Source organism: Episyrphus balteatus, chromosome 3, assembly GCF_945859705.1.
Source record: "Episyrphus balteatus chromosome 3, idEpiBalt1.1, whole genome shotgun sequence".
Classification (NCBI taxonomy): Eukaryota; Metazoa; Arthropoda; class Insecta; order Diptera; family Syrphidae; genus Episyrphus; species Episyrphus balteatus.
Window position 1 is genome coordinate 27,412,741 of NC_079136.1, and position 72,089 is coordinate 27,484,829.

Genomic DNA, 72,089 nt, shown 5'->3' on the forward strand with positions numbered 1-72,089 from the left:
AGGGATGCTACACAATGGTAATCGTTTATTCCGTTGGTATATTTGGAGTGCGATAATAATGGGTAATTTATCTAAATAACCCGCAATAAAAATGTTCACCGCAAGAAATTGTCTCACAATTAAAATCCTAAATCGATAAACTTGGTGTATTTTATATACTTTGTATAGGTAGATATCACTTCTAGTTGAAGACGAAGAAGTCTAAGAAACATCAGGAGGTAGTAAGGGCAAATGGCAACAAGATGGCTAAGAAATATGGCTTTGGATTTATACATTTAGGCAGGTATATAGGCAGGTAAAGTTTATATAGAAAAGGTGAAAACATTAAAGATTCTAAAGGGACCCGAGACTGGGACTGGCCCTAAATATTTATGGTTGTTGCGTTTGTGAGAGGATGAAATGAGGGTTAATGTTATCCTTTTGACAGTCTGTTTATGGAAACTATACCTAAGGATATTGAATAATTTCTGATGATCGTGTTTGTATTTGTGGGTACCTATAGGTTAGAAGAAAAAGGAATGGATTAGGCAGCGCAATGGTTTTTGGTAATTTTTGTTGTGGAACGTTAGATGTCTCTAATTGCTTTGATAGAAGTAAATTTCCTTTCTAACTTTATAAAAAAAGACTTAGGAAAGGGAAAATTTTAAATGTGAATGCATGTTTCACCGATTTGTTGAAATGACTTTTCAGTTTGATTTGTCAATTCGACTTTTACCACTTTCTTTACGATTTTCTGCCATTTGAATTCTGCCAGAACTCAATCCTGCGAAGCGATTCTAGTTTGGTTCTGTATTGGTATTGGTCTGGTTCTGGTTCTGGTTCTGGTCTGGTTCTTGTTCTGGTTCTGGTCTGGTTCTGGTCTGGTTCTGGTCTGGTTCTGGTCTGGTTCTGGTCTGGTTCTGGTCTGGTTCTGGTCTGGTTCTGGTCTGGTTCTGGTCTGGTTCTGGTCTGGTTCTGGTCTGGTTCTGGTCTGGTTCTAGTTTGGATCTAGTCTTAGTGTGGTCTTATTTTAAACTGGTACTGTAGTGGTTCTAATGTAGTTTCGTATGGTTATGGTGTTTTTGCTCTCCAAGTGCTGACGTAAAGTCTCTCGGAAAGGGAGATTTTCTTTTAAAGAATAATAATGCTGTACTTTACAAGCTTATTTATCACAGTTTGTAAAAACAGCTTTGTTAATGAATTGAGTTTATCCTTTTTTGTTGATTTCTGGCCATTTTGTCAGTGGCCTGGAATCACACTCCAAGGACAAATAAAATGAAACTAAATTCATACAAATTCCCACAACAACCAGCCCTGACTTCAGGATATTTTCTCTCTAAAAATGTAACTTTGCCAGATAATATTCATTTCCATTCATTTCACTTAGGAGTGATATAAAACTGCTGCGTGCTGCCCCCAAAGCCATATAAATGCGAAATAGCAAATTACTACTTTGTCGTCTACTATGTATACCTCGTCAACTACAACTACTCGACTCCCAACTCAGTGAAATTTGTTTAACTCTTTTCTCAAAGATACCAGAGATGTCATTTTGGAATAAATAGGATGAAATTCTCAACATCACACACACACACACACACATACAAACAGTTGATTACACATAGATCTTATTCGCTTCGTAAAACTTATTTCCATTTTGTGGAAACACCTTAATTTCCAATTATTTTAGTAGGCAATTTGGATAAGACATCTCCTGCCTGTTAGGAACACACTACTTTGCTCTTGGTAAAGAAGCAGTAGCAGCAGCATTAGAAAATTCTCAGAGACTATCAATGCAGAAGCACAAGAACAAGAAAAACATTAGGTACCAGCTAAGCAACACCCTCTCACCCTTCGCGTTGCCAACTTTAATCTTCTGGAGAATATTGTGTGGGGTCCAGGAAACTGGGGTGTTATAAGCTCACTAGCAGCTATGTAGTCTTGAAGTACCGATTCAGTTGGGTTAGTTATAGATGAGGTAAGAGAGACTGAGAGAGAGAGCTCTATAGTCTACTATAACTACAACACCAATGCCAACCGGAAGGAATATAATAATTCACTCTACAAGTTCACATAAATCGTATCCTGGTGTAAATTCAGCAAACGACAACGGTACACGTTATATAATTTTTGCTAAGCATGTCGAGCAGAGATATACCTTGGAACATTATAGAGAAACTTGCTTTGGAGGGGTGCGAGAGGCAATGAGATGGATGGGATATGATTTTATTGTTTGTGTTTTGTTTTGCGAGGGGATAAGAAGGGCGACTTTGGGGATTCGGGTTCGGGAAGAAGAAGAAGAAGTTAAGTGCGTATAACACAACAAACTGCACACAAAATTTCTAAAACTCTAATCTGGAACATGGATTTATCTTGGACTTACACTCTGTGCTCATAAATATTGTGTGTGTTTGTGTGTGAATGTATGCTGCAAGTTGTTTAGGGGTTTTGTAGTACAACATCTATCGGGTACTCGTATAATATAAAATCCACCCCAATTTAGGTGATGGAAACTATACTTCTCTGGCTACCTGGGTTTGGGGCGAGTGGAGTCTGGCAAAAAGACATTGAATTAGTGGACTAACCAGTACCGGTACAAAACCACCCTAACCACTAGAATGAGTGTAGGCTATTTATTTATAAGCAATGTGTACGAGTACTAGAACACACTCGTCAGAGATGATATTTATGATCTGGTGGCATAAAGTGTTTGTACTTATGCTCGCTCTTGAAATCTTTCTAGTTTATATGTGTTTTACCATACGAATCAGTCCAATAAAACACAAAACAGATTTTAAGCTTAATATCCAAATAAAAATTTAGATAACATAAGAACATTATATTTTGAAGGACATAAGTAGGTACCTGGAATGGAAACTATTACACAAGATTTTGGTTTGTGTAGCATTGTGAATACACTTATCAAAAAAATTATTTAAAAAAAAATGCAATGTCAAGATGCCAAGCCAAGATCTGTTTAAAAGATTTCTACGATCTTTGTCCAAAAATTTGGCCACTTTGTCTCAAATCTGAAAACTATTTTTTTTTTTTAAACACATTTAAACATAAACTAAAATGCACGAGTGAGTCTAACGTACTCCCTTTTATGCAGAGTTGTAAAAATACCAATGAAAAAAAATGCATTTGAAATTTGAAATAGGTACTTATTGCAAATAAAATCTTGTTGAAACTGAAAAATGTTTGCATTTTAAATAAAAATTTTAATGCAAATAAAAATATTTTGCTTTAAAAAAAATGTATTTCATAATGTAAAAATTCTGGATTGAAAAAAAAAAATCAATGCAAATTGTGTGCATTAAATATTTTTTTTTGAACATTCGTCGAATTTCTTACAAGTTTGGATATTTGAGCATACATTAGGTATTTCAACTATAATATTGAACCAAATAATATTGAAATTCAGAATATTTACAAAATATTAATGTATATGTAAAAACAAAAATTAAATTTCTTTTCTATGCAAAACATTTATTTTTGCAATACAATTTTTTTTTACTGCAAAATAATTTATTTGCAATTAAAATTTTATTTTAACTGCAAATTCTATTAATTTGCAATAATTTTTTTTTTTAATGGAAAATATTTTTACTGAAAGAAATATTTTTCAGTTTTAATACATTTTTTTTTTAATGCAAATACTATTTTTCAGTTTTATTTTTAATGTAATTTTTTTTTTGTTTGTAACAAATATATTTTTTTTTAATTGTAATGGAAAGCAAATGTATTAAAAGTAAGCTCTAAGTGAAATTGCTTTAAGGTAATAAAATAGCAATTTTGTTTAAGGGGTTATATCAGTTGTAAATGCGAAAAATCTTGCTTTTTTTGAATTTTTTTGTGAAGACTTTTTCTATTAAATAAATACATACAATAAATATCAGAGATCAGAAATAAATCTCAACCTTTTGAAAGGTTAATTATAACTCTTATTTGTCGCCATTTTCAATAAAGGTCATAAAATAACCTTTATTTTTAAAAAAGAAAAATTTCGGTCAAGGTCCTAGAGATACCTTTATTTTGTATTTTTTTATGTTTCGGTCAACCAGTGACATTTATCGATGAGAGAAAAAAATAAATCTCATCTGCAAATGTATCAATTCTTAGAGACAGGGGAGTGGTGCCGTATGAAAGCTTATATTCTCAGCTACCCGATAGTGGTATAATCGGGTTTTTGAATTTTTTTCAAAATTCCGAGAAAATCGCCTTTGAAAGTTGGGGTAATTTTTTTTTTCGAAAAATATCCGAATCTTTGATCGCTCCTGGAAGCTAAACCACTTGAGAGCAATTTTTGGGAGTGATGCCAAATGATAGCTTGTGTCATGGACCTACGCTTCGCACATTGTCAGATTTTTAAAAAATCATCTTCCATGTTAAACCGCCACATCATGCCTATTTTTTCAGAATCGGGCTTAACTTTTTTTTTACCTTTAAGTTCTCCTGGTTTGAGAACGCGTGCACCTATTTCTTTTCTGTTTTTTCAAAATTCCGAGATATAACCGTTTGAAGTTGGGCGGGCGAAAACGCTTCTGGAAGCTGAACGCTTTGACCTAGATATTAGAACATCGGTCTCCTGAAATATTCGAAATTGCATTGGTTGTACTTGTCGCCCCAGCGACTCAAATCACAGTGGAAAACTCATTTTCGTCTTTAGATTTTACTTTAAACGAAAAGAGATATAATCTTGGGTCTAAAGAACGTTGAGAGTCTATTTAGTTCATACATTATTTAATACATAAACTTAGAAAAAACATCCTTTTTATATTTATTTTTGCAATATAAAGACATTCTTGACATATTCGACATTTTCCTTTGAATTGACCATTTTTGATTTATTTTCAGCGAAAACGGTTAAAGGTTGACCTTTTCCATTTATTTTTTTGTAAAAATGTCAACCGATAACCTTTATTTTTTATTTTTAAAAATAAATCTCAAACCTTAACCGAAACGTATTTCAAGCAATATGGTAACTCTCAAAGAGAAACCAATTGAAAATAAAGGTTGACTGTTATTTCTGATCTCTGATAAATATACATAAAGACAATTTAAGGTATTTAAAAAAATATTGAGTTCCGTTAATTTTGTAGTAAATTTCCTAGAGGATTTCTACAAAAAGGTGTCTAACGGTGAGGAAGATATATCTCTGATCCAAATTATTTAAAATATGAAAAACCAAGAGATTCGTTTTAAGAACAGATAAATAGGTACAGGTAATGAACGATGGAATAGTTAAAATTTTGATTTTTGACAAAATGGCGGCTTCCCAAAGAAAAAAATCGTTAAAGTCGCTTACAATCGATTTATTGTCGGAATAATTATTCCTTCGTTCATTACCCGACAAAAGTATCAAAGAAAATCATTTTAAAATTTCAAGCCTCAATTTCAATCTTCCTCAACGACTTTGAAAACACAGTTTCGAGAAAAACGCGTTGAAAAATTTTGGGAACCATGTACGCCAAGTCAAAACGTCTTCACAATATTCTTAAATATATGTAGGTACATTCAAAATATGCAATAAAAATTATGAGAATAACGTACTCTATATTTTTTAATAAGGATTGCAAAATGAATGAATCAAAGAAAAAACTTTCCACACAAAACTACCACCCTTCCACAAAAAGTAATTATTCTATTATCAACAAACAACAGATTTGTAAAATATTGTAAAACCTTGAGTTTTGTCAATTAATTTTAAAACTTTTATTGAATTTCTACAATTTAGGCAATATGTACTTCATTCTTGACGTTTTAAGAAAAGCCCTTAAATAGTTTGCCCTATTTCTGGTAATTTCATTTTGACAGCTCAACAAAAAAGAAAGCACTTGAGTAAAATACTTGAAGTTTGCCTTTAAACAGGCTTTTAAATTCATAAGGCCACCCATCAATCGTTTCTAATAGACACCTCTTCAATCTTTAATGGGTATTTAGAAAAAAAAGTAAAAAATGAAAAACTAACAAAATAAGAAAAAATCCCATTTTCTACACTAACAATAAAATATTCATACAAATAATTGCAAACAAACAACTCAGTCATTCACTGACCCAGCGACTCAAGAACCGTTCTCAGCAAATCGGTCAACCGCAAAAGCCCCCACTCAATGTCAAAGATTGAGTCCTACTTGATTTTTGCTTGACATAGTTTTCTTTTTCCGTTCAAATGCAAATAATTAAGAAGGATCTTTATGATTTTTTATGTTTTTTTTTTTTTTTTGTATTTCTAAAAAAAAATATATGTACAAAAAAAAAAAACAGTTATAAAAGGTGGAACTCGTAATAACGAGCAAATATGTGCTCATATACATTCTCACTCAAACCCTACTTTATCAGCAGGAGCACCACCAGAATCAGCAGCACAGCGAGAAGTCACTTCATGAGGCAGAGGCAAAATGGGGCCAGAAAAATTATCTAAAATTCATAAAGACTACATGCAGATATGAAGTCATCAACACCAGTGTGTGGCATCAGCACACTGCTGCTGCACGACCATAAAATCAGTCAGCCAACAAACCACCATTAGTTCCAAAACACAGATTCAACAAGACGAGGCGAGGCGTCTCTCTCTCTCTAGTCTCTCTATCTCTATATCTATAGACTAGCTCTAGTACGAGTAGGTATCTGCCCCAACAGCCCCTTCATATCTCACTCTCTTGATCAGATGGTGCTCCTCCATTTAGATATCCCTGTCCCGTTTCCCTCATCCTCTCTCTCAGAGGAGTCTCACCCTCACTCGTTTATGCTGACAGTCTTTTCAGAGAGCAGGGTTAGTTTTGATTAGGAATGCAGCTTCAGTGCATATGACTGGCATGTCAAATAACATTAGATGCAATGTAGGTTGTACAAACCTCACAGAGGCAGGCAAGCGTAGGCATTCATGGCGAACAGGAATATAGTATTGTTGCATGGCAAAGTGAAGGCCCCTAAGACCGGTGCTTCGTACACACAGAATATAGCAGAATATAGGGAGAGTATGAGTATGGAAAACGAAACAAGGAACGTTTACAAATATTCTAAAATTTTCATTATGACCAAATCATAGCATCAGTTTTTAATTAATATTTGATATGCCGGCTTAAATATGTGGATTTGTTCGGGGCGTGCCAGAGCTTGTGGGGCTTTGTTTCGGTCTTGAATGTGCTAAGCGAACCAAGAGAAAGCAAGCATTCTCTCGGTGCGGTGCTAGTCCTCGCATTGGGCGCCATTTGCTAATTGAGGTTGTTTTAACGGTGATTTCACCACGTCAAGCTATCTCCCCTGATAACACATTCAAGTTTCCATAATAAAGGGTGATGGTAAAGCGGATAGAAATATTGGAAATCCGTTTGTCGGACCACTGTCAATAAATGGCTTACCACTCATGCATCTTCTAACAGCCGTAATTATTATTGGACCATGGCAACTACAACAACGTGTCCATAATCGGATTACCATCATGCCTCGCTCTCTCACTCGCCCATATTATCCGATCCGATCCAATCCGATCCATGGTGCATTAGCTTCGAATTGGGATAGAATGAAATAATTACAATTTCATTAGAAGGATGCACTATAGAGGTGTTCCGGTCAAATATGAGTTTGTGAATAGAATATGGGAATTGAAAGGATAAGATAACTATTATAATGATGAGTGCTGGCTACACACAGCAGCAGCGGTCATGGTGTTGGATAAATGGGAATTATATTAATTTCTTGTTAAACTGGATTTCTTGCTGAATTTTCCGCAGCTTGAATGGGATTGAAAATGACTGCTTTTAAAATAGAAGACCTGTAACATTTTTGTGTTGATTTAAAAATTAAAAAAAAAAAAAACCGCAATTTATTTACATTTAATGCACGCGTGATGCATAATGTTTTATTTTCACCATTCTGCCTCGTGAATTCAGGGAAAAGTCCGACACAGCTTTTTGTGGTTACATCGTTTTCTTAAAAACCAACTTTCGATTATAAACCATCCATCTGTTCCAACTTCAATTCATAGTATCATACAATGTTGGTGTAGTTTACAGATTTGAATCATTAAATATAACAAGGTTTTTCAGAGCAAAAATTCAAACAAAAATAGAGGCTTTTGTTCAAAGAGAAATAAACAAACAACTGTTCAAGAAAGGAGAACGGCCAGGAATGAATTTGTTATTTTTTGATTTAAATAAGTCTTAAATATATTGTGCTGAAGTTTTATCCTTGTGACGTTCTTCAAAAACGGATAAAATGCATTTTTGCATTTAACACTTTTTATAGATTGTCTCTATGTTATAACTTTAATGTGGATGAAAAAATTTAAAATTGCTTTACATGGGTTCTTTGGGTTGTTTCAAAACGGTTTTCATTTAATAAATTTTTTTAAATTAATTTGTTTAAAAAATTTGTTTATAAGCCAAATTTGGCTTCGTATGCATTAAGGGGTAAGAAATTTTACTAATTTTATTTATTCAGATTATGTAAAGAATACAATTAAAAATATCAAAAGAAAATATTTATCATTTAAAAACAAAATAAATTAAAATAAATACATTGCATTACAAAAAGTTAAGAATTAATTAAAATTTTGCTCATTTTAAGACAATGAACCGAGAAAAGCAATTTGTTTTTGTCCGTTATATATATTTTTTCTTTTTCACATTCTTTCCACTGTCGAAGTTAGTCTTGCTCCAACATTTTCACCCACTCCCAGATCTTACAAAAACTAAAAAGTAATAAAATGATTGAAAAATATTATAGGTGAGCCCCCCTCCCCCTCAAATTTTTGTGGTTACGCCACTGAAAATGTTAACATGTCTCTAAAAGCGTAGGGGCTCCATTTCTGAAGTAAAACATAGCTTCCAAGCAAAACAACAATGAAAAGAAACAAAATTTTCCCAAAAAAAAATTTAACAAATTGTGTAAATTTACAACCCCTTAATGCATACGAAGCCAAATATGGCTTCCGTACTTTTTACCCTCCCAAGACCAGGCCAGTAATTTTTTTACAATAAAAATTGGTTCATAGCATACCCAATTAGACAATCGATCAAAAATAAATTTTTAATTCCACTTTACTTTCCAAACAAACGCAGTAATTAACACTTAAAGTATGAATATATTCTACACTTTCGATTTCAATGCACACGACTGATCGACTCACCTGTGATCATAAAATACACCTTTATTTTGGGTCGGACACACGAAAAAACTATCTCTATGGGTTCACAAAGAAGAGAATTGTATTTAATCTTTACCATTTTTTTTTTGACGGAGAAGAGAAAAGTGCATACAAACAGACAAAACCATATTTGGCTTCGTATGCAGTAGAGGGTTAAGTGCAAAATATGATACTCTGTCATTTTCACTGAGTCTGAAGACCTTTATTCCGATTATCCAACCTCCAGAACCCAAACCATAAGCATTTTAAAACAACAATTTCAACCTATTTTGAGAGTTTTGTTGTTTAATTTTTTGCTAGGTTGAATTGTTTGAAAACTCGCACAAAATCTTGAAGTGGTTGTCTTAAAAACCTTATAATATGAGTTCTATTAGTCGGATTTTCAAAATTAATGTCTTCAGACTCAGGGAAAATGAAAGAGCATCATATTTCATGGTCCAAATAAAAATATTATTTAATTTGTCTTTCATACATTGAACAGTGCATTAATCATACTAATATTGCAATATCTTGCATTCTTAACGCAACACAGCAAAACTTCCATAGTAAAAATTTTTCCTGAGTTATAGTTCTTTCATTTGATACCAATTTTATTAATGGCCGCTCAACGTCCAAAATGCCCATTCTCCTTTGTTTATTTTTGTTTGTTTTTTGCTCTAAAAAACCCTGTTTTGTTGAATTCAAATTGTAATAATTTGCGATCTAGTTTCAACTTTGGAAACTTTTATACTTTTTTGAAAACTGCAATACTGGGACAAGTTTTTAAAATAATAAACCAGTGTCACACCGTACAAAATTTTTTTGCGGTGGTGCTCTCAAATAAAAGTTAGAAATAGATTTTTTATAAAACTTGAAACTGTTAGTTAATTTGCAGCGAAATGGCGTATGGAATAAAAATTTTTTTGATAAATTAATGGTTCCTAATTATTTGGCAATGTTTTCGTAAAAGAATTTAAAAAAACAAAAATCAATAATGGGCACAGGAAGCAAAATACTGTTGCCAAGTAGGAATTTTTCGAAATTGCACAAGAATTGCATTAAATCGAAAACCCTAAGGATTTGGGATGAACAAGTTACCAAATTCTCAGAGCCCTTAAGTTCCCCAATCAGCATATTTCGTTTGATCCATTACTTTTGGGACACCCCGTATATAAATGTTTGCTCAAAAGACGGAACATCATATGCATTAAGGTGGTCCAGTCTTGTATGGGAAAAATAAAATTTTCAAATAAACGTTGGCCCACCCCCTAGTTTGGTTCCACATCCTATTGGTATCGTACTGTTGAATTTTCAGCCTCCTATCTTCTATAGAAGGGGGTGCTGATCGATATTGAAAAATTGTATTTTATTGGAAAAAAGTAAAAAAAAATTATTATTATTTGTTTTTAAAATTAAATATGTGGTTGTTGTATCTAATCCCGAAAAAATATCTTAATAATAATTTCTGGGGCCACTTCCAAGTAAATTTCGTCAATAGGTAGAACACAGACGTTTTATTTGCCCAAAATTAATATCCTCAGTTATTTTCTATTTCAATTTTAAGTTTAAAAAGTTCACTTCCAGTTCACTGTACCAATGCACAAAAGTGTAAAAAAAATTGTTTCTTAATTATTGTTTTAAAAAAAGTTTTATCATGAAGGAAGAAAGTCAAAGCAGTTGAAATCATCTTGTTTTTGTGCTGGAAGACACAGGAATCACTCATAGACTATAATCTTTAATTAAAGGACTGTCAGAGAATATTTGACCAAAAATTTTAAAAATTGAACATGCAATATCGTCACTACTGCGACCGCTGTGAAACTACTATTTTACTTCCTGGTAAACAAATCTTTGCTGCCGTATTATTGTTTATTAGTGCGATCATCTCTAAATTTGCTTCAAACTTGTTACAAATAATTTTTGTTCAAATTTTCAAAAAAAAAAATTAGCAAAAAATATTTTTTTTTTCTTGACTCTTGACTAATTCACCAAAAACAAAATCCTCAAGTTGGCGCAGAGTTAACTACAGCCCAAACTTATCTTTATAAAAAGAGTTAACTACAGCCCAAACTTATCTTTATAGAAAATGTAGTCCTTATTTTCAATAAATATTATTCCCAGTATGTTTATTAAAATTCTGTTTGGTTTGGTACGCAGTTACGACAAGACGATTTTAAGGTTTGGGTTGAAATTTTCTATTGTATCTGTTTTCCTAATATATGCACATACTACAAATCAATATTAAAGAAAAAAAATAAAGCTTAAAAATACATTAGATTTTCTGTCGTAAACGCGAAAAGTTATCGCTTACGACAAAATAATACTAATGTAATGCTCATTTTGAGGATATACGACTATTTACTATAGGAAAAATCCGATAACAGAATTGAAAAGAGGACATTCTAAAACCTATTGCTACATATCTAGTTTAAAAAAGTAAACTTTGGCGTTTACGACAAAACAGTTCTTTTGCGACGAAAAGTTCTGAGCGCGAAATAAAACGGGAAATCTGACGTATTGCATTTCGAAGGTTTTTCCATAAGCACCATTGCCAAAAAAGGAAGAGAGGAATTTTATTTAAAAATACATTGCTTCCAACTGTAAAAACTTCAACGGGGAACAAAAGAAGCTTTAATACCTCAGGAAAAAAGAAAAATTATTAGAAACGCGTAGAATTCAGCTGAAATTAAAGAAGAAGCTAAAATAACAGCAAGCACTTCAACTGTTCGGTGAACTATTTTGAATATACTGAATATCCTAAATTAAAAAAAAACCTAAAAATAGCTTCTACAAAACGCCCGGCGCACAGTGGGGAACCTTGTATGGGAGAGTGGAAAAAACTCCGTAAAATCTAAACTATTGGACCGTTTTTGATGAAATTTTCAGGAATAATAGGAAATAAGAAGATAAATCAACACCAGTAATTTCCGCAAACTGCCCCGCCCACTAAAGTGAAAAATGGCTATTTAAGTTGAAAAAAGTCGAAAACTAGTACTTTTGTATGAAATTTAACGAAGACAACGTGACTTGCAGTAACCAAAATATACTTTTCTGAAGGTTTTCAATGTTTTGAAATCGAATCCGAAGTCATAAAAAATTAATCAGCTCCTGTTTGTGAAATATTACCCTTAGAAAATGCAAAAAAAGTTTTTTCTTGACTATTTCGGACCTTATTCTTTTATATAAGTAAAATTGTCTCAACATATTTAGTAACGGTTTATATAATAACTTTCAAGACCTGTTTAAATCTTTTCGATATCATTTTTACTGCCTGAGATATCTTGAGTTGTTTGGCATGGTATATCTACCATATAAATTATACCGTCACTTAAGTCAACCATCTATTGGCCAGAAGTACAATTTTACATTTAACAAAATATTGAACTGATACGGGGTATGTTTTTCGGTGATTTAATGGTAAAATCCTGTTGTTTGACAAAATGTTTATCTTTAAACTTTTTCGATGTACACTCCTGCTCAAATTTAACGCACATCCTATTTATTTTAAAGTAAAGTCCTGCTATTACTTTATGCCACAGCATCATGGTTATTTTCTCAAATGAGACAATAGTGATCTTAAATTAAAGGTATGGAATAATATGTTTGTCGGGAAGATTTGGGGAGAGATTTGCTGAAGTCTGTCTGTTAACCCGCGAGCCTTTTAAAGAAGAGTCATAAAATTTCATGGAGTTAAATCTGCTTTACAACACCTACGGAGTTAGCGAGTTTTTCTAGACCTAAGTTAAGTACCCAAAAATACTTGGCTGATGCCCTCGAACAGCATCTGGTTCCAATCACCCCTAGATTTGGTCCACAGTTTAGTCTGATGCACGATAATGCATGCTAGAGTAGTTTGAGAATATCTTCAAGATTTTAATATTCCAGCTTCGGATTAACCACACAGAAATCTGGATTTGAATTCAATAGAACATGTGTAGGAAATATTGAAAAGATGCATTCGCGACCGAAATCCACCTCCAAGCAGTCTTGATCAACTGAAAACTTCAGTGAAAGAAGTGTTAAAACAAAACCTTCAAAAGTTAATTAGTGGAATGGACAAACGACTCCAGGTTGTCATATGCGCTAGAGGAGACTATACCAAGTATTGCATACAATTATGGGAAAGAACCGTCACCCGCTTCCATTTTTTTAAAATTTTTCTTCTTAAAAATAAAAATTATTTTATAATCAGTTTTCAGACCTTGAATTGTTAAATTTGGTTTATCTTTTTTTTGGTTGATAATACTGTTGCAGCTTAGCATTTTTTCGACTTGCTAAGCAATAACAAAACACAAAAAACTGCACCAAAGAATTTTAAAGCCTTTTAAAATAAGATGCAGGGGTATAACTTCAGACGAAAAATGTGTGCGTTAATTTTGAGCAGGAGTTTATATGAAGCCGAACCCACTTTTACAACATTTTAAGATATCTCGGGAAATAAAAAAGATATCGAAAAGATTTAAACAGGTCTTGAAAGAAGGAAAATAGTTCTAATAGAAACCGTTATTCACGTTGTATGGGAAATTGGAAAAAACTCAATTAAACCTTAACCACTGAACCGATTTTAATGAAATTTTCAGGCAAGATTATTAAAAGCAAGGGAACCAAAATAAGATTTTCTTGCAAGCTTAATTATTGTTTAAGACTTAGGAAGAAATTTAATAAACAATTTGTAGGTTTTAATTTTAGTCATATCTTGATTTTAGTTTTTTTGTGCTCTGAGGGCCATTTGCTGAAACGAAACTTAAATAATTTAAGTTGAACATAAGCTCCTATTCTCTACTTTTTCCTCTGCGTAAACTGCTACATAAGAGTTTATTTAGAACATAAATGCTTAAGTTTCGATTCAGCAAACGGCTGTGAATATAATATTCGTAAACCCCAGAAAAGTTTAAATAAATTGCACAAAACGTTGAAAACCGTCCCATTTATGTATTTTTCGATTTTTTTTTTAATATTTAGGTATTTTCAAACTAACGTCAGATTTGAATTCATCGGATCAAAAAACATATTAAAACATATGATTTTTAAAAAAATCTTTCCATTTTTTATTATAATCTGCTTTTTTAGAAAATACCTCTTTCACATTTGCTTAGCTTCAAATTTCTCTAAAAAGTTTATTAGGACGAACTAGGATGAGATTTTTATTGCCAAATGTTGCTGAGATTCAACACTATCATGTGATATGAGTCCGCCCACAGAGGCAAACAGAGGAAGTAGTTAAAACTATTTTTGAACTCAAAATTCCGGAAAATTATAAGTATTCTTAAAATGAAAAATCGAAAAAAAATTTTTTCTGCTAAACTTGTAACTGATATTGTTAAACTGTTTATTTTTAATATATTTACAAAAAAAAAATTTTTGAAAAGTCAAAATTTAACTGATTTTATACCATTTAAAAAATACTCGTATTTACATCAGTTTTCATAATTTTTCAACTTTGAATACAAATTTCTAAATCTATAAATTTTTTTTGAAAGAAATGCTTTCACATCCTGATTCTACAACATAATTACTGTAAGAAAAACTTCCAACATATAAAAAAATCCACTGTGCGGCGTTCGCTCAATATCTGCTGAATGCAATTAATTTTGTCTCAATCCATAGTAAGTTGGCATCGAATATTAATCAGGGACCGGTTCACATATTTTATCCATGTGATGAAGAAGTTTGAAAGAAGTGATACCTCTGCAATTCTTCGCCATGATTTCGGCTTACTAATTTTGAGGAATGCATTTTTTCTAACTATAAACTCAATAATCTTAAAGATCAAATAAAAGTTGAGAAAACCATACTGATACTGTAGTTGGTCAGAGATATAAAAGAATTTAATTAGTTTTTAAATAGTATCTATATATATGCGAAAGAACAAAAATATTCCACATACACCACAGTGACCCATTAGAAAATAATCTCAAAGCAATTCATACTTCACCAGTACCATTTTCATCAAAAATTTAAATATTTAAATAATTATAAGCTTCCTTAGGCATGTGTATCAGAAAGTGCTTAAATGCAGGAATATTCTTAATTGATTTAGGTAAGCACATAACCGCACTAATCCAGGGATTAGCGATATAATTCGGGGATCACTGTCTTGCAATTTGCAGCTGATAAGCAATTGACAATATGAAATTGACTATTATTATTTTGCATGTAAACTCGTATCGACTTGTCTATTCGGTTTATTAATAAAACTTGTGTTCCTAAAAAAAGGTCCTTATCCGTTGAAAATAATAAATAATGTTTCTAAATAACTGACATTCATCTACACTGTCATTTTAACTTTAAAAATCAATTTCTTATGCATTTGTGTAACTCCAAGGAATTCAAATTTAGGTGGAGGTTAAAATTACAATAAATAGGTATATGTCTCTTTGTGACATCGTTTACTTTTTTTTTCAATATAAAAGATGCCTCCCAGAAGACCTAGTCAAATCATTAATTTAAAAACCAATTTGTCAAAGAAAAAACTGTTCCGAGTCATTTATACTTTTAAGATTTCAAAACCTCAAACGAAAATAGAATAAAATAAAGAAGAAGGAAAATAAAAAAACATCAAGACGTTTGTTATTCCATTAGCTAATAAAATTCGGTGACAAATCACATTTCAACACTTTGATTTTTCCAAAAAGAGATGTGAGGTGAGAGGAGGATAAACATTCATGATGACGAGAACAACGAAGAAGCAACTGGAATATCCCCTTTTTTACACATGAATAAGAGAATGTCACTTTTACTTTGCCGCCATGGCACGACAACCAACATCCATTTTTTGCATTAGATGTCCCATTAGAACAAAAATCAAATTTTCAAATCACTTACCTTTTATACATATATGTACATTGTACCGCAGCATTATCACCGCAAAGAGAACATATACATATAAGAAAAATCGCACATCATGCAAGGAACAAGGACACAAACAATATTTTATCCCACAAATCATCGCATCATTCCTCACCTCGCCGCTGCTCCTTTTGTTGGTTAGCATCTTTTGGTTCCTGGTGTTCTTCGGCGTTGCTACCATCATCATCGTTGTCGTCGTCGTCGTCATGGTACTCGTTTTGTTATTCACATTTAAAAATGAATAATGTATTGAGTGATGATGGTTGAAAAATCTTTTCGCGGAAGGATCACAGGATCATACAGGATGATGATGATTCTCTTTCTCATACATACGAGTGGGGGTATAATTTGTCAGCAAACATTTTCAACGGATGTGCGACCAACTAGCAATGGCAACCACGACAACGACGAGCGACCGACCAACGACGATGGCATCAAGGAAGAAAATAGAATGAAATATTTGCTCCATTTGACCTGACCAAGGTATTGCCAGTAGTAGTATTTTTCTTAAAATAAAACTTTGAAATGGCATGGAAAAGATAAAACATAAATCATAAATAAAAATAATAAATCAAATCTTCGTTTTTAATTAAAAGATTTATTATTTGAGAAAACCAATAAATTAACCTTTAACATTTGATGTTATATTCTAATTTATTTACGAATCCGGTTGATTGGTAAATTTCGTTGGTTTGAAAAAAAAAAAACAAGTTGGGTTAAGTTGCCGAATTTTTCCCAGAAAAACGGTATGATGCAATTCTATTACGAATATAATAAATTCAAAAAAAAGTGGGTCGGCTATTCTTTTCTAATTCCGTAAAATGAAGGGAAATTTAATTTTTTTAGGATCAAAACTAATGGTACTTGCCATATTACCAATATGGATACAAATTTCTTTTTTTTAATTGAATATGTTTACTGTAACAACGTTCCTGGTTTTGAACAAAAAAAAAAAAAAAAAATCACGACTGTGTCGCATTTACTTACTCTTTTGGTAAATTTCTTTTTAATTTACCGCTTTTTGTGTACAAAATCATAAAATAATATTAAAAACATTTATTAGAATGTTTTTTTTTTTTACATTTCAACAAAGTAGGTACCTGCAAATGGATTGGGGTCAAAATTCTGAGTGTGCCAAAATTCGGGATCCAAAATTCTGTATTTCAAAATTCAGTATTGTTAGATTCTGTACATTCAAAATTCTGTACTTTAAAATTCTGTAAATTCAAAATTCTGTATTCTTTAATTTTGTAAATTAACAAAATTCTGGATTTAAAAATTCTGTATTCCAAAATTCTGTGAATGATAGGTACCTATATGAATTTGTTAATGAAAAAAAGTGCCCTCTTTTTTTTTTCATTATCAAAACAATTTTTTTTATCAAAAATACATTTTAGGGAACAGATTCTGGTTTTTTTTTTTCATTTTCAGAAGTTTGAAGTTGAATTAAAAAATGAAGATTGTAAAGTAACGTAGAACATTTAAGATGGTTGTTTTTTAATACTGAAAGGTTTTCCTATATTCTGTGTTACTTTGTTAACATTAATATAAAAAACTGTTCACCAAACAATAAAATAAGCTTTTCATAACTGTAAGTTTTAAATGTAGGGATTTGGAATTACAGTAATTTTTTAAAAGCAGAATAAAGGATTTGCAGAATTTTGAAAAACAGAATTATGGATTTACAAAATTTTGGAATACAGAATTACGACTCGTTCCCAAAAAAAGAAATAATACTGAAAATAATATCTAATTTTTTTTAGAGAAAATATTGTTAGGCCTTTCAAAAGAAATCATTGCTCTGCAAGTACAAACAAAGCTCCAAAAAATTTCATACAGCCGTCAAAAAAAAAATAATAAATATATATAAATATTTTTAGAAAATTTTACTAATTTACAGATTTTAGTTGAGATCTCTATCTCAGCTGACACTGATATCATAATCAAACGTTTTTGGCAGTTAACCCCTTCGGACCCAGCGTTACAACTCACATTTTTTTTTGGCAAATTTTTTTTTTTTACATATGGTCAAAATGTTGAAAAAAAAGATATAAAAAATGTTAATTCAGAAAGTGTTTTTTAGAAGAAGTAGCATACATTATTGTTCCATAAAAGTTATTTTCTCAGTTGTCCGACTTTTTTTGGTGGCTATTTATTATTTTAGAAAATAACTTTTTGCTATTCATATTTCTTAGTTGTGATGTTTTTGACACGATAATACTGAAAAAAAAAAAACATTTTTTAATACTGATTTTCATAGCTTGGATTCGAAAGGGTTAAATAGACAAAGAAATCAAATGTTTATCCTATTACCCTAAATTATTTAGTTATTCATTAAAAGATTCCAAAATCATAACTAACGTATTTGCTAACTTTTTTTACGATAACAGTTTTGGAACAGATCTTATTTAATATTTAGGTATTTCTCTTATTTGAACAATACTTAACTAGGAGTTCCTCAGGGTTCCATTCTGGGACCATTATTTTTATCTTATACAATAATGATGTATGAAAATGACCGCTTTTTGTTCAATTATTTTGAAAAACTTACTCACCCCAGCATGGAACGAAAAAGCAACCTAGCGATTGGTTGTACCAAAGTTTATTCATACACACTATTATTTAAAATGTTTGAAAGAGATAAATTAAATTTGATTCAGAAAAAAAAAAAACTCACAACTGGCATTGCTCACCTGACCTTTCAGTTTTCAGAGCCTTCCTAGAGCATACGGGATTTATGCGCATTTACATACATTTTCTATCCAATGCTCTGAACCTGATGATAGTCTAATGCAATGATTCTGTTACCCTCTTTATATCTAACTTTAAAGTTAATGTCCAGAAAAGAAGAGGAAGAAAAAAAAAATATAAAAAGAAAATTTGAGTCCGAATAATATTCCAAAGTAGGTTGACTTTTTGTTTGCGGAAAGTGCACATTTGAATTAAGGATTATTTACGGCATTTCCAGTTCCCTCTTATATTCCTAATGCTGCTGATGCTGCTTGCTGCAAACACACACACACACACACACAAACACATTATCTAAGCCACAAAAAGAGGGGGAAAGTGTTCCACATAATATATATTCCTCGGAAGTCGGAAATAACCACATGCAAACTAGGACACCATCAACAATAATTCATCTGCTTCGCAATTAATTTCGTTTAACATTAATTCCACTCACACATGTGGACTTCCGAGTTTAATTGACAACGTAAATTTAATTTTCTTTTACTTAGGTATATCCTTTTTTATTAAAGGAGCAGACGGACAGACAGATCTGACGTCGCATAGTCGTCAGGTCGTCGTCATTGGAGCTTTTAAGAAGGTTAGTGATGGCTCATCGTTCCCGTGAATCATCAAGGACAAACTTTTCATCAACTTTAAGTTGATTTTTTTTTATAATTTCAATTTCTTTCATCGTGCCAACTAAAGGAATTACCTATTTAAAAAAAAAAGAATTTATTACGTGTTCTTTTTTTTTTTTGCGCTCAAACAATTTTGTTTCGTGGTACTAAAAAATAGAGTTGTTGCTGCATGGACAAGAGAGCCACCTTTCCTTAAAGCCTTATGCTTGGTATTAGTGTGGTTTGTCATCAGTGCTCTCTCTCTCATTCTGTTCGGAAAGTTAAACAAGGAATAGAAAAATTACAAAAACAAAAAAAAATTAAAAAAGTTTGAACTTTTATAAAGTTAATTAATTAGTAGACGGTTCCCATTATTGTTGATGGCGTAATATAGTTAGTTTTTTTTTTGTCATGTTTTAAAGCTGTCAGTTTTTTCATAGTTTTCTTTGGAAATATTGAAATGAGAAAATGACAGGATGGACAGAAATGTGACATTTTAAAAGGTTTTTAAAATTAGTTGGAGGTTTTTATTGCGCTTATAACATTTTTTAAAGTTAGTTTTAACGGATTAAGTAAGGCTGTTCAAAAAAAAAAACAAATGCAATTATACTGATGAGGATAATAATGAAATCTTCTTCTATTCCCAACTCGACTGTTGTTAAAGAAGACATCTTTGTAGGTCATAAACACTAATGTGAACTCAACTTACGTCACAACATTTTAAAACTTTGCCAAAAGTGTGCATGAGTTATTTTGTAACAATGATAGCTCAAAGGTGTTTTCGGAGCTCAAACCAATAGCTGGTGAAGGATATATTGATTGTACCCTGCCAAGTTTAGATGAAGATCAGCTTAGAAGGTGGTATTAACACTTTGTTTGGCCTATGAACAAGGTTTTGGACGAAAATGTGCTGCCGGTACTTACTTTGGCTTATTTTACAACTTACTACATTAGCTAAATCAGCGACTTTAAACATTGATTAACGCAGCCCTTTGAACTTCTCGAAGCACTATTTTGAACATTTGCACTGTTTACACCATAACAAGAACTTCGCCACTTTCAATCGGACTCAACTGTTGATTTTTGAGGTTGCTGATGTAGTTGATGTATCTCTGATCTACCCGAAGCCACTGATGGGCGATTTCGTGTAGAAACTTTTTTTTACATTTTTTGTGTGAAAAACCGTAAGAAAAGTAAAAAAATGGTAAAAAACGGTAAATAATTTAAAAAAAAAGCATTCATTTTTACAGGTTTTCATTTAATTTTTTGTTTTGACTTTCTCAAGAAATTTCATTTTTTCCCATTTTTTACATCAGTGAATTTTTTACATGTAATTTTTAAGTTTTTTACAACGAGTTTTTTACATGTTAGAAACCCTGTAAAAACTCGATGTAAAAAAACGGCAAAAATCTGTCCAAAACAACAAATTTTCGATTGTGTACATTTTCTCCTAGTAGTCGGTATCCACTGAGAGGAAAGCTTAAGTCACCGAATGCTTTCCGAAGAATGAAAAATATGGATAGTGATTTGCGTTTTGGCTGGAGTTTCCACTTTATAGATACTCTATCAAATATTTTTCTGGAACGCATAAAGGAACATCTTAAGACCAACTCTATATTGAACAATCAAGATTCCACTTTGATACTTTCGGGGAATAACTCTCTCGGCTTCAAGCTTAATAGTGACATTGGATACACGTTTCAAAAAGACAATGACCGCCAAGCAATGTAGTGGAACCAACTGAAGGCAGAAGATTCGGAAGGCAAGGAATTAATAGCAGAGAACAGAAAAGACTCGCAGGTATAATTGAGAAGACCCTATGTCACCTTAAGGATCACCCACGACATCAAAAGGTCTAAGAACCAAAGTAAGTAGTATTTTGTCAATAAAGGTTTTCAAAAATATAGTTTTAACATGATAACTAAATATTCAATTTAAATATGGGGCCACGTTGATTTAACAATAAAGCATTGTTAATGTTACAGTGAATCATGTTGATTTATTTACGGTGTCATGTTAGTTTGATATGATAAGCAGTTTTAATTCAACAAAATATCTATGCTTTCTTTACATTTCTAAATGTCGTTAGTATTTACATACAAATTCATTGCTGATTATACTTCCTCGCAGATGAACGAGGGCTTATAGATTATAATGTAGATTTCATTTTCTAGAAAACTATTTAAATTTACAATAAAATTTAAACACTTATAAAAAATGTTTAATATGCAAAATTGATTCAGCCGTTTTTGAGAAATGTAGAAAAAAAGTGGTAATATACCCAACTAACAATTTTACTTCCACAAGGTTAGGATCTTTAATTTCTTGCAGCTAATATCTCTACAGGGCTTGTATTTAGTTTGTGAATCGAAAATTCAAACTTCCGAGGCTTAACTTTCGTTAACCGCTTCCTAGAAACCTAGTGCAAGTGGAATTTAAAAATTTCTACAAGCATTAATGAAAACATTTCGTTTAAATTTCAATATGGCCACATGAAATTTCATTGTAGAAGCACAAGAAATAAAAACAAATAACTGACTTCTTTTAAATGGCTTTGCAAAAGAAATTGTATTAGAACTGCTTACAAAATCTTTATGAATGCTATGTATTTTTTTTATCCAATTCGAAAATTATTAGACTCAAAAATGACTTAGGTAGGTATTTAAGTATGGTAGAAGCACCTACAACTTATACAATTGCCTTAAATGCATTTATTATTATAGTTCTATATTATCAAAATTATTTCAATAGTATATGAGTCGTGATATTCATTAAAAAAAAAATTACGTTGAATTTCAAATAAACCGCAGTTAAACGGTTTTGCCTTTTTAAACAAATATCCCACAAAATAAATGTGTTATAGTTACTCCATTCTAATATTTGAATTAAAAAATTGTTGAATCATTGTTTTTGATTGAAAATTATGTTTAATATCACTTTCAAATATAACGACTTACATAATTGTATGTTTTGCATCTCTGTGTGAAAAAAAAGAAGTTCAATTTCCGGCGCATGCGCGAAAAGCTTTTAGTTTTATATGTTTGCCTTAGCGAAGTTAGGGGATATTTATTTATATTTGTAGAAGTCCTTTAAGTACAAGCAAAACATTGTAAAAAGCATTTAATTTTATAAGTTTGCCTAAGCGAAGTTAGGATCCCTAATTTTATTTCTAGAAGCCCTGTGAAAGTGAGTACAAGCTAAATTTTTTAAACTGTCAGGCAAACACATGAGAATAAGAAATATTTGGATAAGTGCGATTATGGTGACCATTTTTGGTTTTTTTATTCATTGTTATAAAGAAATAAATGAAAAAGTGAATCTTTTCATATCGGTAATTGGTTTAAAATAGTGATATTAAAAATGGTTTACTGACCAATTCGGAGTTCATATTCAAGTAAGTGGAGAAGAAAGGAAAACAAGATTTTAATCTTCTCCACTTATTTAAATATAAAATAGTGATGGACATTTTAGATTTTTTATCTAAGTTCAAAATAAAGTTAATTCTCTAATTTTTAAGAAAAAGCCAAAAGCCCAAATAAATTAAAGATTTTTTTTCTGCTTCGGAAAAATGGGGCTTGACGGCATCCGGGTGAAACTTCTAAAGTCTAAAAAACCGAATTTTTCAGATATTCCAGAAAAAATTGTTCTTGAGTAACAAGTTATTCTCTTTCATCTTCTCAATAATGACATGGTTTGACAATCAGTATATAATATTATTTAGTCTTTATTAAATATTTTTTTACAAGATAAAAAAAAAAAACAGAAAACAACCAAAAATAATAGCTTTGAAAAAAAAAAAACACAAATGGTCACCATATTCTTTAAGATAGTGCAACCCATTAGGAAGTTATCAGGAAGTTAAATCGAAGCCCTTAGGAAGCTCTGGTTTCAACTAGTTCAAATTTGAAACTCTTTTATTATATACCTGAGTAGCTCGATGGATAAAGTACCGGACTATCAATCAAGATGTACGTGTTTGAAATCCAGCAAAATGCGTCAAGTAAGTAAGAAGTTTTTTTCTCAATATAATTGTGTTTGGAAATTTAATTTCAGAAGCAAAACTTGTCTGGATCGAAAACAAAGAAGAAAATGAAAAAATAAAATGTAATAGGTACAAAAAAAAAAAAAATAAAATAGAATGAAAAAAAATATTTTATTTTTCTTTATTCTATTTGGGATATACCTCGTTTAGACTTTCACAATCCTTCGACAAGTCTACTCAGAGCTTCTAAATAAAAATAAAAGCCTGCAAAAATAATACACATTTTTAAATTTCAAATGTTGGTTGTTTCTATAAGGCATTAAAGACATGTTATGAGTCTCTCCAATCAACTTGCATATAACTCTTCTAAGGCCTATCAAGCTTCTCGGGTGGGCCAGATGGGCTTCTCTATGTTCGTACACAAGCAATATTTCTAAAATCGAAACAGCTTCGTTTGACCCTTGTGGAAGTAAAATTGTTAGTTGGGTAGGTAGGTACGTAAAATAGGTATTAAAAAAGTGGATTTCTTTTTAAATTTTTTTTTTGTGATTCATGAATATATTTTTAACAATAACTTGTAATGCAATATTACTAAGGATAATTTTTAGTAGGTATAACTGAACAAAATTATAAAACAAAATCGATTAAGGGGTATCAGATAAAAATCTGGTAAAAGTAGAGGATATTTTCATTTATATGGAGACGAATGAGCGGATGTCTTAATTAGTGATGGGAACTATGGAATGATTTGAACTATCGATAGTGAGTAACTGAATGATTTGAATTATCGAAAAGTTCATTCATTTATTCATTCAAATAAATACTATCGAATACAACTATCGAATAAAAACTATCGAATAAAAACTATCGAATAAACTATCGAATAAAATATCGGATAACAAGTATCGAATAAAATCTATCGAATAAAAAAGCTATTCTTATTAAAAAACTATTCAAATGAGAAAACCATCCTATAAACAAACTATTTGAATGTAAAAACTATCGAATAAAAAAACTATTCGAATTAAAAAACTATCGAAACAAAAACTATCGAATGAAAAAACTATTCCAATGAAAATAGTAACTAAATGAATGAATGAATGATTTAAAACTATCGAATGAATGAATATTTTACAACTATCGATAGTTTGATAGAGTAATGGTCCCAGTTTGAATCCTTGTATAAATCTTCCGATTTTAACGTAAAAAGACCTGAAAATAAGGAAACTTTGTATATTGTTTTTAAATAAAATATCAAGAAATGTAATATTCAGAATTAGTTCTTATATCAAAACAACCTGGAAGTTTTTTCCAATATTTGATGTTATCACCAATCCTAACTGGATTTTAAATAATTAAGAATGTGTTTTGCATTAAATTAGAATGGATATTCTCTTTAAAATACATTAATGTTAATTCTTTTGTGTTAAATACTAAATGCCTAAAGCAAGCGTTCAAGAACCCCAAGCATTCAATTATACATTCCAATCCCTCTAATCAAACAAAACAAAATCTAAAAATCCTTAAAGGATTGCTCTAGTTTTCAAACAATTTTTTTTTTCAACATAATTTCTATTCCGCTGATCAATTGAACTGCAGAGATGTTGAATTAAAAATCACAAACAAAAACTTTTTAGTTCTGCTTGAATATTGCTTCACTTTCAACATAATAATTTCCATTTAACCAAAAAACTATATTAGAATAGAAAAAAAAAGTTCATCCATCCGTATTCATTTCATCCATCATTATGATGGCAGCAAAGCTATATTAGCTAGCTCGTTGCTCTGCTTATTAAAGTCCTATTGTGTGCGAAACACTTTGACGTTCGTTTAACTTCCGCATCATATATCTCAGTCCATTGAGTTCAAAGCAAATCGATCGAGTAATTTCTCTATAACAAATAATTAACGCTCTAGCTGATGTCAAGGGTTTCAAAACTTCTCTCTGTATTCATTTTTCTATGTTTTTTTTTTTGTTCTACCATTGCAAAGGGGTATATTTTTTTCCAATTGAAAAAGTGCACACTTATGAAAAATAAAAAAAAATTGCAAAAAAAATAGAAAATAATTCACCAACTATGAAGAGAACGTTATAGCTCAAAAGCTACCTCTCCTGTATACTAGAATATAGGAACCAACCAGTGCTAAAGGATATCTGCATTCATTTGCGCTCAATTGGAACAAACTTTATATTTGCTAAGCCACACCATCCATCCTCCTCTTTTGTGTTTAGAGAGCGAGAGAGAGTTCGTTCTGATGTTAGGTACCAATGCTAGTTTCTAAAACAGATAAACATCAACTTCGCGAAGGCGTAATAAATCGCCGTTCACGATCTCTTCAAAATGCATATCATAAGCTTCTCTATCGGAACAGGAGGGATTATAACATGAGGTCCCTAGAGTGCTGCCAATACAAATCATCATCGAAACGATGGCATTGCCGTCGCCTTTTCTGTTTCCGTTTGCTAGTGCTAGCGACCGACAATATGGTGGTGGTATATTCTACATAAAGCATAATAGAAGAATCCCCCCAGGACAATAACTTCCGTCGAATAGAAAATTTAATTTAAAATTCCTGCTACCCTACCTCTAGTCGGCCTCATTTTAAAATTCCCAAAAGGACCAAACTAAAAGCATATAGGCTGCTGCCACTCTCTTTCTCATCGCACTTTTATTGACTATTTTTGTTGTGTTAATCTTCTGGTCAGTGTTGCCATTGCAGAGGTTTTAAAAATTTGTCAAGTTGTTTGGCGATGGATTTTTTTTTTTTATTTTCTATAGAGCGAAATGATGGGAAACAAGATTTTGTTCACATAAAGGAAGATTCGTTAACGATTTAAATTTTAAAATACAGTTAGATAATACAAAAAAATTCTATCTAGGATCTAAGAATAAGAAAGTGTAGGGAGAGTAAAGTTCCGAAAAGACAGATACAAAAAAGGGGGTCTGATTACACCGGCACATAAAAAAAAAAAAGTGTCATGAACCAGAAACTAGACCTATCTTTCTATATGTTTTTGGGCACGCTGAATCCGAATTTGAAGTCCGTTTGGCCCCATCACCCTCCAGTTTTGAGCTGTGAGTGCATTTTGTTTGAATTTTTATGACTTTTTTGGAGTTTTTTGCATTTTTCTCAAAACTGAAGGGTGACCGGGCAAAATGGACTTGAAAATCGGATTCAGCGGTCCGAAAAGCATATAGAAAGATAGGTCTGCTTCCTGGCACATGAAACTTTTTTTTTTGTGTGCCGGGTATGACAGTGCTAGCACACAAAAAAAAAAGTTGTATGAACCAGAAACCAGACCTATCTTTCTATATGTTTTTGGGACCGCTGAATACGAATTTTAAGTCCGTTTTGCCCGGTCACCCTCCAGTTTTGAGAAAAGTGTAAAAAAGACCCCAAAAACTACCTTTTTTTGAGTTTTTTGCATATTACTCAAAACTGGAGGGTGACAGGGCCAAACGGACTTGAAATTCGGATTCAGCGGTCCCAAAAACATATAGAAAGATAGGTCTGGTTTCTGGTTCATGACACTTTTTTTTTTTTGTGTGCCGGTGTTATTAAATATAAACTCCCAGGAAAATTCCTTAAAAAATGAAAATTTCTGCATAGTTCGGGAGAATTGATGCTGAAGAATGAAATACTAGAATTTCATGTATGTAAGGAAAGTCTCAGCTATAATAATCAATTTTTAACAAAATCAGATTAGAATTTTTTGAGATATTCCCGTCTAAAAAGCAACCAAAACGCTTTCGAAACACGTCCGCTTCCAAAAAGCGTCTGAAACGCTTCAAAACGCGTTCAAAACGCATCCGAAACGCGTCTGAAACGCGTCCAAAACACGTCTGAAACGCTTCCAAAACGCGTCTAAAACGCGTCCAAAACGCGTCCAAAACGCATCTGAAACGTCCGAAACGCGTCTGAAACGCGTCTGAAAAGTCCGAAACGCACCTGAAAAGCGTCTGAAACGCGTCTGAAATGCGTCTGAAAACGCGTTCAAAACGCGTCCAAAACGCGTCTGAAACGCGTCCAAAACGCGTCCAAAACGCGTCTGAAATGCTTCTGAAACGCGTCCAAAACGCATCTGAAACGCATCTGAAACGTCCGAAACGCATCTGAAACGCGTTTGAAACGCGTCTAAAACGCGTCTGCAACACGTCCAGAACGCGTCCAAAACGCGTCCAAGACGCGTCCGAAACGCGTCTGAAGCGCACAAAAAAATAATATATTCCAAATGTTGAAAAAATACATGCTTTAAATGTTTAAACACACAAATTAGCAACACTATCTCTTTTTGCAAAAAAAGATTTATACCTCAACCAAGCCCAACAATAGACAGAAAATATGACAGGCGGATAAATTTATTAGATAGAATGTGCCATGTTTTGGTCGATGATTATTTATCGAGCTAAAAAGGAATGAAATTAAAAGAAAATTAAATTATTGAATGGTCGAAGGGGGCCCAACACAACAACAACAACAAAAAAAGGATTGAAACCAATGTCCTTCCTTTTTTTTACAAGGAAGTATGTCAGGTTTTTGTACGGGATATTGTCCCAAGATCACATATAGATTGCACTGAAGCCATAAATTTACCAAGTTGATGTTTTAAAATGTAATTTATTCGATATAAATACAGAAACCATATAAGAACACACACACAGAAACATACGGGTATAAAAGAATTTACCTTATAGACCAGTTTTTGTATACAAAGCAAATGTATTTACATCTCTCTACTCTGGCGTTCGTTCGTTCATTCGTTCCATCAGCCTCATATATCAAAATCCAGCAAACGGAAGCTGCCTTCATGCATCATGCCTGGAAGACAGACAAATTAATTTGTCTTGATTTTTCCCAAATGTATTGAAAAACAATGTCTTCTTCATTTCTCTTGGGCGCAGCAAAAATGTTGTTTTACTTTCATTATTATTTATTTTTTTTTTTTTACTTCCTTTTTTTTTTATTTTTATTTTTAAAACTTTATTTTATTTTTGGGTTTTCGAGAAATGAACTTACAACATTGCTCATAGACAAAGAAGAAGATGGATGATTGTTCTTATATAGCCACAAGTATTGTTTCGTGGTTTAAAGTTAGACAAGAGAAAGAGATAGAAGCACAAGGACTATGGAAGCTAGCACAGCCGAAGCAAAAGAGGATGCTGGCTGGCAAAACCAATTTAAGTAAATTTTGCAAAACGAACAAGGTCTATGGGTAATTTTAATGGAAATATGTGTAGGTTGTTAGCTGTCAAAGAAAAATTATGTTTCTATTTTGCATTTATTGTCCAGAGCTATTTCGGAAATTAAAAAGAAACGATATTTTTTTGTTTATAATCACAGATATCATCCCTATCACTGTAAATACAACTTGTTCTTTTCTTGGGTTTATGTGGTTATAAATTTGTGTGTTTTCAAATTTAAATGCATTCGGAAATATAATGTTAGAATTTGATTCCATAAGGTTTCAAAAAGTTTAGTTTCATAATCGTTTATCATTTGAAAACATGAACATGTTTTATCGAAGGCGAAGGGAAAAGTGATTATGAAGCTTTTTTTTTCATTAAATTCCGTGATTCAAGAGCCACTCATGTTAATTTTGGATTTTATATTTTATCTACAGTTTTGTCAGTCATCGAATGTTTAACAAAAGTCAACTTATTCCCCTATTTATTTATTGAACAAATTAGAACAAATTTTGAGGGTCACTGTGGGGTATGCGTACTTTTTTTATGGAAAAATCTCAATGTAAATTGTTATATTCCTGGTGAGTAATTTATCAGGTGAGTTGATCATTCTCTTACCAATAAAACTGTTAAATTAGTCACTTACCTAAGTGCTTATGAAAATAAATTGCACGACTGGGGTCGCACGTACTTGCTCTTATGCTTAAAGTAACAATAATGTTAAAGCTTTTTATTGAAGAAATTTAAAATTTCATAAGTAGTATAAAAAAATTAAATCTGTTTTTATAATTAATTAAACTCCGTTTTAAATTATCTTAAAAAAAAAAAAAATTATGCCATTTTATTTCTTGTATAAAAACGTATTTTTAGAAAAAAATTTTCGAAAATTGTAGGAGCCGTTTTTAAAAAAAATAATTTTTTATATATAAAAATTTTTTAACATTTAAAAAAAAAAAAAGTTGGTATGCCATTTTGAAGAAATAATTAATTTACACATAAAAACTAAATTTCAAAATTTTTCATTGATCCGTTTTCAAAAAATTGATTTTTCAAAAAAAAAATTTGAAATATTTTTTAAAAAACCAAAAATTCCTTTTTTGAAAATTTTCTAAAATTTTATTACTATCCCACTTTTTTGGCACTCTCCATCATCGTAATGTCATGTAAAATTGTTATCTCGAGTTCGATTTTTTTTACGAATCCTAAACTTGCCCTATAGTACCTATATCGCAAGTAAAAATAAGCTGAGGAACGCAATATCTTGATTTTTTAAGTTACGGTTCATGTCAGTTGTTTCTTTATTTCAAGCAACTTTTACGTAGTCTTTATAAAAAAAAATACATATTATGTCAATTCAGAATTCTAGTGATATGAATGGCAAATATATAGTTTTGGGAAAAAAGAGTTTAAAGTTTGAAAATGTATACAACTAAAGCATTATTTTACTAAACTATCCATTAACACACAAAAATAAGCCAACCAACCATAATGCAATTATGTATTTATCGTAGGTTGGGTCAATTTATTCCATTGACTGAAACTTCTAATGTGCTCTTAGCTATTAACTAAATTACAAAGCCTAAACAAAATCTTCAAAGAATAAATTTAAGACAATAAAACATGACGTTTTAAGATTGCAAAAGTAATTTTGCAGATAAAAAAAAATAAAGGTAATTCGATATCAAAAGTACTCAAGAAAACGCGTTTTTGACCTGTTGATATCCAATTATTTCAAAAACGTGATTTGCCAGTAACATCTTCACTTCAGATTGGGACTCAGCATATATTATATATGTATAAAATATCAATTGAAAAAAAAAATGCATTGGAAATAAAAAAAAAAAAAATATTGCAAATAAAATATGTTTGCATTAAAAAAGAAATATTTATTGCAATTGAAAAAAAAAAAAAATTGCATTAAAAAAAATTGTATTACAACTAAAAAAAATGTGCATTAAAAAAAATATATTGATTTCCAATAAAAAAATGCATTAAAAAAAATGTCATTGCAACTGAAAAATAACTGAGTTAAAAATAAAATTTTTATTGCAAATAAAAATATTTTGCATTAAAAATAAATTGCACGACTGGGGTCGCACGTACTGGCTCTTATGCTTAATGTAACTATAATGTTAAAGCTTTTTATTCAAAAAATTTAAAATTTGATATTTTGAAGAAATTTCATAAGTAGTATAAAAAAATTAAATCTGTTTTTATAATTAATTAAACTCCGTTTTAAATTATCTTAAAAAAAAAAAAACAAATATGCCATTTTATTTCAGGTATAAAAAGGTATTTTTAGAAAAAAATTTTCGAAAATTGTAGGAGCCGTTTTTTAAAAAAATAGTTTTTTATATATAAACATTTTTTAACACTTTTCAAAAAAAAAGTTGGTATGCCATATTGAAGAAATAATTAATTTACACATAAAAACTAAATTTCAAAATTTTTCATTGCTCCGTTTTCAAAAACTTGATTTTTCAAAAAAAAATTTTGAAATATTTTTTAAAAAACCAAAAATGCGTTTTTTGAAAATTTTCTAAAATTTTAATATTATCTTTACTTACACACTTTTGTATAAAAATTTTCATTTAAATCGGGTTAATGTTGTACGAGATATTCAGAAACGAAAAAAACCGTTCTATGACAGGTACCGTTAATAACGGTACAAAAAATATTTTTTTTATTTAAAAAGTTGGCTCTTATGTGTAGTACTACACACAAAAATTTTAATCAAAATCGTTAGAGCCGTTTTTGAAAAAAATTAACTTTTCTATTTCCGTTATATGGCAGGTACCGTTAGTTTTGGTCATAAAAAAAAAATTTCAATTTCCCCTCTAGGGAATCACCAAAAACTGCTAACTACCAAGTTTGAAGAAAATCACTTCACTCGTTTAGGGTGCAGCTCCAGATAGATAAATCTTTATAAACGGTTACGTGGACTTGTTTCGGGAGCCTTACAAAATGCATTCCCAAGCATTTAAAAAGAAATATTTACAAAAATGTATTTTTTCAAGTAGAACAAGTAGAACAGTTAGCTATTGATTAACGTGATTTCGATATGAGGTTGGTTCAAATCTAACTTTAATATATTTTTTTAATGCTTTGTACAATTTCACAGTTTTCGGTAATGTGGTATACTTACAATACTCTAATGTGGTATTATAAACTCCAGCAATGACATTAATATTTTGTCTTAAATTCAACAAAACACGAGTTATTTTTAATCTTCTGCTGTTTTTTCTTTCATTCTAAATAAAAACATCTTTCTTGGTTATTTCAAAAATGAAAACACTCATAAAATATATAATATTGTATTGGAAAAGAGTATACCACATTAGAAGACGTATGTGTACTACATTACCCTCCACTTTTTAAATGTGGCATTTTCGAGTTCATTGCACATTTTTTTATAAAACTTTTTTTCTGAAACGAAAAACCACTGCAAAACATTCAAAACATGAAAATAATAACGTCCATTTCCCCAGCCCGGACCTATCGCAAATTTAAAAAAAAAGTATGCCAAAGTTTTGTACAAGTTTTGTACAGTTTTGTACAAGCAAAGCCGAGTTTTGTACAAGCTTACAACGAAAGTTATAGCCAATTGAAAGTACCGGGCTGGGGAAACGTTTCCCCAGCCCGGACATTTCTCAAAATAAAAAAAAATAAAAAAAAAAGTATGCACAAGTTTTGTACAAGTTTTGTACAGTTTTGTACAACCAAATTCGAGTTTTGTACAAGCTTACAACGTAAGTTATAGCCAATTAAAAGTACCGGGCTGGGGAAACGTTTCCTCAGCCCGGACATTTTTTAAAATTGTATCAAAATTTAAAAAAAAAAAATCTAAAATTATCTACGAGTTTTGTACAGTTTTGTACAACAAAAATCGAGTTTTGTACAGGCTTAGTTAAATAATAAGAGCTAATTTAAGTTTACACTGGGTACATACGTACCAAGCCAGCTACATATATCCAAAACTTACAAAACTTAAATGCAAATTCCATCAAAGAGTTATGTACAGTATTTCACAGATAAAATGGTACATCTAATTTAATTAATTGCTAATATCAATATTAATTAAATTGATTCGTTCTTAATAATTAATAACAAAAATCTACATTGTGTGTACTTGAAACCTAATTAGAATATTACATACAGATTTCCCAAAAGTATACTACTAATTTTCACTTATGAACTTATGAAAAAATCTCCCAAAGGTATGCAACGCACTATTTCAAAAAGTCTCCCAAAATTTGCAAGAATTTCTAAGGCGGAAATATGTAACTTCCAAAGGTATGCAAGTTATTTAAAATCTATGAAGTAGGAAGTAGCACTTGTAGTCGATACATAAATCAACTACCATTTTGGGTTTTTTTTTCAAATAAATAACGTTATAGCCTGTTTTCACTACAGCTCAAATTTTAAATTAAATTGGTAGATTTGACATTCGAAATGACATAATTTGCGAAATATATTAATAACAATTTTAATAGCCTGAGGAGTAAAATAAAATAAAAAAAAAATAAAAAAACAAACAAACAAAACAACATCGTTATAAACATCACTATATACATTTCCAATTTAACATTGCTATTCTGGTGTTGTGATGCTTACAAGTCAGAATTTTTTGTGAGGTTATTTTTGTGCTAAGAATAAGAAGTACATTAATGGGTGTATATCACTTTAATAGTGTAGGATAGCGTGGAAAAAAACTGTCAAAAATAAATCCAACGCTGTCATTCGAGCCATTCTCGTGTGTGATAGAATTAAAACCAAAGTGTAATTCAAATTCAAAAGCCCTTAAAAATCATTCTTTAACACAATTGCAAAAAACTTTTATAGAATTAAATAGTGAGAAAATAAGTCTTAGTTAATAAAGAACAAATAAAACAATAAAAACAATAATGTATTGCTGTGTAAAATTGTGCAAAAGATATTTTTATAACCATTCAGAGGCCCTTTCCTTTCACATGTAAATACACTTTATTTGCAACATAAATGTATGTAAAGTGAATTTATTCATATAAATAGATTATCGTAGAATAATTTATAATTGTTTTCTTTTAGAATTAAGCCAAAAAAATAATAAAATTTGTTAAAATAAAAGTGTCCTTTTTTCTTCGATTTTTTCAATCCACAGCTGTCAAATAGAAAATCTCACAAACAAAATCTCCATTTTATCTGTACAATACTGTACATAACTCTTTGATGAAATTTTCATTTAAGTTTTGGATATGGTTGGCTAGGTATGTATGTACCCAGTGTAAACTTAAATTAGCTCTAATTTATTTAACTAAGCCTGTAGAAAACTCGATTTTTGTTATACAAAACTGTACAAAACTCAAAGATAATTTTAGAATTTTTAATTTTTAATTTTGATACAATTTTAAAAAATGTCCGGGCTGAGGAAACGTTTCCCCAGCCCGGTACTTTTAATTGGCTATAACTTACGTTGTAAGCTTGTACAAAACTCGAATTTGGTTGTACAAAACTGTACAAAACTTGTACAAGACTTGTGCATACTTTTTTTTTATTTTTTTTTATTTTGAGAAATGTCCGGGCTGGGGAAACGTTTCCCCAGCCCGGTACTTTCAATTGGCTATAACTTTCGTTGTAAGCTTGTACAAAACTCGGCTTTGCTTGTACAAAACTGTACAAAACTTGTACAAAACTTTGGCATACTTTTTTTTTAAATTTGCGATAGGTCCGGGCTGGGGAAATGGACGTAAAATAATATACCATTGCACATCTTCAAAAATTTTCGATTAGTTTGATTCAATATCTTCCGAAATATATTCCAAAAAGAAACAAGTTATACCACAATACCCAACTTTACTCTATTGAAAAAAATTCATTGCAAAAATTGTGCAATGATTTTTTTTTTATATTTTTCGAATTTCTTTTAATTTTGGCTATTTGAAAATACATTAGGTTCAATATTATAGGTAGTTAAAACAGCTTATGTAGGTATGGTCAAATACCAAAAATTGTAAAAAAATTCGACGAATATTAAAAAAAAAATTATTAACGCACAAATTTTGTGTTGAATTTTTTTTTTTATTACACAATATGTTTTATTTGCAATAAAATTTTTTTTTAATGCAAAGTATTTTTATTTGCAATCAAAAATTTATTTTCAATACAAATGTTTTGCAGTTGCAATAACATTTCTTTTTTAACTATAATAAATATTTTTTTTATTGCAAATACATATTTCTCAGTTGCAATTAATTTTTTTTTAATTGAAAATTTTTATCAGTTGCAATAGATATTTTTTTTTAATCCAAAAATTGTTTATTTGCTATTAATATTATTTTTTTTTTTAATTTGTAATGGAAAACAAATGCATTAAAAATAAAAATTATTTCTTACAACCCTTATTTTCATTGCTAAACAGTGATATATTTTATAAATTTACAGTCCCATTTTAAGAAAAATGATACTCAACTGAAAATTCGTAAGATTTTTGTGATTGCTCGATTAAACAGATTTTATATAAGATCATTCGTTACAATTTCGGTCTCCATAGAAACATATTTTGAAATTTTTGCAACACAGTAGTCATTTGTTTCTTTATTTATTCATACAATTTTCAACTATACAAGTTAAATAAGTCAAATGCGAACACCTGCTATTTCCTTGAAACTATAACAGATATGGAAGAGATCTTCCCAGATGTGTTAAATAGTATAAAAAAGTAGGTACCTTCTTTCATAATTCTGTACAAGGACGTACACAATTGTATTGTTTTTTATCATCAAAAAACTTGCTCAAACCCTTATATAGCTGGAAAGAGCTCTCCAGAATTATGTGTTTTAATATCGTTTTACTGCACACAACACGCAACAATTTTTATTTATTACACAAAAGTGAAATTTTCTTCTATAAAGTCTTCTCAGTTTACTAGTTGTTGCTTATTTTTTTTTTTTTTGTCTTGATATTGTAGTAGAATTTTCATTCCAGTCGCAGTATAACCAGTCTTAATAGTTTTTAAACATAAAATGAAAAGAATTGGATTATATCAAGAAGCATAACTCTTGAAGTTGCACTGCACACACTCTATTTCTTATAACATGCATCTTTGGTCGTAAAAGTAAAACAAACAAGGAGCAACCAGGAAATAATCCTCATGGCCGACATGTAATTGCTCTAATTCATGAATGAAAACTATATCATCTGATATGGTTGTAGTGTGTGTTCCTCTTGGCCGCATGGACATGGACGATATGAAGAACATTTATATTGTTGTTATTATTACAGTTACAGCTATCCCTTGTGTTATATATTAGGATATAATGCACCATTCAAGGGTTTGCTGCATGGAAGGAGGACGGATATAACTATTTAGCAGACGAAATCTTTACCTTTTCTTGGGCATCTATTTTTGTACTGCTGGGAAGCTTTTTCTTGTTTTTTACACATATCATTAAAAAACTGATTTTTTTTAGATAGAAGAGGGTGTTTGTACGCTGTATCTAAAGGTCCCAAGAAAACTGGTTCAAATAGGTGTGAATAATTTCGTTATATTGAAGTTTTATATGTAGGTAAGTTTGTTTAACACTATTAGCGAACAACTTTTCATTAGTTTCCCGACGTTTCGATAGTGATTGCCATCTTCTTCAGGGGATCTTTTATTTACAAAATAAATAAATTGAACAATTATAAACATTGGAACAAATATGGTGAAACAGAGTGATTTGAATTATTTAAAATTCGCTAACTCTCGCAATTTAAATCAACCAACTTATCACACTTAGGACCTATAGGACCTATTCAAACTAGAAATGCCACTAAATATTCGGTACATTTTTAAATTCGTTTACAGAAAGCAGAGCTATTTTAAACTTTTAACTACGATTTTCGTTCCTTAAAAATTCTTTTAAAGGACATCGGCAAGTTTTTCGTTTCGGCACAGTTCAAATGACCATTTGCTTTAGCGGAATTAGGAATCGACTACAGTTAAAGTTGATATACAAAAATTTTGTTCGGCCAAAAAATAAAAAAAAATTAAAAAAAATTTTTTTTAAATACATTTAGGTACCGCATTTTGACTTTAGGGAAAATATAAAAAAAAGAGTTTTTAACAATCATTATGTGTGAATTCCAGTTTAGTTTGCTACAATATGATCAGGGATCAGCATACAAAAGAACTACCTAAGTCATCGGCAAAGGCTACAATATTTCCTTTCAAAGCCAATTAAAAAATTTAATTTATACATATTGTAAAGAGTAAGGGTCCAATCACTGATCTCTCTAGAACACCGATATTTGGACTGGATATTTAAGCTCTTAGAATTAAATTAACTCAAACTAATTGAGAATTTTTTATGAAAAATATGGATCTTTTTTGTGAACTTTATTGTGAATTGGAACAATAAAAACTGTTTTTAAGTAAGTACTCTGGGAATATTTCTGTTTCAATTTAATAGTTTCGTTGCCATTAAAAGATTCTTGGTTTAAGCTTCCAGCATTGGAACATGTTGGTTTATGACTTTCAGCTTTCAGCAACATTTTTGTAAAATATATTGAATTTCTTTCCCATATCTGAATCAATTAATTATTCTGTATTTTCCGTTTTTAGGGCAAATTGTCTTTATTCGCATTATAAATAATTTATTAATTTAATTTTTTACTGTATTTTTCGATTGAGTCAAATTTTCGTTTATAATATTCCTTTTTTTAATTATTATTTCATCAGAAATATATTTTTGGATATTTTTGAATGTATTTTTGTATTTTTAGTATTCCTTGATTGCCCTTATTTTAAATGTTAAAATCTTTTTTGACAAAGATTTATTTAGTTTTTTAAAAATAAATTAAAGCCGATACATGCTAAAAATATCAATCCAAAGATTGTTTTCAGGGTTAATTTTTTCAATATTTCCTCAAGCACCAATTCATGCCACTTTTCAGACTTAAACTGTTTGTATCAAAACATGATAGTCAATTGTTGTAGGTACTCAAAAAATTGAAAATAAAAACTTATATGAAAGAACTTCAGTAACTCAGCTTTAATTTTCCAAATTCTGTTCAAATGTTAAACAATTCTAAGTCGATTCTTACTTTAATGCTAATTGTTTTGGATGATATCAGCTACACTTAATAAATCACTATGATATCACCAATCCAATCATCAAAACTAATCGTCGATCAAACAATTAGCACTCGAAATCCACCCGAAAATCCTAAGAAGAGCACCATATCACCGCCATTGGTCTGCTGGGCTTCTTCACATAAAAATAGAGCATTCACAGTTTTGTAAGCGTGTTGGCGTCACTAATTCAGAGTTATTTATCGTCTCGGCCCAAATGAAACAAATTAAATCCTCCATTTTCATCCGCCTTTTCTCATATAAAACTGAAGACGTTTATGTTGAATACTGCTATCTTGCACTATTACATCACAGCCAACAACACAGACCCTCAAGGTTATCTTGGCGCGCGCCTGTTTCGCAAAAGCGGAAACCTTTATAAAAACAAAAGACCCCAAACTGATGATATCACAGGTCGCTTAAGAAAACGTCTATCTATAAATAAATACCTAAACAACGAGAGGAACACACTGGGCAAAAAGAAATAAATAAATCAGAGCATGTGTTAATTATCCTACAACCACAGTCGATTAATTCCCTAGGGCAACCACTCAGCTCTGTTCTGGGCTTCCATTCTCTAATCCTGAGTCTTTCTGAAGCAGAGCACCCAATCGACCGACGCGACGACGACAACAACGATGTTACAGCGATTTTCTTTGGTTAAAGTGTTTTCTTTTTTCTCTTTTTTTACTGGTATTTATTCTTCGATAAAAATGCTGATTTTCTTTGCCTCCCCTATTTCAATCTAAAAAGAAAAACACAAAATTGGTAGAAGGAGGAATTTTGCAGGATAAAAAAAAAACACATGGGACTTAAAGTGGCTGGTCAGGCAGCTTGGCATCCTCTCTTCCGATTGATGATGTCGATGTCGGAAGAGAAGAGAAGAAGAAGGCCAATCTTGGCTTGGTCAAGTTAAGGGGGGGCATCATCTGACGCGATTGGGTGTGGTAGACCCACTCGACCTTCGCATTACGAACACATCCCCATCAAAACTACCCACCTTTACCCTACAATCCAAGTCATCAATGCGGACGGATGGAAGAAGAAGGAAAGGAAGTGTTTTTCATCGTCCTTTTTGCATTTAATCGATAATTGCTGCCGGCCATTGGGAAGTTTATTGTTCAACACAAACGTTAATATCCTTGAATGAGCCATAACGCATGACGGCTCTTAGGAAACAAAACACTTTTAAATAAATCTCGTGGAAATTGTTTTCACAATTTCATCATGATGCTGGGATATGGGATAACGGAGAAGAAGAGGGAGAAGGAAATTACATAAATTCGCTTAAGGGATTATAAGGAGGCAATATTGGGGATGCGAAAATATATCAGCATAACTACTAAACACTTTTACTTGAACGCAATATGAGATGAAGGACAAAGAAAAGGATGCGGCTGTAAAGATATTAAGTTAAATCGATAGAAAGAATTGATTTTTAAATAAGAAAAAAATACTAATAAAAGAATAGAGGATTTTCATTTTGTTGCATTAAACGAAAGGATGTGGAAGTTGTGTGGTTGAAAAATGAAAGATAAATCCTAAATAAAACAAAATGTTCCATCATTGTAAAAACAAGAGAACAGAATTTTCAAAGTTAGCAAATTAATTTAAAATTTTTAGGTTACTTTACCAAGGATTCTAATCCGAACATTAATTAAAATAAATTTCATCCAATTTTATCCGCATTTATTTTTCGTGACCATCGTGTTCAAAGACAAAATATCTTTTGCCTCATTTTTATGTTCAATATCTTTGTATGCTGATAGCATAAAAATAAGCTTTTTATTAAAAACATCAAAGATGTGTTTTTTTCTCGTTTCTTTAAAAATATAGTTTTCTTAATTTTATTACGATATTATGTATAATTTTTAAAACTTTTAAAAGGATCCACATTAAGTTGGGTGGGTTTTTTTTCGAATTTCAAATCGTAATAGCGCGGAAAAGTTGCGAATGGTGAAGACTAAGAAGGGTTTAAAAAATAATCAAAATCGGTTAGCACATTTTTTGTATTTTCCCTACTAAATGCAAAGTTGATTATTTTGGCGTTATATGTTTTTATAAAAATATATAGGAAAGATGAACAAAAATGTGCTTACTTCAATAAAAAATTCCAAAAAATAATATAAAAAAGGCATAAAAGTGTTTTTTTTTTTTTACTATTTTGGTACTTTTTGGTCTTTGTTTTAAATTAAAAAAAAATTTTTTTTCAACAGTTCTAAATAAATCTAAGAGTGAACATCTTTTTGATATCAATTTAGCTAAATTTCTAGATTATATTCAGTTTTAAAAAGAAAATTCTATACTTATTTTATCCAGCATTTTGGAACCACCATTTTGAAAAAATTAAAGTTGATAAAGATTTTTCGTATTTTTCTTACTAATATGATTCAGTGTCATAAATTTCAAGACTTCCCAGATTTAGGAAAAATGATAGAGCATCAGCTATTATATTTATAATTGGAAATAGTATAAATTTAGCACATTCACATCAAGTGGAAATCTTAAGTTATTTAACCCCCCGAAAACCGTATAAAGCACAAAATTAGAGTTGTCAGACATTTGAAATCGATATTAAGACGCGTATGGCTGCAAAACTGCGTACTTATATTTTGGTTGTACCTCTACTCCCAAAATTTGCTCGGCCTACTAGCAAAAAACTAGCTTTTTTCTCACTTTTGACTAGTACATAGAGAGTTTCGGAGTTAGATTACTTCTACAATATGATGGTTACAATAACGATTGTGGTCTCATTTTATAGATAATTATAAATACTATAATTCATTTTTGAAGAATTATCCAAACAAATCAAAAGTTCGTCAGATATATGAACAAATGTCATTTTGCCCCAACCTTGCGATACAAACACGCACTTTGACCAACTATAAAATTGTATTTAATCAACTCACGGAATTGTTTTGTATATGATTTCTTAGAAAATTTTATTGTTAATAAATCTTACCTTTGTCGGTTTTTGTTAAAATGAATAACAATGGAGCTATTCAATAAAAACGATACCAATCTCTTTTCCAAGATGGCGGCTGTTCCCAACCTCCAATTATCCCAACAAATTGACTTTTATGATAAGGACAACCACCCGAACACATTCCATGAAAAAAATTTTGTCCCGCGAAAAATGCGATTTCATGCCCATATTTTGACTAATTTCCCTGAGCTATATAACAATTTAAAAAAAAAATTGTAAAAATAGGAATTTTGCCATATTTCGACAAATTTCAAAACGCATGTTCGACCGGAATTCATTAATCAATTTGAACAGTTTTTTTTTCTGCTTAATATTTAATGTATAAGAGTTGTCCAAGGCTTCTTTATTTAAAAAAAAAAAGATGTTACGGTGGTTAAATTTTTTTTGTAAAAGCACCATTTTTTTTCTAGCTTTAGGGCCGATCGATGCGCGGACAGAAGATATTGACCGATTTTAATTACCTACATTTTAAATACTTAAACATCAGAAGTGACCTAAAAAATATTCGAGTATTTTTTTTCTTATTTTTTCAATTATCTGAAACCGGTTCTTCTGTTCAGATTGGCAATTTATTACTCAAGATATGTATAAGCCAAATACAAGATTTGCTTGGAAAAACCAGTACAAAAAAAATTTTAAAAATCATATCTCGAAAACCTATCCACAAACATTTTTCAGATATAGTTTTCTAGTTTTTTGAGTCAAAATCCTAACAAAAAATTTAACAGGACTTGTTAATAAGCGTTATTAAATATTTTTTTAAATTTAAACCTTAGGAACATTTTTAAAATTTGGTATTTTCTACTTATTTAATTTTAAAGTTACAAATTGCATATAAGAGTTTCTTAAGCAACGAATCTTCTATTTGAATAAACTTACATTGCAACTGAAATTTTTTCGGCACAACAACAAACTGAAAAAATTATTACATATTAAAAATTTGCTGGTGGGTATTGAGGTTGTTTACAGTCTGTGAAAAGTTCTGAAGAATCCTTCACTATTAAACACGATTTTTTAAGGAAAAGCAAAAACAAACAAGCGGAAATGTGTCCATAATAATACCTGCTCAATTTCTAGTGCGTTTAAATCAGGCATAAAGGTACTCATTACTTTGATCCGAACTTTAAGTCGGGAACGAAAACTTTTTTTAAAAGACTTATAAGATTTGTAATTGCACGTCACATTGGGGATTGAAAGATTTGTTTTATACAGATCTTTCAAGTGAAATTCTAAAATTTGGGACATTTGTGGTGTGTTTTTTTCTTAATGCTCTTTAAAAGGTCTGCTATTTGGGAACTAAAAACTGAGATATTAAAAGTTGAAAACTCATCATTTTTGATTAGATATGTTTTACTCAAATTTTCTCCCCATTTCATGGCTTCATGACTAGACCCCGTCAAACTATAGCAAACCCATAATTTTACATATAGAAACAAATCAAAATATTTTAGATGCTTTGCCAACAAAAAAAAAAAAAAACAGCAAAACTTTATTAAACAATTTTCTGATGAATAGCAGAAATGAAATTCCCGGCATAGACAAAGCCTTTGAAATATTCTAATTCGAAACAGATTTATTTTATTTAGTTGAAAAAAATATTTCTATTTCCAGTGACATCACTGTATCAGTAGAGTTCCAAACCAAAACCCACCCAAACCAGCAGAATTTTTCATCATGTACCATAACCTACCATGAACTCCGGGGCGGCCGTTATAACTCTTCATGATAGTGCAAGCAAAAATTCATTTCACATTTCAAATCGAATTTCCTAATAAATCAAAAGAATGCACTCTGCAATCATTCCACCACTTTGACTATAAAAACACAAAAAAAAAAAATAATAAATACAAATGGCATAGCTTGGTTCTGCAATGAATATTGAAAAAAAAAGCACAGAACTTTCATTCGAAAACAGAGCGACGACAAAAAATTCCGCACGCTACAAATGTCCGAGCAAAAATATAATTAAATTGTTAATTCACATTTCTCACGATAAATGTCAAAAATGTATCCGTGTGAATTATTAGGCACACTGGCATTTACCCAACTCATACACACGCACACTTATTCACATATACACATTAAAGCACAACCTCTAAACATGCTCTTCGCACCACAATTCATGGCAGGACCTGGACCCGAAGAGCCAGGAACATGAGAGCTGAAGCTGGAGCAGGAGCAGAAGCAGGAGCAAGCAAAAAGGCATGCAGGTCCCAACCTCGGCCCCCAATAAATCCTCAGATTGAAATTAATGTTTCCATCCTATCATCATATTTTAGAATTTTTCCTCTTTCCTCTCTTTCATATTCCATATTCTGTCTATCTTGTTTCATAGGAAAGCAAAAAAAAAAAAAAATAACCTCGGTTTATAGATGGGAATGGGAAAATGCTATACTCTCGCCTTACGAGGATGAGGAGGATACATACATTATGTGCCATGTCCTTTGTGTGTCCTTTTGCAATTATTATGTGTGTGTTCGTGTGTATAGGCCACCATATAGTATGACCGATTGAGAGGTGCATGGATAAACACATTAGACTTACGTTTACTTTGAACTTTGTTTTGAACCTTTTTTCTAGCCAATTGCATGCACGATCCCATCCGATAAGCTGAGAGAGATGAACTGCCATTAAGCATGCATAGAGTGAGACTAAATTGGAAACATGATTACTAAAAATTATTTTTCAAAAAGTATAGGGAGAATTATTTTAAGTGCATTGGTTATCGGTTCCAGGTAAGGAGGAAATTTTGAGGTGGTTTTATTTCGGTTAATCACACCTATCGTAAAAGCTGATCAGCATCGAAACATGTTAACAACAAAAAGCATTTATGTAAATTAGTTTTCAAACTAGCATTTTTATAATATAGAACAAAAATTTTTAATATAGTTATCTAGAAACTTTATAATTCCTAGATGCTTTTGTATAATTTGAGTTGAGCATTTCGAACAAACACCTCATAGAATCTACAAGTTTTTCAATACATTTTTATTTCTAGCAACTAGGTAGGATTTTAACCCTTTGCAGATGGTTCATTTGTCATAAGGAACTATTAGCACTGTGAAAAGATTAAAATATGGAACGGAATCTACTTTTTTATGCTGTGTGAATGATTCAGCGAAATTTCATTAGGTCCTTTTTTATTGCCAAGAATATTCAGTAGCATTTTTTTCTTTTGATTAGGAAATATCTATTTATTCTATTAAATTTTCCAAGTATTTTTTATAATAAAATAAGAATAGATATGTATACATATGTACATACATTAGTGTTGGGAACTATCGAATGATTTGAACAATCGATAGCTAGTAACTGAATGATTTGAACTATCGAATAGTTCATTCATTCAATCATTCGAATAAAAACTATCGAATAAAACTATCGAATAAAAACTATCGAATAAACTATCGAATAAACTATCGAATAAACTGTCGAATAAGCTATCGAATAAAAACTATCGAACGAAAAAACTATTCGAATGAAAAAACTATATCGAACGAAAAAACTATTCGTATGAAAATAGTAACTAAATGAACGAATGAATGATTTTAAACTATCGAATGAATGAATATTTTACAACTATTGATAGTTTGATAGTTTTTATTCGATAGTTCCCATCACTAACATTCATACATACCTATTTCAATTTTTAAATAAAAAATAAAAACTTCCTCGAAATTCAAAAAATTAAATTTTGAAAAATAGTTATTTTTTAGCGGATTTAAAATTTAGTTTCTATTTTTGAGCTTCTTGAAAATAAAATTTAAACTTTTTTTGACTCTTAATTACCTAATTTTTTTGTTTTTATCTTCCGATTTTGAAAAAACTATTTAGGTATTCTCTTAATTTGGCTAAGACCTTTTTATGTATTCCTATGTAAAAAAGGGCTTAGCCAAATTAAGAGAATACCTAAATAGTTTTTTTCAAAATCGGAAGATAAAAAACTTAAAAACGATTATTGGATCCTTTTTCAACACAAATTTCTGGGAAAACCGTTAAATAGACAGCAAAAAGTTGTGCAATTAGTTTAAATTAACCTTTATCGACGAAAATGGAGCTATTTAAAGAAAATACAAGAAAATTGCCTTATAAGTTTTTTCAATTGAAAAATTCCTTAGAAAAACATGCTTTTCGTCTGTGGCAGCAAATTTGTGACAGGCTGTATACCCTAATACCTACATATATTAAATTTATTTTAACACATACAAATCATAATAAATATTTTCAAAATTTTTTTTTTGAAAAATAATTTCTTTTACACCGAAAAAAAAATTTGATAATAACAGCTATCAAATTAACATTTTTCAGTGACAAAATTCGTCCAACAATTAAAATATCAATTTTGATATTTATCATATCATTTTGACATTTTTAATTTCAGGTGGGACAGTGAAAATTTCACTTTGACAATTAAAATATCATTTTGACATTTTTAAGTTAAAGTGGATAGTGAAAATTTCACTTTGACAATTAGAATATCAATGTTGACTAGATTTTACGTTTTAGTTTATTCTAATGAAACCTATTTCTTTCCTTTTCATTTTTATTATTTTTATTATTTTAAGAATTTTCTTTCTTTTTTCAAAACATTACTGAAAGGGAATATTCTTTACAAAATAATGGTGATATTATTTTTTCTATTATAGGTGATATAATTGTTTTGTTATTTTCTCCCAAACTATGTGAAGTAAAATCTTAGTGCCGATCAAATTTTCTCAGTAAATTATACATTTTACTTCGAAAAAACACAAAGCGCCTTTAAATTAGCACACATTAAGAATTTTTTATTTAATATTTTTCAATAATTTGGAATGAGAAATTGATATGAAAAAATGATAATAAAATATCAAAAAAAATTTCCAAAATGTGACATTTAAATATCATCCTGATAATAAAAATGTTGTTTTAACATTTTAAATATCATAGCACACATTTTATAGAGCATTTTTGACTGATATTTAAAAAATGTTAAATTGATATTGTTTTTTTTTTTCGGTGTAGAAACGGGATATTGAATTCTTTTAACTTTTCTTGGTTTGAACTTAAATAGCAACTTAAAAATGGAATAACAATTTTGTTTAATTTTTTTTTTTTTCAAAGCATTTTTTTTACAATCAAACTCCTCCGAAAGATTCATCTGCAAAAAACCACACTAATTAAACATTTTCAGTGAGATCCTCAAAATTGGGAAGTCATCATTTTGAAGTCAGAAAATCGTAAAACTGATATGGTTTTCATTCAACTAATGAACTTTAAGTTTTTTTTTTTTAAATAAAACAAATATACCTAAATAACTTTTTTGATTTTCTAAAAAAAAAAAAAAATACCTTGAAAATACCTTTTGGAATTTCATTTAAATGAGTAGCTGCATGAAAGGTAACTTCAAAACTTATCAATATTTTAATTTTTTGTATTATAAAAAATGAAAGGTTTGAGGTTGATTTTGGTTCCAAAGCATAATAGTCCTCTAAAAAATTGTTAAAAAACGTTTAAGAATTTTTTTTAAATTTTCGAACGTGAATATTTCAAAAATTCAAGAATATTTCTTTATAATTTTTGAACAACAACAACATCTTGAAGGTGCTACCACCAAGTGTTTATGGCTAGAGTTACAGTACTGTTTCTATTTTTGGATAAAGACACCAAAAACCTTTTCAAAACTTATTTTTATTTTCTGTAACAAAGAAAAAAAAAAATTGTTTTGTTCATCAATGTCATTGTTATTCTATTATTATTAATTTTCTATTATTAATATAAATAACAGCTTATCTCCATTTCATTGCATTCTAGATAAATCCGTCATGAAGTAATAAAAAAAAATCCTCTAACAAAATTAACGACTTTTGTCATTATTGCATTTGAAATTGACAATAAATTTTGCAAGCAGAAAGTTCGTGACAATCATGACTTATTTTTCGAAGAAAAATATACAAATGCCTTTAGTCGCTCCATTCAAGGACACCCAACAACATGACACATCCCATTCTTCTCCCTAGCTTAATATCCAGCAATTGTAAATCGTTGTGTGTGTGAAAACTACCAAAAACCACAACGAGGCCGCCAATAAATGTCAATGTGCAAAGCGTTTCGAAAACGGGATTTTACTTAGTTTTTTTTTTTTTGAAGTGAAAACTTCTTTAGTATCGTAGTGGTTTGAAACAAGATGAAACGAAAACGCGACACGACTTCAACTTGTTATAACTTTTTTGTTTTAATAGATAGATGAATGAAAATTGTACTGTAGATAGGTAATTAAATAAATTATAATTGTACAAAATTTCAATTAATTTCATATTCAAAATTCGGAGATAACTGTAAAAAGATGTTCTTTTCCAACACACATAATATCTTGTGCTCTAGTGCACATAGAAATTTGATTTAACTTTAATACGCATGCTGATAACATTGATATACCACACATAACGTTACGTGCTCTACGAGTTACACAATCTTAAATTGAAAAAAATTTAAAAATACCTCAAAACACCTGTGGAGATCTGTTGGCGATGACCAGCTACCAGTGTAGGAAGTACCGTAATCTCAGTCTGGAAATTCGACATGGTTGACTTTAAAAAATTCTAACTTCACTTGTAGACATCTTTGAAATAAGATTTATGCATCATTATACAAGGTGAAACAATAAGCTTTCACATGGTATAAAACTTTTTATAGGTTGTCAAACAAAAAAATGATTTAATAGCATGAGAACATAAAAATAAATGTTTTTTTTTGCTTTTTGGGTGAAATTTTATCGAGTTTATAAAATTCTAGCTCTTTTTGTAGATGTCTCATAGACTTGATCGATATATATATTTTGAGCTAAGACAATAAGCTTTCAGATGGTGTAAACATTTTTATAGGTTGTTAGGTAAAAAATGAATTTAATAGCGTGAGAAGATAAAAACACGTGTTTTTTGGCTTTTTTTTTATGGAAATTGATTGAGTTCAAAAAATTCTAGCTCTTTTTGTAGATGTTTCATAGAACTGATCGATATATACAGGGTGTCCCATAAGTAATGGATCAAACGAAGTATGCTGATAGGGGATCTTAAGGGCTCTCAGAATTTGGTAACTTGTTCATCCCAAATCCTTACGGTTTTCGATTTAATGCAATTCTTGTGAAATTTCGAAAAATCCCTACTTGGCAACAGTATTTTGCTTCCTGCGCCCATTATTGATTTTTGTTTTCTAAAATTCTTTTACAAAAACATTGCCAAATAATAAGGAACAATTAATTAATCAAAATATTTTTTATTCCATACGCCATTTCGCTGCAAATTAACTAACAGTTTCAAGTTTGATAAAAAATCAATTTTTAACTTTTATTTGAGAGCAACACGGCGACAAAAATTTCTACGGTGTGAGAATGGTTTATTATTTTAAAAAGTTGCCCTGCTATTGTAGTTTTCAAAAATGTATAAAAGTTTCCAAAGTTGCAGTTAGATCAGAAAATATTACAATTTGAATTCAACAAAACAGGGTTTTTCAGAACAAAAAACAACCAAAAATAAACACATTTCTCGAACTGTTATTTGTTTATTTTTCTTTGAACAAAAGCGTCTATTTTTGTTTGTATTTTTACTGTGAATACCCCTGTTTTGTTGAATTCAAATTGTAATATTTTCTGATCTAACTGCAACTTTGGAAACTTTTATACATTTTTGAAAACTACAATAGCAGGGCAACTTTTTAAAATAATAAACCATTCTCACACCGTAGAAATTTTTGTCGCCGTGTTGCTCTCAAATAAAAGTTAAAAATTGATTTTTTATCAAACTTGAAACTGTTAGTTAATTTGCAGCGAAATGGCGTATGGAATAAAAAATATTTTGATTAATTAATTGTTCCTTATTATTTGGCAATGTTTTTGTAAAAGAATTTTAGAAAACAAAAATCAATAATGGGCGCAGGAAGCAAAATACTGTTGCCAAGTAGGGCTTTTTCGAAATTTCACAAGAATTGCATTAAATAGAAAACCGTAAGGATTTGGGATGAACAAGTTACCAAATTCTGAGAGCCCTTAAGGAGGCCTATCACCATATTTCGTTTGATCCATTACTTTTGGGACACCCTGTATATATTTTGAGCTAAGACAACAAGCTTTCAGATGATATAAAATTTATATAGGTTGTCATATAAAAAACATGGATTTGAAGGTGAAAAAATAAAAATTGGTAGATTTTTTCTATTTTATTTTTTTGGAAGAAAAATGATTTTTAAGGTTTCACTTCTACCACGTGTTAATTGCACACATGATTTTTTTTTGTTATTATTTCACATCGAAAATCGAAGGATAAACGAATAAAAACTTTTGACCTCTGCAATTCTTACACGCATCGGCGATGAGGAAGTGTTCTCCATGTTAGTGGTATATAGATTTTTTTATTTTTGGTTTTTCTTATGCCTTTTCTCTAGAGGCTGAATATTGAAAACCACAATTTTCTTGTTGTTGGTCAATTACATGCTGGGGTTGTATCTTCCTTATACAGGGTGTCCCAAAAGTAATGGATCAAACGAAATATGCTGATAGGCCAACCTTAGGGCTCTCAGAATTAGGTAGCTTGTTCATCCCAAATCCTTACGGTTTTCGATTTAATGCAGTTTTTGTGAAATTTCGAAAAATCCCGACTTTGCAACAGTATTTTGCTTCCTCCGCTCATAATTGATTTTCGTTTTTTACAATTCTTTCACTAAAACATTGCCTAATAATAAGAAATAATTAATTAATCAAAATATTTTTTATTTCATACGCCATTTTGCTGCAAATTAAATAACAGTTCCATGTTTTATAAAAACTCAATTTCTTTCTTTTATTTCAGAGCAACACCCTGAAAAAAATTTGTATGGTGTGGCACTAGTTCATTATTTTGAAAACTTGCCATGTTATTGCAGTTTTCAAAAATGTATAAAAGTTTCCAAAGTTGAAGTTAGAACTGAAGATATTACAATTTAAAAACAACAAAACAGGGTTTTTCAGAGAAAAATAACAAAGAAAAATTAACACATTTTCTCCACTGTTGTTTGTTTATTTCCTTTTGAACAAAAGCCTAGATTTTTGTTTGTTATTTTGCTCTGAAAACTTCTGTTTTTTTGCATTCAAATTGTAATATCTTTTGTTCTAATTTCAACTTTGGAAATTATTATACATTTTTGAAAACTGCAATAACACGAAAAGTTTTCAAAATAATAAACCAGTGCCACACCATACAAATTTTTTTCAGAGTGTTGCTATGAAATAAAAGAAAGAAATTGAGTTTTTATAAAACATGGAACTGTTAATTAATTAGCAGCAAAATGGCGTATGAAATAAAAAATATTTTGATTAATTAATTATTTCTTATTATTTGGCAAAGTATTAGTGAAAGAATTGTAAAAAACAAAAATCAATTATGAGCGGAGGAAGCAAAATACTGTTGCAAAGTCGGGATTTTTCGAAATTCACAAAAACTGCATTAAATCGAAAACCGTAAGGATATGGGATGAACAAGTTACCAAATTCTGAGAGCCCTAAAGTTGGCCTATCAGCATATTTCGTTTGATCCATTACTTATGGGACACCCTGTATAGATTACTCATGGCATTGAAATTGGAAAAAGATTTAAAAAAATGAAAGAAACCACAAGTCGTTGTCAGTGTCGTTTTTTGAATAAAATGGAAAGATAAGCCCCCTCCAAAACATGCCGAAGGTTTAAGTTAACCAATTTATATTTTTTTTCTACAAAAAAAAATTTTTTGTTTTTCAGAAGATATATTTTTTTTTTATTTCAAAGCAACTTTAATAAAGTGACTATTAAATAATTAAACAAAATCTTTTAAAAGTAAGGGTTAACACCTTAAATAATATTTGATGAAATGATTATAAGACTATATCAATGTAGTGTTAAAATCAAGGAAGAAAACAATCCATTTTATTTTGAAAAAAATGTATCAACGAGAAATACAAAATACTTCCAATAAATTAAAAAAAAAAAAATGTTACGTATACACCACAGTGACCAGAATATAAAAAGCTATCTTAAAATAACACCTTGGGTGGATTCTTTCAATTCTCATTTAAAATCTTTCAGTATTCCATATTAAGAACAACTTCCAAACAAGTCCCATTAAAACAATAGCTCCACAAATCCACCACAAAAAAAAAAAAAAAAAAAAATGAAAAAAAAAACAACAACAAACTATACTTACTGATTAACTAAATAAATAATCAACAAGAAAACTATTTATTTTTTCATTTGCAATTTTTCCTTGTTTGCTTTTCATTAAAAACACCACCAATTGGAAATTCTTAATTCAAACCTAGCCAGCGAAGCAAACCCTCAGCCCCCAGTCCTATATTTCCATCATAGAGAGACCAGAGCTAACCAACAGCAACATCAAGAGCTAGAGAGCAGCATAAAAATGTATACGAGTATAGTTCAGCAGCCCAGAGTCGTCGACCATTTTCCTTGTTCACCACAAAATTCTCAATTTGTATTCCTTACTTCATTCAGGTAATTTCAAATTCATTCCATTCGCTGACCACATTTCATCGGATTGCATTTTCCATGCAGTTGCAACATCACGAAAAGCCATCGCCATTCTCCCAACCATCGAAGAGACCAAAACCCACCAGCAACAGTAGCCACCATCAACAAAAAAAAAAACTAAACAAAAATATATACAGAAAAAAAAGGTCAAACGAAAAATGTTCCCTACACCCGACTTAAGCAAACATTTCCTTTTTATTTATGATGCAACCTGCAAACCATCTAGCTTCCCTTCCATCTTTTGACCCAACCAAAGCTATAGCTAACCTATCCTAGCCCACATCAATTTCCCAGTCATAGAATCTTATCTGGGTCTCAGAGTGTTCTAAGCCATCTCTTGCCCTGAATGGGTTCCCGCTTACCATTTTTTCGTTACTTTTTTTTCAGTTTTTTGATTTTTTTTTTTACGAAACAAATTTGCAAATACCAGGACTCTTGTTCTAAAAAAAGGAGACAAAGGCAACCAGGCAAGCAGCGGCACGAAGTAACAACGGTGGTAAATAAATAAATACAAAAAAAAAAAAGGACAAAAGAAAACGTTGTTGGCCGAAACGTAAAAACCTGTAATTTCCTCCCCGAAATTTCAAATATTCGAATCGGTATGGGAACGTACACAGCTGTACACCAAAAAACCGAATCGACCAGACCAGACCACCGACCGACGACGACGATCTTTGATGCTCTCCATTCTATAACAGCAGCACTGGTTGCTGAGTGTGCTTGTTCTCTAATAGAATAGGACACACAATAAATTCAAGTCACGTAGCCCTTTTGCTTTGTTCCTATACCGGATTGCTTGGAATTCTTTTGCTAACACTTTGCTTTTTGGTAAAAACGGACACACACTATACACACATGCAACCAACCGGACGGCCAAGCGCGGTGCATCATGTTGCAATTCTGTTCAAAATTCGAAATTTTCTTCTCGAAAAAAATACAAACAAAAAAAAAAGTCAAAAGAAATACTGAATATGAAATGCAAAAACCGTGCCGAAAACCTCGCGCATTAGGTAAAATAAACTATTGTGTTTTTGGCTTTTGAATCTTTAAAAAGTATCTACTCAATTTGGTGAATTTTGAAAAAGTTTTTACATGAGATGAACGAATTTCGTTTATATAAATTAGTCTGTAAGATAATCGTATTATATGCCTTAAAGCAAGAAATTGAAATCATGAAAAACATGTTCTATTATTGCGTTTAAAACTTAGCAACAATGAATTTCGCTAAAGAAGGCATATTATGGAGAAATAATTATATGAATAAAATATACTATGTTATTTCGGATGAAAAAAATGTTCAAACTTGACGGTCCTATGATAGTTACAAAACAATTATTATTTTCATTTTTGATGAGGAGGAAGAGCTTATTTTGGCAAGCCTTCACGGCCGTGTGTAGGTAAGGTGTCTTGTTCCGGAAGGGTATTTCATTCCAATTCCAAAACAACTATCAACGGAATAACCAGCAACAAAATGTTTACCTTGCATTTTTGCACAGGACAGTGCCTATTCCCACGTCCAAAACTGGGAGAAGTTCGATTAAATCAGAACACTTGAACTTTTTTTTATGGCAATCCTATTCCCCGGTCTTCAAAATAATTAAAAAATAAGACATGGCGACCTCGAAAAGTAAGTGAAGACGGAAAATAATTTTTGTAGGTTAAATAGAGTTTGATTTGGTTCCAGACTTTCTTATAAGGGTAATATCGAAAAATTACGGTCAAACTTATAATAAATGGATGAAAATTTAAGGAATAAAGGTTTAAGAAAAATAAAATATTTTCTTCCCACGTAGATACTAACTCTTAGATTTTAAGTTGCTAAGAGCCGTTTGCTGAAACGAAACTTAAGGATTTAAGTTCTACATAAAATCTCATGTGACAGTTTACGCAGAGGAAAAAGCAGAGAATAAGAGTTTATGTTTTACTTAAATATTTAAGTTTCGTTTCAGCAAATGACCCTAAAATGTTTATATATTTTTTTTTTTATTATAAAGAAATTTGGTAAATGAATATGAAAAAAACCATAAAATTAGTGTTTCAAAGGAAAAATACAATATCTCGACTTAAATTGAGCTCCAAACCAAATAGGCAATTTTAAACTTCTGCAAATGCATTTAAATAAAAAAAGGAAATATTATTTTGTGTACCTCTCAACTTTGGGGCTCTATGAAGTGAGCACCCCGAAATGCTGATTTATTTTTTCAAACCTGCCTCGTTCGATTGCCCAAGGTGAGCCTTGAATAGCCTAAGACTTTTTTCCTTATTCCACTATTTTTTCAAAAGATACCTACAACAAAAAACTTGTTTTCATATAAGTAACGCTTAAAAAATAGTACGCATACGCCACAGTGACCCTTTTTTTTAATTTAGAAAAAGTAAATCCACTGGTAGTACAGGTAAAATAGGCATTTAAAAAAAAAAAATTGTTACACTCATAAAACTTGGCAAAAAGTTTGCTTTTGAAATAAGAACCAAGGACAAAAAAAGTCTATACAAAAAAATTGGTTGGAAATGTGTTTTTTTCGCGGACAAGAGGGAGGGGGTGAAGGTCAAGAATATACTGAAAAAAATTGTTAGTCGAATATTATTATATGACACATGTTTTCAAGGTATTTTTTGATGCTGAATCTAATGACATAAAAATAAAGTCAATACGATAACTCTAAGAAAAGTTATTGCCGATTAAAAACAAGGTTGCTTGTTTTTTGACTTCAACAGGTAAAATATAACCAAAATCCATGTGAAAAAAATGCTACACTGATGAGATTTGGGATGAAGGTTTTATATAAAGCAGGGACAAAGGATTCATAAAGTTCTGAAAATTATTTTTGGTGAAAGGTTGTTTTTTTCGAAGAGACAGTAAAATCTGCAATTGGTCCCAAAAAGCCAATGATTCATTTTATTTATGGTTTTGATGACAAATGAAACATTTATAGATAAGTTCTTAAGTTCTTTTAAGCGAATCATTGGCTTTTTGGGACCAATTACAAATTTTACTGTCTCTTCGAAAAAAACACCCTTTCACCTAATTTTTTTTTATAAAAACTCTTTATTTTAGCTTTCTATCCCAAAACTCAACGTTTTCACCAAATTTAATAATTGTGATCCATCATTTTTGTTTTCATTCAAAAAAACACCCTGTTAACCATGAAACTTGTATAGACACTTTAGATTCTTGTTTCTTACTTAAAAGTAACATAATTCCTGAATTTCAATAGGATACCACTAGTACTACTTTAGTATTGCACACTTTTTCAAAAATCCAAATTTCCAAATCGTATTGACTTTATTTTTATGTCATTAGATTCAGCATCAAAAAATACCTTGAAAACATGTGTCATATGATAATATTCGACTAATAATTTTTTTCAGTATATTTTTGACCTTCACCCCTTCCCTCTTGTCCGCGAAAAAACACCCTTCCAACCAATTTTTTTGTATAGACTTTTTTTGTCCTTGGTTCTTATCCCAAAAGCAAACTTTTTGTCAAGTTTCATGAGTGTAACAATTTTATTTTTATTTCTTGATTTTATGTAGGTAGGTACTATTTTACCGGTACTATTAGTAAAATCTATCCAAACATTTTTTAAAAGTAACTACAAACAAATCGTTTATTTCATTAACTTTTCAGGAGCAACAAAAAACAGTTTTTTATCTTAAAGTTCCACAACATTTCAAACTCGGAGTAGGTATGACGAGTTATAATCTAGCTAAAGACGCATTTAAAAACCTTTAAAATATAAACTTTTTTTTTAAGTCTTAGCGGGTTTTTAAGCCTTTAAAGTCGCTGGACTTATATCGTTTCTGAAGTAAACGAATTTTTTTTTGGTAAAACTTTTTATGTTTTCTAGGCAATAAAAATAATTTAAAACTGGTAAAATGTCATTCCTTACCTTTTTATAGATGTATAACAAAAGGGCGTGCGTGTCAAGATTACTGCAAAAATAATTTAAAACTAGTAAAAACTCATGTATTTAACAGTCGAAAATGTTGCCAGCGCGTGAAATATTTCCATATATTTTGAACCCTTTACCTTTAGTTTTCGTATTTTGGGGGTCTTACATACTTAATTTATTTTCAGAAGATGAATAACTATAATACATAAATGAGAAATTTAAAAAAAAAAACATTTTTGAGAAAAAAGGACTTATTTTGTTTCTGAAATAAACGATTCAACTATAAAATGGTGTGTGAGGTGGGCTATCCTGGGCTAAGGTCGGGCAAACGAAATACAGTGTAAAACCAACAATTTTTATAGTGAATAAAAAGAAATATTTTTTGTGATTTTTGAGGTGAAAAAAAAAGAATAATTTCGTTACAATCTTAGAACTAAGGGTGGTGGGCTTAAGATACCATTTTTTTTTTAACAAAATCGTAAAAATCATTTTTGAGCAAATTAAACTTTACCAAAATCAGTATATGACAGGTGCCGTATATATTATGGAAGAAAAAATTAATTTAAAAAAAACTCTGTAAACAGTCATCACAAAACGAATGCATAACTTGACGTATATCCCCTATTACAAGTAAAAATGAGTAAATACTGAGTTGTACAAAGAACAAAGAATTTTTAGAATTTTTTCTTTGAAAATCATTAGAACCGTTTTTTTTTTTTCAAAAAATTTTCAAAAACAAATTCCTTTGCCATTTAAAATGAAATATTAATCGACAGATAAAAAAAAAGTTCCAACAAAATTAATTGGTTAGTTTACAAAGAATTAAGTTTAAAAAAAAATCGATTTTTTTTTTTAATATTTTTTTATTTTGAAAAACTTTCTTAATTTTTATTTGCAAAACAAAATTCATTGAAATTGGCAGTGTCGTTTAAGATAAAAGACATAATTTGGTCGAGTAAAATGAGTAGTCCATAGGCAAACTTTTATAACACTAAAAACATATCTAGGTAATTCTGTTCCAATATTATGCCGAAAAATAAAAACCTAGCTCCTATCTGTCTGTCAAGATGTCTTTGACAATTGGACAATTTTCAACTTGGCATTGAACATCTGACATAAAAAGGCCATTTTATTTCAAAGCATTCACCAAGCTAGCCATCCGGAGTATTCGAGGACAGTTTGCAACCTGCCCTTTTGTTCATTCAAATTAAAATTTAATAAAAAAGTGCTTTTTATGCTGTTTCACACTTTTGACTTTGTTGTAATCAAATTCTAACCAACAAAAAAAAAAACATACATATTTCAAATAAAATTCAAATTTATAAAAAAAAAATGTCATGGTAACTAAACGTGTTGCTAAAAAAACCCTTTTTTTGCCAAAGAGAGCATCACTCTATGGATGTCAACTTATTAAACACCACTAACGCAAAACTTTCCGCTTCAGTCACATTTTTCAGTTACAGTTTTATGTGAGTAAAAAGTCCGCATCACACAATACCAAATGTCAAAAGGATGAAAAACGCACTACAATTTATCACAGCGTTGCATCAATCCTTCCATTACATGGTAAAAATTTAATATACAACTTTTTTTTTTGTCTATGTTCGCTGTACAATTGTCTCTCTCTATGCCACACTATTATTTTTTTTTTTGCTATACCCATTATTCCCAAGTTCCGAACCCAGCTATACCACTACCTCCACCAATGCCAAAGGATATAGTATAACAGGAATGCATCATTCACAAAATGCTTGGTATAATTGTGTGTGTATGTGTGAACGGGAAGATGGAAGTGCAAGGAATATCCTGGCTGTCCCCATCGTCCACATGTGTGCCACTAAGTCGTGCAAATGATTTATGTCTTTAATATGTGGACTTTGGTCGTAAAAATGTCTACTTGCAGTCTATATGGGCTAAGGCCAGGCGACATTTCTTCATTTCTTTTACTCGTCGGTCGTCGTCCAGCATAAGGAGCAGAGAATATAAAAATTCTAAAAAGAAATTAGGAGAAAGAGAGGGAGAGAATGTATCCCAACAGAGGGCAGCACCAGAAGCAGCAGACACATTGGCTTTTGCAAAATTATAGACAGAAATTGAATGACGGAAGACATCAGCCTATAATCCCTAGGATATAAGCTTGTTATTGTTGTATAACGCTTGTTGGAGCTTAGAATTAAGGGTGGATGCGACAAAAGGTATTAAAAGTTTGACATAAATGACAAAAGACACAAGTTATGGCTAACCGTTTCGGGTATTCGGTTTTCCCATACATACTCTCATATATCTTATACAACAGCACGTCGATCAAAAGTATTAAAACTTTTTGACAGTCTCTAAGATCCAAAAACATCCCTATTTGATGTATAATAGCCAGGGACTGTCGAATCGAAGGTCTTAGGTAATTATTCAGCTTGAATTTGTTCAAGTTAAGTATAAAAGAAAGAGAAACCTTGCATTTAAATTGCCTTATTTAATATTTTTTAAGAGTCTTTAGTTCCGGTTACTTTCTTGTAGAAAGTAGGCAATCCATAGCTCATTATCTATGTAAATTGCTTTAAATAGAAAATATAGATCTTAGTTTGCCCTCCTTTTCAATATTTTCTTCTTATTTTAATTTCATTTATTTATCATTCTCTGTTAAATATATAAAATTTTGAGAATTTGCAGGTGTCTTTTTTCTTGGTCTTCTTCTTATTTTTTCTTAATTATGCGACAATCAACAAAATAAAATTATTTCTTTGGGGCAACTAGTTTTTTTATTTTTTAGACTTTAGAGAAAACAGTTAATTTATTTTATCTTTTAGATCTTTCGCCTACCGAGTAAATAATATTTATTCTAAAAAGCCCACCTGAAGCAACAACAAAAGAGGCAATTTACTTTTCATGAAATTTACTTCCCCCATCAATCATTCGTATCAGTTTAAGCCGTAAGGGAATTTGGTTTCGAATCTTCTAAAGAAAGTGGTAGCTCTTTTCTTTTTTTATTTAAACTTTAGTTGTATTTCTCGAAGCAAAAAAAAATCGAATGCCTTGTTCGATTTCACTAGTCAAAAAACTTTGTTATATAAATGGTTTTTTGTGCGCTGAACTTGAATCCGAAGTCAGAAAAATTCTATCACATTACGTTTTTGACATAATTACCATGTCAAAACATCACAAAAATAGTGTTTTTGGACGTTCAAAATTCAATATCTCAAAAACTTTGCACATTTGAGCTATTCTAATGCTAGATTAAAATTTAGAAGGTTAAAGGCCATTAAAAAAGTATAATTTGGTTTCTATGCGAAATTATTTCTCGCCAATATCTGTCTTAAAAATTGTTGTTTTTGGTTTTTTTTTTAATTTCTCTCAATATTTTTTAAAACAAAAGTATAGTTTTTTCACAATATTTTTGAGGTTATATAAAAAAATTGTTTGAGTAAAAGTTGTAGACATTTATATTATCTACAACTTTTGCTCATATTTTTTTTTCGATATGAGGTCTACTTTTGAAAGAAATTGTATAAAAAACACGATTTTTGACACCCACCCCACTTTTTTGCCCACCCACCCCCTTTCCCCCAATTTATTTTTCCTCTTTTATATACCATTTATCCTAAATTTTCAATTACCCATATGCTGCTAATAATTTTTTGTATTTTCAAAAATTATTGGCACTGGTTTATTAGAGCAAAATGTATTACCTACTTGTTTTAAAATTTTTGAATTTACTACATTTTATTCCAGTCTGTATTCTTTATTCACAGCGTGTACCACTAAATTGACTAACTGCTTTCATTAACTAAAATGTTATTCTAATAGCTATTCTATTATTCAGCCCTATCGAGGTATCCGTTCGGAGAATTTTTTTTCCGATTTGTTCGAAATCGGAGAATTTTTTATCGAGATATCCGTTCCGATTGACATATTGTTGTGCTTTGAATTTCTTCGGAAATTCTCCGACACAAAATAGTTGCGGAATATTTTCAGAAATTTTTTTGAATTTCAGACAAAAAAAATATAAAAATGTAAATATAATTTTGATTTTTTAGTGTAGATTAATAGAAAACAGCGACAAAGGTTGGTTGAAATTAAGGAGACTTGAGCATCACAAGGATTCAAGGTACTATTGAATAAATCACGCTGACACATGTGTCAAATGAATGCGATTGTATAATGTATACTTTATTTTTTTGTTCAAAAGTGGATACCTTGAAAGAAATGTAAGTTCCGATCGGATCGGGCTATCATTTCGGAACTTTCTCCGAACGGACACCTCGATAGGGCTGATATTCTTTTTCGTTTAGTGGTTTTCCTGGAAATTATTTTCAAATAGGTTCTTTTTACTCATTTTTTAATCATTTAATTTTAAGAAATACAGTACAGAGAAGTTATTTTTTCTTCTCATGATTATGAAAGAATAATTTATTTTTTAACATTGTTTAAAATTTTAGATCAATATTTAAAATTTGTAAATAAAAATTAATTTTTTTCATATCAGAGCAGTGCTATTTTTCTTGTACATTTATTTTGCATTAGGTACCTACACGATCAATAAATAAAAAAAAAAAAAAAACTAAAAGTCTCTATTAAACCTACATGGTCACTGTGGCGTATGTGTAACTTTTTTTTACAATTTTTATTGTTGATTTTTTTTTCTTTTGTAAACACATAATAATGAAACCAGATCTTTACCATTTTTTTATGACTTTAAAAAACAATTCAAATTCCGTTGATACTAAAAATTGAAAAACAAAAATCAATTATAGGTAATTTTCTTGAATTTTGCACAATCAAACTTGAATTAACAACCAGTAATATCGTAATGGTTTGCTAAGGTCAAAACCATTTCTTTTATATCTTACATAATATATTAATTGTTTTTTAAGTAGGTATATAAATTCTAGAAGAAAAAAGGAAAACTATTTTCATTAATGTTAGGTTTAAAGTATTTAAAATTAAAGTATTTCTAAAAAACTCAGTTTGTATTGCCATGTTCAAAGGAGAGATCCTGAGAGCCCCGTAAAAATGCAATATCATATATATCGTTCCAACTCGAAATAAAAAGAAAGGTAGGCCTCAAAACTCCGGGTAAAAGCAAATGCAGAAATGGAACAATAAAAAAGCGGATCACTAGTGTGGAGCAGATAGTTATGATCCCCTCAACATCGAGATCATAACAGCGCCGAGAAAAGGAAGAAGAAGAAAGTTTTTCTAAAAACCTTTATTAAGCTAAATATAAGATAACTTCTATTTAAAATATAAATATTTTGCGCCAAAGTGGCATGAGTCAAAAAATTACGAAATTTTATGTTCATGCAATCTGGCAATATAACTAATCTATTATATATATTAAAGTTTGGTTTTGTGTACGTTCGCTAACCGGCCACACCGACTGATTTATTTTCTTAATTTTTTTTTTAAATCAAAGAGGCATAAGAGGAGAAGGATTAAGGCAAAAAAAAATTTAAGATTTTATAGGGTAAATAGGGGTAACAAGACATTGAAAAAAGAGGCTATTTTCTTAACGGTAAGTCGTAAAGGGTTGACTTTTTTTTAAATGATGGTTTTAGTTCTGCGCATGCCTAAGTATTTTGCATAGGCCACTTTTGCTAAAACTTCAAAAGTTAACATTTTTAAACTCATTTTATGAACTTTTCAAGTTTTGATTCTCTTTCTCATTTGAAAATTAACTAATTACAGAGTCGAAAATTAGAAATAAATACAAGAAATGGCGGAACGAAGTCCGCCGGGTCAGCTAGTTATGTTATAATTTTATAATGCTGAATGCAACAAGAACTTACCTATACGACCACTCTAAAAAAAAGTTGTGTGTTCATGTAAGATTATTGTGAGGTATCTACGCACAGTGTGGTAATTCGCCAATCTGACTGGACAAAATAGAAAAAAAAAAGTTTAGCCACATGATTTTAAATCATGAGTTGACCTTCTCAATACAATGGGTAACTGTAATTCATGTTTAGTTTTTTGGTTTTCATCTCGGATTAGCGTAAGCTAAGCTTGAAAGTTGGTTCTTGTCAACAGTTGGATGGAGATAATACAAAGTATTATATTTTTCACTTGAGTTTGGTTGACGATTAAAAACGCTGTGGTAGTTTTTTTGTTGTAATTGTTTTTTTTAATTGTTAATCTACATTTGGAGGTAAAGTATTATAATTTTTATTTATTAATTACCATTGCAACTATTAAAAAAAAAAAATTCTGTAAGAAGGCTAGGAAGTGCAAAAAAAAATATCTTTGTTTTTCAATTAGAGGTAAAGTTAATTTTTCCGCATTTTTCCGGTGTGAAATTAATTAATTAATGTATTGTGGAGTGTTGTCATTGAGATTAGCTATTTACATGTCTCGCGTTTTCTCGACCGCCATACAACTTTTTTCACTTTTCAAAATGAAGTCAAGATTTTCAAAAAAACAAATTTTCGAAAAATGTGTCAAAACTGCCAAATAAGATCGAAAAGACAATTTTTTTGTACTTTTAATGAGCAGGTATCATCTTTGGAACATTTTTGACAATAAATAAAAATTAAAAACATATATAAAAGTTTTGTTCTTCAAGTTAAGCGAAAAAAAAAACAAAAAAGGTGGAAGACACTTTGGACTGCTCTTTAAACTGAATTTCATTTTGCTTGACCAATATTATGTGGTAACTAAATAAACAAAAACAGTAGATAGTGAAACAAAGAAGAAAAGATTTTTTAAAAATTAAAAAAAAAGGGAAAAGTATAACAAACGGAAGGTTAAAAGTGCACCTATCCATTAGAAATAGTTTAAATCAGTAGAATCGGTCTCCGCAAAATTGAAAAAGCATATTCCAATAAAACCGTAAAGGATTTAACGAAATTTTCTTTGAGTGAAGGATCAAAATGTATAAAAGATTAAGTTCTGATCCTCTGGAACCACTAAACCACTGGAATTTTCAACTAATGAGGCATTTTCATTAATGAATGATGCTTTTCTGTCGGAACACCTAAAACAAGTTAAATGCAAAAAGCAAGCAAGTGTAAAAGGCCAGAAATAGGGTCACAAGAAATCTAGAGAATTATTAGCTTGAAAAACATCGAAGGTAATATAAACACAGCTGTTTTTAATAGGCCCTTAAGTTTCAAGTTTGCATCGCACGAAAAGGAGTTACTTTTTTAAATTAATTATTAATTAAAGGTGATGCTATTTTTTATGATTGGGAAACATATTTAATTAAAATCATTGCTAAAATTTTAATTTAAAGCATGATATTGAGAAAATAAATCATATATGTCATCTGTCAAAAACGTGTGTAAAAGTTCTATTTCTTAATAAAAACTAATTATTCTGCCTCTCTTTTTTCGTGAATAGCAATAGAGTTTTTATTTATTGAGATTTTTCAAGCGTTTTTTTAAATAAATAAGTATATCCAATCATAGAATATGTTTACGGAAACATAAATTCAAAAATGCATTTTCTTCATCGCTATTTTGACCCACTTTTTGCAGAAATTATAGATTTCTTTTTAAAAAATCTTTCTTTTTTATAGAATTTTATCTATTCACATTCATTTGTTTAAAACTGTTTAGAAAAAAAGTCGATTTAACGCGAGTTATTAATTTTGTCCAGCTAGATTCGTGATTGGCCACACTGTGCAGTGGTGCAATTTTGCCAATCTAGCGGAACTAAATTCGTGGTTCTAAGTACACTTAATTTTTGCTATAAAAACCAGTTTAATTATATTAAATACACTGCCGGTCACTTGAATACGTCCACATTTTAGTTCATCTTATTTTTAGCCTGGCTTGGTATTTATTGCAATGGTACATCTTTTTTACATACGTAACGAGAGAACATCTTTATGCGCTTAGCTTAGGAGAAAAAAAATTGTCTTGGGACCTACCGTTCTTCTCACACGGTAGCTAGACCAAATCTATTCATAAAAACAAGTATATTTTTTGACTCATCTAAATAGGCTCAAAAGCAAAAATGTTAATAAATGATGAGTTGCATGGGTCAGTTGGACACAAAATTGTGTCTGTCAATAAATCTGATTGTCTATAACCTATAAGGACGAAAACGGGTCGGAAAAAAACATTAGGCGCGGAAAAAATGGCGAAAATAAAAGAAGTCTTTGAATTAGGCCGAAATCAACGATGCATTGGGACAAAAATTAACACAAGTTAAAATTTAGCATGCAGTTTTTCGCGCACTATCCAAGGGTATAGAAACAACATTTACAATCGAAGTTGCTTAGCCACAACATTGGCCGATAGATGTGCAATGATCTGAACAGCATGACTTTGCGCTAAAAATTAAGCTGAAAACCGGTATGAAATGCAGTTTAACGACGGCAAAACGGGTTGTCAGAAGTGATAAACATTTGAGAAGAACAAATCTTCGCAAAAACTACCACTTTACAAACCACGAAAAGAAACTCGCCTCCAATAGTAAAAAAAAACTGTGTAAGAAATTGCAGATCGAAAGTTTTTTAGAAAAAAATAGCTTGCACTTAATGACACTGCCTTCACAGTTATGCAGACAACTTAAAATAATCCTTCTCTCTACGAAGGTCATACAAATAGGAATTTAGACCTCAGGGTCAACTTAATTAATTTTTTTCCTTTGTAAAATCACCGGTTGGAAATTCGACTTCACGACATGTTTTTTTTTTTTATTATTGGAGGCAAGTTTCTTTTCGTGGTTTGTAAAGTGGTAATTTTTGCTAAGCTTTGTTCTTCTCAAATGCTAACCTCTTCTGACAACCCGTTTTGCCGTCGTTAAACTGCATATTATACCGATTTTCAGCTTAATTTTTAGCGCAAAGTCATGCTGTTCAGATCATTGCACATCTATCGGCCAATGTTGTGGCTAAGCAACTTCGATTGTAAATGTTGTTTCTATACCCTTGGATAGTGCGCGAAAAACTGCATGCTAAATTTTAACTTGTGTTAATTTTTGTCCCAATGCATCGTTGATTTCGGCCTAATTCAAAGACTTCTTTTATTTTCGCCATTTTTTCCGCGCCTAATGTTTTTTTCCGACCCGTTTTCGTCCTTATAGGTTATAGACAATCAGATTTATTGACAGACACAATTTTGTGTCCAACTGACCCATGCAACTCATCATTTATTAACATTTTTGCTTTTGAGCCTATTTAGATGAGTCAAAAAATATACTTGTTTTTATGAATAGATTTGGTCTAGCTAACGTGTGAGAAGAACGGTAGGTCCCAAGACAATTTTTGTTCTCCTAAGCTAAGCGCATAAAGATGTTCTCTCGTTGAGTATGTAAAAAAAATGTACAATTGCAATAAATACCAAGTCAGGCTAAAAATAAGATGAACTAAAATGTGGACGTATTCAGATGACCGGCAGTATGTATTTCTACAAGTGCCTTATTGATTTTCAGATATATATATCTAATTATAAGTCCGATATGAGTGAGTACATATGTACAAAATAGATGGGGAAGAGCCGACATCGAGCAATCGATTTGGGGAGTTGTTTATCAAAACTATCTATATCTCGAAAACGAAGCGAGATATCGAAAAATTTTATTTAATCTTTTTGTCTTATATTATCGTGAAGAGTCTAAAAAAGTAATTTAGGATTCACAAAAATCTGATTTACGATTTTTGAAAAAATCAAAAATACGTTTTTGGCCTATAAATCTGAACAAAAAAAAAAAAATATTGTATGGGGGCCGCAGCTATTCACAAAAACCCTTAACGGATTCTGATAAATAGAATATTGAGCGAGGTCCTAAGCACAATTTCGCGAAAGATACATGCGGATACATTTTTAAAACGCTGGACGAAGTCAGAACAAATAATTGAAATAAAGGACCTAAGGTCTTGAAACAAAATAAAATTTTCTTCCATTTTAAGACTTAACAACACATTTTTTTTTGTAGTAACATCATAATAGAATACCAAAAAATAATAAAAAAAAAATGTTTGTCCAGCTAGCTTTGATAAATAATAAAATACACAACTATTAGTTTCACTCAAAAAAATCAACTAAATTTAAATATATTTTTGCTTATTTTAAACTTATGTTCATGACACTGCAGAACGCCGCATGCAGTTTTAATTTTTGTTTCTTTGTTAATATTTCATTGTATAGAATTTAACCTTTCATTATACATCAAAATATTTATGTTCGGAAAACTTCGAATTTTAATAAAGTTCCACTAGATATGTAAAGTTGCACACTGTGCTACGTGTGAATTTTGGTTTTATTTTTACATCTTTGAGTTGGCACATAAACCAAAGAAAAAAAAATACATTAGAAAAGTATACGGTGCTAAGCGTTTCAAACTCCATTCGCAATTAAAAAAAAAACAGCAAATAAAAACTAATTGACCAAAAAATAATTTAAATTGAAAATATATTTTTAAAATGTTCATTTTCAGCAGAAATCACTTATAATATTCGGGTAACGGTCAAAATCCCGAAAACCGAAATCCCGAAACTCCCGTAATAGTTGTAGTGGTATAATTTAATCACTTATAGTTTTTAAATGTATGTTGGAGACTTGCTTAATTCTGTAGGTACTCAAACTAAGATTTTCAAGTTTTGTCGATACCTAGTTAAATTTTTTTCTCGATTTCAATTATCCTAACTCTATCAAAATGTATCGTGTTTACAAAATTCAAAACGTCACAAAGACCCCGTTGCGACGGTAAAAAAAAATAAGAAAAAACTTTCTAGGATCCACTTTTCCAAAGGTATTAATGTTGTTCCTCGAGTTTCAGTTTGTAAAGTTTGAAAGAAACAAAATTATGTCAAACCGTTACTATATTTTATTCTGTCTTTAAAATATTTTTGAAGATAAAACATCATCAATCATTCAATTTTTAAATAGAAAACAATAAAATTTTAAATCAATAAATAATCAGATTAATATTCTTAGCACTAAAATCTAAAAGCCCTTAAAACAATCTATATCGATTGGCAAAAAAACTTCAACGCTTTAGAGAATAATGATAATTATATGCACTGCTAACCAACCAAAAATAAATTCATCAAATTCATCTCGTAGTCTGCCCCTTTTCTGTTTTAATCTAAGCAAGAGAAAAAGCCGCATAAGAACCTTGTTCCATTATTATCCTTTTTTTTTTGTACAATTATTTTATACTACCAAGCGGAAATGACTCCTGCTGCAGGTCTGAGTGAGATTTCCTTTTCTTCTTCTTCTGCGTCTCTCTTGCTTAACTCTCAGCTCAAGTTTCTTTAAGCATCTTAATTTCCGCTTTGGGAAATTTATTCCTTACACTTTGTTCATTTTCTTTAACCACCGCTCAGCACTCCTCTGTTTTTATTCCAATACCATTCTGGAGTTCCCCATATTATCCCTCCTCTGACCATTCCCCACAGTCGACAACGCCGCCGAGTCGCAGTAACAACTTTGATTTTAATTTAAATTTCATCCTGCCATTGCTGGTATATACTCAACTCATTCGGGGGCTTATTATGTCATTTGAAGTGGGATGGACAAAGGGGTGCCATAACTCAGTTATAGTATCGCATCTAAATGGTTACACATTAGCATTATGCGTGGGTCACGCTACACCACTAATTTGCATACGACTGTCATGCAAGCAACTTACATCAGTTGTACACTCGTACAACGTACAACCCATCCCCGAACCGACACTATTTATGTTGTTTAGTCCTTTTTAGTCCTTTGAAAGCAGTTGTACCTGGGCGCTCGTTATGTGACACTTAGACGTCGTCGTCGTCGTCGTTTTCCGTATTCACCTATTTTTTCTCACATCATACCAGTTGGCCATATTTCGTCGTCCTTTTCAGTGTGGATATGTATACAGGGTGTCCCACAGTCACCGCCTCAAACGAAAACCATGGATTCCTGAGGTCATTTAAAGTCGAAAAACTTAAGAGGTAATTTTCTCGTTTTCGTCCCGTTTTCGAGTTACCACGGTTTTTATGATTTTTGTTCTCTTTTCTCTTATCTAGCTTTATCTTTGCCAAACTACGTTTGATTTGAAAATTTTTTTTTAAAACCAATCAAGAATTTATTACAGTTTTAGTTTGTCTCAAAACTTTTTTTTCTGCGGACAACCGTTTCTCCACAATTTTGCATCACACACAATTTTCTTCGTTTTTTAAGTTGTTTTTTTCACTTTCATATCATTTAATTTTAATTTTATTTTTATGTAATTTTAATTTTTTGTGCTTTTTATTAAAGCCCAGTTTATTTTCATAAAAAAAATAAGTTTTATTTCATAAAAAAGGCTACTGAAATTAATTTAAAAAAATAAACAAACTGAGTGAATTAAAAAAAAAATAATTTTTAAATAAAAAATTAATTTAAATGAATTAAAAACTTTTTCTGAGCTATTGTGGTTAAGAAAAGAACAAATAAATAAAGCTCAGGAAAAGTTTTTAATTCATTTAAATTAATTTTTTATTTAAAAATTATTTTTTTTTTAATTCACTCAGTTTGTTTATTTTTTTAAATTAATTTCAGTAGCCTTTTTTATGAAATAAAACTTATTTTTTTTATGAAAATAAACTGGGCTTTAATAAAAAGCACAAAAAATTAATACTTATTAACGTGTTTTTTTGACTTAAATGATATGAAAGTGAAAAAAACAACTTAGAAAACGAAGAAAATTGTGTGTGATGCAAAATTGTGGAGAAACGGTTGTCCGCAGAAAAAAAAGTTTTGAGACAAACTAAAACTGTAATAAATTCTTGATTGGTTTTAAAAAAAATTTTTCAAATCAAACGTAGTTTGGCAAAGATAAAGCTAGATAAGGGAAAAGAGAACAAAAATCATAAAAACCGTGGTAACTCGAAAACGGGACGAAAACGAGAAAATTACCTCTTAAGTTTTTCGACTTTAAATGACCTCAGGAATCCATGGTTTTCGTTTGGGGCGGTGACTGTGGGACACCCTGTATATGTGAATGTTGTTGTATGCGAGTACATTTTTCTGTTTCTAATGCCTTTTTATTTGCAGCGTGTCCTCCTGCTCTTATAGCCATGGCAGTGGGGTTTAGGTTGGCCATTGATGGGATGGGTAGGACAACACTGTTTCTGCCTTGCACCACATATACACGTGTAGATACTTCATATGTCTGTAAAGGTATAGTATCCTTAGTCCCCCCTTTTTTCGAAATGTTGGATAGTGAGTGTTGTATTAATGGGTTGCAATATGAATATTAATGAGATGTGTTATAATGGTGTTTTCTTTTTTTTTTCTTTATATATATATTTTTTTTTTTGTTTGTTGGTACTGACATAAATATTCCATTACAGCGACATGCAGGTTTCTAAAAAGGATAAAATTGTTGCGCACACCATGTTTCTATTTCTTTAGAGCGAAGGCCTTTAAGGTTGTAGTTTATTTTATTTTTGTTGTTGGTGTTATATTTTCTCTTTGGTCGTTTGGACGTGTGATTAAAAGGGACACAGAGAGCAACACAGAGAGTATATATGAAGGGATCACGGATGGAGGGATTTGCTTATTTGCATGGTTATGTGATAATTCTTTGAAACATGATGACGTAAGCATGTTTATATGTATTTCGCAAGAAATTTCTATGACACTGTATATGTAGGTACAAATTTGCAATATCATACAAACGGTACAGTGCAGAGCAATTCGCCAGCTTAATGTGTTATTCCTTGAAGTTCAAAAACCCGATTTTATTCTGAAAATATCGTCAGCACCACCCCAAAACCCTGAATCTGCATTTTTGGACATTTTCACTTTAAAGCGTCGTTTTTTTTGGTTCCTCTATTCACTGCGTGGTCGATCCTATTCCTGCATCTGTTGCCTAGATGTGCAAACTATCAATTTCAGTTGCACGTGTTTCAATAAGATTACATCAGTTTCCAAAACTTTTAAGCCGTTTTTCTCAAAACTACAATTTTGCAGATTCGTGGTTTTGGCTTATTGGAGCCCACGATATGTATTACAAAGATAAACACAAGTCAAAAATTTAGCAGTGAAAAACTAAGAAATGTAATATTCATTTCTTAGAAACGAACTGGGATTGAAAAAGTTTTTTCTTCCATTTTTTTGCCATTGAAAAAAAAAAAATATTTTAACAAAATGTTTTAATTGATTAGAGAAAAAAATATAAACCTTAATTTTAAAACTATAGTAATCCTAATCAGCCTCTTGAATTCTGTTAAAACATTAATTTCTCTCGATGCAGTTGAGATGCATTTAAATTTATGGTATCTTTTAAAAGCTTGAATCATAAGATTTTATGTGAATTTTTGATCATATAATTGATTCTCAACATAGTGAAATTCCATCCTTCTTTTAATAAAAGTGACCAAAGTGTGCAACATCTTCTTGAAATTTAAAATATATATGCTTTATATCACTTAGACTCATGGTTTCAGAAAAAATGTACCTATTGGAAAAACCACTTGCCAGAGATCGTCTGTATACTTTAATCTACGAGCACTTCCGTGCAGTCAAGTTTTGAACACATTTGTGAACATAACTAGCCTTAACCCTTTCGGATCCAGCGTTACTCTGATGTAACATATTTGTAAAAATTCTTAAAAAATATACCATCAAATAATTTTTTAGGTTTCGATGGCTTAATTGAAAGATAATAGTTACTGGATTATTACAAAAAGTAAGTCAAATATCATACCTTTAATTTTTTTTTTATCGAAAAAGGGAAATTCACATTTTTTTTTGCAATTTTTTTTTTTTCATATGTATATGGCCATAATCTTGATAGAAAGATATAGATACAAAATGTTAATTCAAAAAGTGTTTTCTTGTTTGGCTTAGAAGAAGTAGCATACATTATTGTTCCATAAAAAGTTATTTTCTCAGTTGTCCGACTTTTTTTGGTGGTCATAGGTAGTGCACTTACATGTAACATGAGAGTAACCGTTCGCGTACACTAAAACCGAATTATCGGCCGACATCGGGTCGGAACTACTCGGACGACTTTCTCGGACGATCGTCTGCATACACTGCTTCCGGTCTAGGACGTCGCTGCCGGTCTGTATTCTGACTTTGTGAAACTTGAAGTGCATATAATAATTGTTTTCAATAGAATATTTTGAAGAAATTTATATTTTTGAAAATTCATACCGCCAATTTTTGCAAAGAAAAGGCTTTTAGCAATATCTATGTATAAATCAACCCGACAACGGACGAAAAATCCAAACAAGTTCGGATTATGCCGGTTGATCGGTTATTATCGGGCGTCAACGTACGTCAACGGACGATGTCACTTTCAGTAGTGTACGCACTCTCTTTTCTTTCTATGTGCTTGGTTCTATCGGCCGAGTTCGGCCGACAACGCCCGACTATAATTCGGCCGATGACGGATTTGGTGTACGCGAGCCGTAACGCATTAGTTTTGCTATTTATTATTTTGGAAAATAACTTTTTGCTATTCATATTTCTTAGTCGTGATGTTTTTGACACGATAATACTGGGAAAAAACATTTTTTAATATTGATTTTCATAGCTTGGATTCGAAAGGGTTAACATGGCCTGTTGTAAGTATCGTAAGAGCTTACAAAATTATCCTGAGTTAAAGATTTTTTTTTTTTTTAAGAATAGGTAAAATTCAGAATAAGTACCATAAAACTGTGTTAAAATGATACCCAAAAAATATTAACAAAAATGTTTCATACTTGCCAAGAATCTAAAAATATTTCAGGTGAGAGGTTTTTTTTTTGGGAAATAAGGAAAATCTATATACAATCAATGTTATGTTATATGTACGGTGACCATATTTCTGAAAGCGAAACCCAAGACAGATATAAAATTCGTTGGATCGTTTTGAAAATATTGATTTTTCAAAAAAAATTTAAAGTTTTTTAAATGAGTTTTCATAATTTTTCCTTATTTTGATATCAAGATTTCCTAAATGATTTTATAGGAGCGTTTTTGTTGAAATCATTTAAGTCGTTTACGAAATCAGAAATCAAGAAAATGGTTTTATACTAATGGCTGTTAATAACTTTTAAAAAAATATTTTTTTTAATCAAAGTCGGGAGAGCTGTTTTTTAACATTTTAATTTTATTTTAAATGATTTTGAAATTGTATGATCTTTAACACAACTTTTAACATGTCCTTAAAAGTTTTGAAACTTATCTAGGTCTTTTACTCTTCCATATGTTGTTCTTTAATCGAAAACATTTTACCTGGTGTAGCAACCTGACAATCAGAAGCTGGAATCAAATAATTGACTAACATTAAAACAAAAAAAACTATAGCCTAGTCTAGAGGCAAAACGAAAATTTTCATACAAAACCAGCACAAAATTTTGCTTTTTGTTGCACAATACGCACCTTAGGTAACGAAATTCTTACCTGTTCTTGGAGATTTTTCAATCGTTTGTCACTCCCATTTATTTTTTCAGGCAATTTTTCTTGCAGCAAAAGTTTTTCGACTTTGAAGACTTAGAAAAATTTTCGTTTTGCTTCAGCGTACTAGGCTTAATGCTATATCCGAAAAATTAGACAAATTTTAATTTCCAGCCACTGTTTTCTTGTTTTCCGTATAAAGTATTTAAAATATTGAATACAAAAATCAGAGACCAAATACGGGACAATCACGGGACATATTACAAAATACGGGACACATATTAAGTCCCGGGTTTCTTAAATAAAAACCCGGGACAAGCTGTAAAAATACCGTAGTTATATGTTGTCTTTGCCAGGCGATCTGTATCTTTGCAATATTAATTTAACATTCTGGGATTAACTTTTTAACCTTATTTCTGCCATTGCCTCCAACAGTTTCATCAATCACTCATTTCTCATTGCATTGGTATTTTCATCTGTTTTTCTACTAGATTGTTGAGGTTTCTTTAAACATCGAAATAAGCACTGATGAGTTAGTAAATTTTGTAAAAGTATCATAATAAGAGCAAAATGTTGCAACCCATTGGTGAGCTTTATTGCTAAAGACTCTGGACAAATACCTTAGAAAATCAAAATCATAAAATTTTGCATTGTATTAGTTTGTTAGATATGAATAATGGTTTCTGATTTTATTTTGCCAACTGGAGTATTTTAATTACTATTCATTCAGTTTTTTTTTTTGTATTTGTAATATTTTATCAATTACCACTGCAACTTCTCAAATAGCTTCAAGCCAAATTGTTTAGAGAAAGAGAGAGATTATTTGCAACG